Source organism: Chrysemys picta, chromosome 10 (genome assembly GCF_011386835.1).
Source record: "Chrysemys picta bellii isolate R12L10 chromosome 10, ASM1138683v2, whole genome shotgun sequence".
In the NCBI taxonomy this organism is placed as follows: Eukaryota; Metazoa; Chordata; order Testudines; family Emydidae; genus Chrysemys; species Chrysemys picta.
This window is the reverse complement of record NC_088800.1, coordinates 22,774,662-22,840,371: the sequence shown is the minus strand read 5'-3', so window position 1 is coordinate 22,840,371 and position 65,710 is coordinate 22,774,662. Positions and strand designations below refer to the sequence as shown.

At 45.9% G+C, this 65,710-nt stretch overlaps 1 long non-coding RNA gene across 1 annotated transcript; it reads right to left on the bottom strand.

The window, feature by feature from the left end:
* Positions 1-30,935: 30,935 nt before the first annotated feature.
* Positions 30,936-56,486, bottom strand: LOC103306379 (uncharacterized). The gene is made up of 3 exons (XR_509296.3): positions 55,968-56,486; positions 31,803-31,888; positions 30,936-31,290 (listed from the first exon to the last, which is right to left on the bottom strand). It is a non-coding gene; the product is annotated as an uncharacterized LOC103306379 (long non-coding RNA).
* Positions 56,487-65,710: the final 9,224 nt, after the last annotated feature.

Sequence of the window (65,710 nt, the reverse complement as noted above, 5' to 3'; positions counted from 1 at the left end):
ACAGGAAAGGCCAGATTTTGGGAACTCCCAAATGGTTCTTTACCATAATGAGGACCCAAGCATTCAATCTATTTGTGCTTAGTATTTCTCAGGATTCATTCCATGACAACATAGGGCCAGAGCCTTCTCTGCTTGATTTCAGTGGCAGGCTTCAATTGACTTTTAAGCAGTTGGTCCTGCCCCCAGTTTTTTTGGGCAGGATTCTCCCTCTCTCTCACACTCCTCTTCCCCCCACCAGTTATAAAAATTCTGTGCTTTGAAGAGCCTGTAATATTGTTCTTAGTTTAAAGCGCACTCTTGTCCTCTTTATTCAGACAAAAATCCCACTGGCTTCCAAGAATTTTCCCGGAGCAAGGATTTCAAGATTATCCCCTTAAATTAGTGAATCGTTTGTATTAAATACAATATCAACAGCATGTGCAAGACAGAGTGCCCTATGGCAGTTAATTATCTGCTGAAACATTAGCCTTTTTGTCCATATTTTGTCCAGATTCCATATTTTGCTGCTTGTGATCCATGAGTGACCTTTTTATGGACTTGTTCATTTTCATTGCACACTCTTGAAGTTTGGTATTAAGTTACTGTGACAGAGAGACCCTTTGGCAAAGGGTCCCCTGTTCCTTGCAAACAACTTGTCTCAGATTTGACAAACTCGCTACACCAAACACATATCTTGCAGGGTATTTATCCATAAGAGGTAACATGGGAGGTATCTTCACAGCTCATAACTTATCAAGACTCATAACCATTACAAAATGTATGCATGGGTAATATTTAAGGAATAATGTAACTATATTTAAAGTCTGTTTTATGGTCTTAGAGTAAAAGTTAATCACCAAGGCCCATTCAAGCAGGAGGGAATTGTCCCCGCCCCGGTTAGCATAGCCTGAGGTTCAATTGTCTAGCTTTGCTCTATCAATGAAAGATCATCAGACTACTTCAAACAATCAAACCTACTTGGAGGTAAAACAAGGAGCATAACAACAGATAGGGGATTGCCCTGGCGATGAATAAAGACAAAAGACTGTTTCAGTACTACAGAGGAGGGGAGAAGCCATCTTGGGGAGCAGAGATGTTCTCATGAAAAAAAAAAATTGGCTTCTGGTTCCTGTGAAGCCAGCCAGCTCTGCAACAGACTGAACTTTGGGGGGAAAGCTTATTTCATTCGATAGGAAAGGTAACATTAGTAAATACACCTCTACCCTGATATAACGCGACCCGATATAACATGAATTTGGATATACCGCGGTAAAGCAGTGCTCCGGGGGGGGGCGGGGCTGCGCACTCTGGCGGATCAAAGCAAGTTCGATATAACGCGGTTTCACTTATAACGCAGTACGATTTTTTGGCTCCCGAGGATCGTGTTATATCAGGGTAGAGGTGTATATGCCCTAATTCACATTCCATGATTTTGTTTTGCATTGTAACCATTTGTTTCCATCACGCTGTTTCTAGTTGAATCGCTGTTCTTTCCTAAATAACCCTTCTCTTGTTTTATTACCATTGCTGTGTGTTATACAGGAGCAGGAGTGTAGGGTAAAATTAGTAAACTGGGGCACACTGCTCCTTTGGGGGCAGAGGATCTGGGATTTCTGTGAGTAGCCAGTGTCAGGGGAAGGTTCTCACAGGAGAACAGTTCAAGGGGACTCTTGTTTACCTGCAAGGCAAAGACAGGCTGGCATAGCCCAGAGAAGAGTTCTTGAATGGCTGACAAGCCGGTGGTGTTACAGAGCCAGCACCTAGCCACCATGGGCAAAGCTACCGCTCGCTAGAGGCAGGGGGTTACAAGTGAATAACAGCCCTACCCCAAGAACCATCAGTCATATAGCAGCTCTGTATAATGGAGCAGATGGGAATGTGACCTTTCTCTTCCATGTGAGTGCAGTAAGAGAAAAGGGGGGCCAAGAGAAATGGGGCACTACTGGTACCATCTCTCCTTCCTTCCAGGATGCTTTCGTCCCCTCTCCCCACCTCATTATCTCAATTTTGGCCATGTTAGTCATTTAAACTCATTTCATGTCCTGTGACAGGCTCAGCAAGAGGAGGAGGAGAAACTGGGGAGTGAGATGCCCCCTGCAGTAGGTACACAGGGTTTTTTTTGTTACTAACAGAACAATACAATTGTGGAGGTAACACAACATTTGCCACCATCACATTATTCACTCTGCTTATGTGTTCAAATCTCCCCCCCCGCCCCTCCCAAAAACCTGTCTGATCTATTTAGACTGTAAGCCAAATACGGTCCTTCAGATGTTTTAATCTGGCCTCAAGCTCTCTTGAGCTCTCGCCAGGGAGTGGGATCCGGGGCTTGCTCCGCTCTGCGCATGCAGTGGCTCCGTGCGTCTCCTGGAAGCAGCGGCATGTCGCCCCCTCCGGCTCCTATGCAGAGGCGCAGCCAGGGGGCTCTGCACGCTGTCCCCGCCCCAAGCGCCCCCGTGCAGCTCCCATTGGCCAATGGGAGCTGCAGGGGTGGCACCTGCGGACAGGGCAGTGTGCGGAGCTGCCTGGCCGTGCCTCTGTGTAGGAGCGAGAGGGGGGACATGCCGCTGCTTCCAGGAGCTGCTTGAGGTAAGTACCGCCCCGAGCCTGCACCTCTGACCCCCTCCTGTAGCCCAACCCCTGATCCCCCTTCTGCCCTCTGAGCCTCTTGATCCCAACCCAGAGCACCCTCCTGCACCCCCAATCCCTCATCCCCAGCCCCACCCCAGAGCCTGCACCCCCAGCCAGAGCCCTCACTCCCCCTACATCCCAATCCCCTGCCTCAGTCCAGAGCCCTCACCCCCTCCCACACCCCAACCCCCAATTTTGTGAGCATTCATGGCCCACCATACAATTTCCATACTCAGATTCGGTCCTCGGGCCAAAAAGTTTGCCCACCGCTGCCTTAGACGCTACCCTAATAAATATGATTAATACCAAAACTGTATCAATGGGGGTTTGGTTTGCAGGGTCAGGGACTAGAGACTTCAGCTTCACCACAATGGACTTCTCAATCCCAAACCTCTGTTGGACTGGCGTGTAACAAGCCAGGGTAGCTTCCACTGTGACTGGAGCTCTCATCCTGCCTGTGCAGTTGTGGTTAAAGGGTGAACTACACTCTTAGACCCCTTTTAATCCCTCTCAAGTGCACCAGGTCTGGGGTGCCAGGCCTGGCTTCCTGACCCTCACTCTGGGCATGATATGGGGAAGATCACTAAATATTAAACTCACCTGCAGTATAGCTGATACAATGCACAGCAGATAAGGTAGCAAACAACACACATACTGAATAGACAGGCATTTCCTTTTCTCTAATTTTTAATGTTTCCTTTAATGTAAAGTCTCCTGCTTTTCTTGTAATAAGGAAGAATGTAATTAGGAGGTCTCTTGTTGGCCTTCTTGGCACAAGATCATTCATCATTTTGAATGCTTTTATTTAACTTCCTTGTAAATCAAGTCATCTCATCTGTAGCAGTTCACTGTCTCTCGTCATTTTTGCTCTCTTTCTTTTCTAAAGTCTTTAAAAACAAAATAAATGTGGAGTGTTTAATATGGAATGCAACATTGGAGGCAAAGAAACACTAGAGAGGTGTCTGGGCTACAGAGTTCTGTTCTGGATCACAAACGCTCCAGCATTTGGACTTATGTTAGAGGTTTTGATTTAGTCCTATGTCCAAGACATGTTCTAAAAATGGATATGGTAATATTGCCTGCATATGTTCTTCATTCTCTTTTTAATACATCCTAACATTTCCTTTTGACTTGTTACTTTGCATTGAGATTTCGTCTTAATGGACTGTCCACAGTGATCCTTATAACTTCTCCCTTCCCTAACCTTAAGATTTTACAGCCAGTTCAGAACTCATCATTGTGCAGAAGTAGTTTATATTCTGCTTTCCAGTGTTCATTACAGTATCTTCAATTTTTCTACAATGAACATGGTCTACCATTCTGTTACCCAGTTACCTAACTTTGTTGGGTCCTTCTGGAGTGCCTCACAAGCATAACCAATGAACACAAAGGGAAAAAAACAAAACCACACAAATCTCTACATAGACTGCATTGTATTCCAGAATCAGGCAGCTTAAAATGCCATAAGATGCTTTATAGAAAATAAACGGGAAGCCAGTTTTTGTAGAAGTAGATTAAAATAGCTGGCAGCTTTTGAAGACATTATGTCTTACTGTTTCCAGTGACTAGCTGAATATAATTACAAAGCGCTGTAATGATCAGTTTTTCATACTGTGTCTGCTGAGGTGACATTGGTGTGGATGTATGGGTCCAGTACACTACACTCCTTAGATCATCTTGTCAAGTTCAAATGGAAGCTGTCTAAAGTCTATTCACACATCAAAGCTTTATAGGATGTTAGTCAATAGATACTAAGTTGTCATGCTGAGATAGGGAAGGGAATTTAATAAAGCCATTGGTTGTGAATCAAAACAAGTGTGTTTTATTCACTATCTTCCTTCTATATGGAAAATAGAGTTTAGTTATCCCTCTGCCAAGTCTTCCCCAGATTATCCAGTTAGTTAGTTATGGCCTTGCTCTCTTGATGCTGAGTAGAATACTGCATGCTCCCCATCAGTTTATATTGTCTCCCTTCCCCATTCATTCAATTTTATGTTTGCTACAAGCCGTTCTATTTGGCACCGCATTTCCTGTTTTATTATCCTTGCTTCTGCCACAAATAGTGGCCATTATGGGCCTGAAGTCCTGCCTTGCTGATGCAGGACAAACTCCCATTGACTGCAAAGATGAATGGGGCTTGTCTCCTGGTTACTTCGCTTAGGACAAAGGCATACTTAATAAAGCCACAAGTTACATATAGACCAGATACTCTCCCAGAGCCTTACAGGTCTACCTGTTCTGAGATGATTCCTGACATCTGGGTGAGTTCCACAGAGTGCCTGTTTAAAAAACCTAACCTCTAAACATTCTGTTCTTGCAGGACAGGTGCAATAGCAAGTAATCAGAACCACACCTTATTGGGCCCCTACTTGCTAAGTGGGTCTCCGGGGCATATTGGGAATGTAGAGCTAGTGCTTCAAGCCCCAGATGGTGATGCTCACCTGGCTGGTCATTACTAGTCAAGTGTCAGCAGTGTTTGCAACTATATGGTAGAAGACTAGGTCCCTGCACCCATGAACTTAAAAACAGAGTCTAATCTAGACATTTCAGCTAAGACATCAGCAAGTCTTGGCTCCTGCACACAGCCAAAGTATATTGGGGTAGGATACACCACATCACATGTATGGAGCTCTTGCCTTCCAGACCCTGCATTCATGTACCTGAGGTGGGTATGTTAAGAAGGAAGGAAGGGAAAGAACCCACCTGCAGTATCACACATTTGGATTTTAATATAGATGTCCCCAAGTTCAGGGGTGTTAAGATTCAGTGTTTGTTTCAGCCTCTTATAAATACAGGGACCAAGAGGAAACAAAAATTTAGACCCAGATCCGGCTCCTGAAGCCACCTTTGCCCCTGACCCAAAGAGGAAGAGAAAAGTTCTGCAGTTTTTGTTTAACTTAGTTTTTCTTTATTTACAGAGTTCAGCCTAGACATTCCAAAGAGCCCAGGAGTGGTTGCCTGAGGGTAAAGGCGGGTTACACTAGCTTTAGGCCCAGAATTTGACAGTGGTGCAACATTTGACAGTGGGCCTGTACATTCAGCATACATTACCATGAAGGACTAAAATGTTTATACATTAAGAACAGACAAGCCTCCAGCATCAAGCCTGCATTATGCCCCATATTGCCCTTTCTACATACGCCTCACAGAGACAAGCCCAAAGACACAGATGAGAATTCAAACACCTCCAAAGTTAAGGTGTATTTAGATCCAGGTTTTGTTCTAACATATTGGAGATGGCGCTCAAGTGCAAAGTTCAGGTCATGACTCCTCAAAGGTCAGGGGATGTTTTGATCTAGGGTTTCAGCTTGGGGGGGGGATAGCTCAGTGGTTTGAGCATTGGCCTGCTAAACCCAGCGTTGTGAGTTCAATCCTTGAGGGGGCCGCTTAGGGATCTGGGGCAAAATCTGTACTTGGTCCTGCTAGTGAAGGCAGGGGCTGGACTCAATGACCTTTCAAGGTCCCTTCCAGTTCTAGGAGATAGGATATCTCCATTTTTTTTTCATTCCCCATTTTTAAGATAGGAGATAGTTTTCATAGTGGGGCCACTTCCTCTTCATCAACCACCAACCCCAATCCTCATCCCCAGATAGCCTCCCCTTCACAATTACCGATAGACTCCCAGAGCTCTCCTTCCTTTGCCCCTAAAATCCCTTCCTCCCTTTCCATGACTTCCCACCAACCTGCTCTCCTGGCCTCCAACAGGTGATCCACATCCCATCGCCTTTGAGCAGCCCTGCAAGGCAAGCATTAGTACCCTGGCTTTTCCAGTTACTCCTCCCTGCCCACATCCCCTCTACCTTTGCTGATCTTTGCAGGGCCCAATAGGTCAGGCAGAATATTTCTTAGCCTCCTAAACCAGCATCACACTGGTGCCCTCTGAAGCTTTTCCAGTCAGCCACACCCCACCCTGCACTGCACGTTTTCACTTTCACACCAGTTAGGTTAACTGAGAGCAAGCATCCTACATTCCTTTATTGTGAGTGCACAACCTTTGGTAAAACAAACCAACTCACATTTCTAATAGAAACCCTGCCCAGCTAAAATAGCCTTGTTGAAGGAAAACTTTAAAGAGGAAACTATATGGAGAGCAGGGAAATTTGCTGCCTAAAAAGCAGCCCACTCACACTTCTATTAATACTGTTGTCAAAATCCTGGATATCAAAAGGCAAATGTGCTAAAGCTGAATGAAATTGCAGTTTCAGCTTCCAGGGGCTTGTGTGAACTTTTCTCGCTGTTTTGTTTCTCATGGTTTGTGCCCTTTGAGGTATGTTTTTAATTCAAATTAACGCCAAAGCTCGAAGCAAACCTCTGCTGAACCACTTGAGTTTTGTGTGGTCTCCAGCCAAAACAAATGTGTCAATACAGGTTTGCAGAGGTGGCACAAATTTTGGCCTGGTCAAGGAACCAGGAAGGAACTGGTTACAAAAATAGCTTCTCCCAGTTCTAGAATTCACCAGGTTGCGATGCTCCGGGAATGGCGGATGAATGGAAGTGCAGGCAAACTGGGCACAGTCAGACACCTTGGGCCTGGTTTTCAGGGGAGCTGCACACCCACAGCACTTATTGATATTGGTGTGACTGTGATGCTCGACATCAGCCCCTAAGGGTTCAGTTCTGTTCTCAGCTGAGAAAGAGCCTGCTGCATTAATGGGAGTTAGCTGAATAAATCCTTGTACATCAAGATGAGACTATGCGTCATAATGACTGCATCTAAAGGTCATGAGAGGGAGTGTTTCTATGCTTACCACACAACAGGAACGGGGCGGGGGGGGCTTGTATCCTTTCTGAGTGCCTGCATCTTGTTTTTGTTTGTTTTTTGCAGTGCTTGCTTGGTGCTCTGTGCCTTCCCTAGCCGTGACTCTCTGTGCTAAATTGCCACATCGTTGCCTTTTCCCAGCACTGTAGTCTAGTTTTTCCCTTCCAGAAAGGTTGTAATCTGAGTGAGGAATCTATTTCACTGATTCTCTTTAGCAGCCTGTCCTCCTTCTCTGTTACAAGGTATAGTGATGTTAGAAATCTAGGACACAAAAGCAATTTGTTTCTCTGTGTTACGACTTTTGAGCTTTCCTCAATAGCTCCCCTAAATCATAAATTGCTACTTTGGATCGCTTCACTTTCAAAAGTGAGCTCGCTCGTGCTTCCATTCTGGCACTGACACTCCTGCTATTTCTCTGTCCCTCTGCCAATCTTATCAGTTATTGTGAAAATGTACAAAACTTGACATGGCCAACAAGAAGTTCATGCCAAAGCTTTATCCAGGCTCCAGTGATGTCATATCAATCCAAATCTAGAGAGTGTTTTCCCCTCCATTTTGGATCCCACTGCTTTTCACCTGAGTGAGAGACCTTTTGGCACCTCTGTTTCTTTCAACCACTTCGGTGGCATCATTACATTTTGATGCTGCTTCTTTCTTCTACAAACTTTCCCACTGATTTAAAAAAGAATCCAGCTGGTCCAGAACACGGCAGCCCCACCTCTTTAGGGACACCTGTCACCCCAGTGCTAGGATACAGCCACTACACTTGACTCATTTCCACTATTGTGCTGCTGTTCTCCTAATGCTGTCACTGATGTCAGAGCTATAGCAAAATTAAGCATGTGCTTAAGTACTTTGCTGAATACGAATGGGATTACTCATAAGCTTAAAGTTAGGCATGTGCTTAAGCACTTTGCTGAATCAGGACCAAAATGAAAAGTACCTAGAATCTCCTTTGAATCAGTTGATTTTCCATTTCAGCTATGATATTCCCTTAACTTGCATGGTTGGGAGGACTGATTCTCTGTGTTCACTCTTCTGATACCAGTATTTCTATAAGAAAGAATGAATATATTAACTTCTCCTGGTCAAAAAATATATTACATTTTTCAGGACATATACATTTTTTGTTTCCAGCTCCCATTATCTCTCTGCTTCAATTGCTTTCCAGGCAAAAAGCAAAAACTGCACTGGGCTCCCAAACAATCAAACCAGTGGAGTAAAATGTTCAAAATCACCCAAGTGACTTAGGAGCCTAAATTCTGTTTTCAAAAGTGACACTGAAAGTCAATGGGACTTAGTTTCCTAAGTGCGTAAGGCCTAGTCTACACTGGAATACTTCTGCCAGGATTGCTGTATATATACAGTTGTACTGGCAAACCCTCCTAGTGGAGACTCAGCTTATCCCAGCAAAAGAGGGCTTTTCTTGGTATAGCTACAACTTTGGCAAGTGAAATAAGCTACACCCACACAAGCACTTTTATGCCAGTATAAAAGACTAGGGCTTTTACTGGTATACAAATATCATTAAAAAAATTATCCCCCAACCAAATTGCTATACTGGCAAATGTTTCTAGAGAAGACCCTGCCACATGTTAAATCTACACTTTGAGCTAGCGGTAGGATTCCCCCGCTCCTGTCCACATGCTTGCGCTAGCTATAAATAGCAGCATAGCTATGGTAGAGCAGGCAGTGGAGGCACAGCTGAACCATGCCGAATAAATACCCACCGGTTTCAGGCAGGGTTGTGCTTGGCCTGGCTCAGCCATGCCTCTGCTACTGCTACCAGCACTACTGCAGCTACACTGTTATTTATACTTGCACTAGCTCGATGAGAAAGAGCACGACTGTGGGTGCATAAGCACAGGAATCACACCCTTAGCTCATCTTATAGACATAGCCAAAGTCACTTCTGAAAATGGGACGTAGGCTTCTTAGGGCTTGTCTATACTTACGCGCTGGTTCGGCGGCAGGCAATCGAACTTCTGGGTTCGATTTATCGCGTCTTGTCTGGATGCGATAAATCGAACCCAGAAGTGCTCCCCGTCGACGCCGGTAATCCTGCTCGGCGCGAGGAGTACGCAGAGTCGACGGGGGAGCCTGCCTGCCGCGTCTGGACCGCGGTAAGTTCAAACTAAGGTACGTCGACTTCAGCTATGTTATTCACGTAGCTGAAGTTGCGTACCTTAGTTCGAATTGGGGGGTTAGCGTAGACCAGGCCTTAGTCACTTAAGCTTTTGAAAGTTCTACCCAATATCCTTTTCAGATCTAGGAGCAAGAGCCAGCTGCTGCAGGGAAGTCAGCAAACAAAACAGGTTTTTTTCTTTAACAATATGGAAAAACAATAAAGATTTGCAGACAGCTTTTCAAAATAAACACATGGGGTCACACTCAGCTGGAAAGGGTAGGAACAAGCACTGATTCACATAGCCAGGAAGTTACTGCTGATGGGGAGCAGGAAGTACCAATAATGAGAATTGCAATTCCCATGGAGCTCACAAGTTTAGGCGATTGACGGTTCAAAGCCCAGATCTGAATGGAACATCTTACATCCCCATTGTTAAAATGTCTTTCATTGCATTCCCTACATTAGGATAGATAAGCAGAGCACTAAATTCTTGTAATAGAGGCTATCAGCAAAATATATGATGCCTCCAAAATAAAACCACGCAGGAAAAAGCATTCCCAGTGGGCTGGATTCCTCCCTCTTCCCCAGGAAGTGATCTTTAAATGTATCAGATGCTCTAGGAGGAGTCAATGTAGTGGCAGTAGCACAGCACTGGGGTGACAGGTGTCCCTAAAGAGGTGGGACTGCCGTGTTCTGGATCTTTTTTTAAGTCAGTCTGTTCATTCCCAACTATAGGAAGTTGCAGCAATCCCGCCTGAAGGCCATGAAGTTGACTGCAAATCTTTTTTGGCCAAGATATTGTCTTGGCAGGGGTGCAGCCTCATGGCCAGCTGAAAGTGAAAGGTTTGGTGGGTTGTTTTTTTTTTTGTTTTTTTTTTTTTTGGCAGCTATCACTATTTGACTGGTTGGAAGCAGTGAAGAATCCAGAACTCCAAGGTTACAGACATGACCATGTGAGGGTAGACTCACTGTGTAGTGGGAAATACAGGGGCAGATTCTCAGCTGGTCTATGTTGTCATAGATGTATTGAAACCAATGAAGCTCTGACATTTTACACCAGGTGAGGATGTGCCACCAGACTGTCAAAATGTTGCCCTCTTCCCACCAGCTTCATCTCTGCCAGACAGCTACCTTTCTTCCTTTCTGACCTTGACCTGGCAATGAGCTAGTAGCCCCATCCAGACACAGATATTAGACTCAACTTCATGCTAGTGGTACCACAAAAAAGAATTAGCTGTAGTGGGGAGGGGAGAGCGAACCCAGGAACAAAGGAAGGGTCAGCACTTGTGTCAGAAATAGTGGAAACATTTTTTCCTGCCTGATCTCAAATGATACAGAATCCTACAATGACATTTTCATTTTCAAGACAGCAAATGACAGAAGGGCCAGAAATAAACAGAAAGGGTGAAATCCTGGCCCCATTGAGGGCAATGGGAGTTTTGCCATTGATTTCAGTGGAGTCAGGATTTCACCCCCAAAACTGTATTACAAACTGTATTACTGAGACTCCGTGGCTCTGTCCATATTTCTATTGGTATATTTGTTAGGCCAGGTCTACACTAAAAAGTTAGGGTGACCCAGCTATGTCGCTCTGGGTGTGAAAAATCCACCCCCCTGAGTCACATAGTTAAATTGTTAGACAGCAGTAGGATGATGGAAGAATTCTTCCATTGACTTCGCACTGGGTGCAGGGAGCAAGGTGGGGGAACCTGCAAAGCCATTTTGACTTGAGCTAGAAAACCAGAAGTGCCATGGAGAGGAGGAGCTGGCAGTGCAGGCCTGGGATGGGAGTGGGCACCAAGTCTCACAGCCCGTGGTCCAAGAGGCTTTATGTGCCTTGCCCCACAAAGCTTTGTGGTGCCTGTCTGGAGCACACAGCTGCCTGCACTGATTGTTGCATAAATCCTCTGTTGCAGGGCTGGTGAGACTCTGTCTGCAGATGAGGGAGCCCACAGGTATCTGCCGGTTTCCCCAGGCGCCTGGGTGTCTCAAACAGTGACTCCAGCTAACATGATTGCCCATCCCCCCTAAATTGGGATCCACCCACATTTCTACTTCTAGCTATGTCTCTGGTTCTGATCACGTTAGCAATTAACCCAGAGACTGCAGTTTGTCATCCAAACCCCCATCCAAACCTCCAACACAAAAACAACAACAATGTAGTTCTGCACTGTAACCAACATCAATCTGGATTCTGTATTTAGATGTAGAAAGGGGGGGAAAGCCATTTCCCTTATCAATTCATCCACAGAAACTCACCACAGTATGACAAATAATTCAGCTATGTAGACGCTATTAATAAGCTCAATTATCTGATTTTTGCAGTGCCTGACTTTTGGATGATGCCTATTTAAGGGAAAAAAGCCATAAATGTGTAGGCACTCTCCTCCTTCCTCAGCTGTCACATGGCAAAGAGCCCCCTTTCCTAGACAGAAGGCTAGAAAGGTGCTCTTCAGAGCCAGGTCCAGTTTCTGGCTCATTCCCACAGCAGTAGAAGTGCCATTTGCAAGGCCAACTGGTAAATGGTTCAAGGCGCCGAGTACTTTGTGAAGTGCTGAACTTCCACTGACTCCAATGGTAGTTGAATGCACTCAGGCCCTGGCAGAAATACTTAAGCACTCTGCAGGATCAAGTCATTAGTACTGAATTCTACTCCATTGCAATCTGGCAGGGAACAACCGTGTCAAAGTGGAAAAATCCCAGAAAGTTATTGAAATAGTCTTACTATTAAAGATCTAGTGTTTCCACTGCAAATGGGAACAACTCCAAATGAGATTTCTGAGCTAGTGTCTCTTAAAGTCACTTGCTTTGGCTTTGCAAAATACAAGCCCTTCTGCTCTGCTATAATTAAAGTTTTTGGGGACATGTCTGAAACAACAAGAGAGGGGAAGTTAGGAATGTGTATGTTATAATTTACACCTTCATCCGGCCCCTAAACCTGTAAATTACACCAACTTAGTCTCCTACCATCAGCCCACTACTGTCATGTAACTTGCACTCTCCTGTCATTACTTCTGAATTTGATCCATTGTGGTCTAGTGGAAAGGGAATAATTTCAGAGCCTTTCTGTGTCTCAGCTTAACCATCCATTAAATGGATACATCTAGCAGGAACATCAAAGGGTTTGTATGCATTTCTTTAATGTTTATAAGGCACTTTAAAATCTTTGGCTAGGCGTGCAAAGTATTACTATTGTTATGAGCTGGGCAGAAGCTTGTTATGGGTGAGTTAAAACCCCACCTAAGACAAAAGGAGCATGTGACCCTGCCCAGGAGTTTTGGCTGAGTATTGTAAAAACTGGGAAAGATGGACCGAAGAACCTAAAGGAGCAGCTGAAAGCACAGTGACTGATCCTGGAAGAAACTTGAGGAAAGGTTTGGGGAGCAGGCTGAAAAGGGTGCTCTTTGTGCTATGAGCAGTAGACACTGTTTCCTGCTATTTGATTCCTTCTGCGTTCAGAGATGCAGGACTTTGTACAGTCTGTGTAAATAAACAAAACTGCATCAAAGAAAATACCAGACTCCATCAATCTCTGCATCCAACTGGAACATCCCCAGGGCCCTGAAACTTTGATTAGCTGCTCAGGTCAAAAGGGGCAACACTATTATTCAAACCGTGGACTTGGAGATGAAGGGCTGCCACATATGACTAATTATCAGGACTGTAAGCTATTCAGTACCCATCATCAGCCTGCCACAAGATCACAGATGATCTTATAAAAAAAAGAGATTCCGGACGGTAGAATTAATACTGTAGTATTTCTCCTTTTGAATAAAAATAACTTAATTTCCTCCACAAATAGAATGCATAACAGGAAATATTTATTTTCAAAAGTATAACTCAATGCTGGTTTCATTACTTTAATTGGAATGGAAGGTTTCCTGAAATGCATTTTATACTAACAGATTCTCCTCCTGTCTCCCACCGGCGAATAGATACCACACATTAAATGGCATTCCATGCAAGTTAGTGAGGGCTCATTAGTGGGAAATTGTTGCTTGCTTCTTGCCCCACCAGTTCATTGGAGATTATGCACCTTTCATTGTTTGAACTTGAATCGTTTACAGGGCTATGCATGGACAAGGCAGATGCTCAACCCCCATCGACTGGATCAGACACATAAGAAGGAAAAGTAAAATAATATACTGTACATTATAGAGCATCTTCTATCCAAGGATTTCCAACCTGGGTAATAAGCCCAGAAGCACTGAGAAGTGAAGTTACTTGCCCATCTTGATGCAATAAGTCATTTGCAGGGTTGGGAATAAAATAGAAGTATCTGAACACCCAATGCCCTGCTATAGCCACCAGATGATGTTGCTTCTAAATGCTACTTCAAGAGCTGTTGCTGCACAAAGAAGGGTCCTGGTTTCTCTTGTATTGGGAAGGAAACAAAAGGGGTTTGTTTTCTAAATCTTCCCCAATTTTTAAATTTTATTTTCACTTCTGTGCAGTTCCTGTCCCCCTCAGTTTCTGTGGCTCCTGTCCCTTCACTTCTCTGAAGAGTCTTGAAGTGAGGTTTTTACTCACGAAAGCTTATGCCCAAATAAATCTGTTAGTCTTTAAGGTGCCACCAGACTCCTTGTTGGTTTTGTAGATACAGACTAACACGACTACCCCCTGATTCTTTTCACTCTGCCACTCACTGTCACTTTTGTTGCTGATCTTCACCGAGGAAAACAGAGTTGAGCAGCTCGTGTCATAACTATAAAGGGAAGGGTAACTGCCCTCCTGTGTACAATACTATAAAATCCCTCCTGGCCAGAGACTCCAAAATCCTTTTACCTGTAAAGGGTTAAGAAGCTCAGGTAACCTGGCTGACACCTGACCCAAAGGACCAATAAGGGGACAAGATATTTTCAAATCTTGGTGGGGGGAGAAGGCTTTTGTTTGTGCTCTTTGTTTTGGTGGTTGTTCGCTCTTGGGACTAAGAGGGACCAGACATCAATCCAGGCTCTCCAAATCTTTCTAAACAAGTCTCTCATATTTCAAACTTGTAAGTAAATAGCCAGGCAAGGCGTGTTAGTCTTATCTTTGTTTTCTCAACTTGTAAATGTACCTTTTACTAGGGTGTTTACCTCTGTTTGCTGTAACTTTGAACCTAAGGCTAGAGGGGGGGTCCTCTGGGCTCTTTAAGTTTGATTACCCTGTAAAGTTATTTTCCATCCTGATTTTACAGAGATGACTTTTACCTTTTTCTTTAATTAAAAGCCTTCTTTTTAAGAACCTGATTGATTTTCCTTGTTTTTAGATCCAAGGGGGTTGGATCTTGATCCACGAGGAGTTGGTGGGAGAAAGGAGCGGGGATGGTTAATTTCTCCTTGTTTTAAGATCCAAGGGGTTTGGATCTGTATTCACCAGGGAATTGGTGAAGAGTCTCTCAAGGCTACCCAGGGAAGGGAATTAGCTTTGGGAATGGTGGCAGCGGACCAGATCTAAGCTGGTAGTTAAGCTTAGAAGTTTTCATGCAGGCCCCCACATCTATACCCTAAAGTTCAGAGTGGGGAAGCAGCCTTGACAGCTCGTAACCAGGATTTTCACTGATCCTGCCATTCCTACGTTAATGGAGCTATACAAAGATACATGTTAACTCTGGGATTTTCTATTTATCTCAGGCTATGTTAGTGGCAGAAATCCTGTATTGTGTCATTAAAATAAAATCAATACAACTAATTAGTGGGGGAAAACATAATGACAATTTCAGAGGGACAATGGAGGAGTCTGATGTGTTGTAATTACACATTAATTAACCTAGCTGGCAATGCTTAAATATCTGGAAATAGAACCTATGGGCCTTCTTGGCAATCCCAGTATAAATTAATTAATTTTAAAATCTTGTACGTGCAAACACATGCACACACACGTCCTCACTGAAAAAGAGTTCCAGCTCAACAAAATCAAACTGAAACTATCCCTAAGGCTGTTCTAAGAACTACATGGCAAATGAGACGACTCAGGAGTTAAAAGTTCTTGATCACTGATACCATTTTGTTTTGGTTGGGTCTGACAATCAGCACATCTCTGCAGCATTGGTAGATGTTAAATATCTATGCTCTTGAGTTGTTCTGCTGGCAGGGCTGCAATGCAAGAGACGGGCTTCTCCAGTGGATGGCAGGGACTCACAGGGCTAGAGAGGCAGCACGTGCAGAAGCAGCACGTTCAGTGTCTGGGTAGGAAGTAGTGCCTCATATTTCTCAACAGCAATGCCTCTGGCTGAATAAGGAGCAGCAGGAACTAACTCCCAGAAGAGTCCCATCCAGTCCTTCTCCTTCAGAAAGATAATGGGCGGAACACAGGTCACAGAGTATGAGGGGAGAAGAAATGATAAAGGGCTATTCTTCAGGTTTCTCACAAAAATATGGAAGACTGACGAAAAATATCCTCCTATGCTTCATGATTTTATGACGTAGACTTCTGCCCTGGCAGGCACAGTCACAATTCCACTCGTGCACCAATGATTTGTAATCATAGCTAGGAACTGAGGAAGCTTCATCCCCAGTGCAAGACTCAACCTGCAAGTGTGAACCATGCTGCAACTGAATCAAAGTTAACATGTGCAATAGCTTCCCCGGATGAAAAATCTGGGTTTCACTTGGCAAAATGTATTGCAAGAAAATGGAACCATGTTAACAAAGCCCATTTTCAGGGCTTTGCTTCCCCCACTTTCCTGGAACTTTGTGAATCCTCAGTTTGCAAATGTCACATCCTTATTTTATCTTTATGTCACCACAGTTCTGCCATGGCAACTGGTTTTTGGGATGGGCCCAAATCAAACCACTGCCAGTGCCAGATCCAAAGACTCCTGAACTTTAGGGAAGTATGGGTCTAGATCAGAACTTTGTGGGTTGGGTCCCTTCTCCGATTAGTTGGCCAAAGCCAAAGGAATCTCATCCTTCATATCTGTATTTGTCACTGTCACAGAAATGGGTGGACCTGGTTCTGGGTCTTCACTGTACAGCAAAGCATGGAAGAGGAAAGTAAAGAGCTGGGACTCCAAAAGCAGAGGTGGCTTTTAGGAGGGCAACGCCTGCAGAATCCAAGGAGGAAACTAAGCATCTGCTAAATTTCTTTAAGCTCAAACATTTTTAAAGCACAGAAATGACTTAGTGAAAGACAGATGATAGGCCAGGAGACCAGTGACACAATGTTAAGCAGGACTAACATGCCAACGAGCAATACAACTGTGTGAGACACAAACTGAAAGGTACAGACCCTGACCCTCCCTTCAGCCTCTTTGTACTGTTCTAGTGGCACAAATGGGCCATAACGCTTGCTTCACCAACCGGCTGAGGACTCTACCATGCCAGTTAAACCAGCTCTAGGAGACCAGAGATGAGGAGCTTGCCCAATAGTTGAGGTTCTCCTCCGTGCAGTTGTGCTGCAGTGACACACTCTGCTCTCAACATTAAGCAAACAGTGCGATATCCACTTACCACAGGTACATCTGCTTATCCCATCTTCACGCGGTCATCCCTTCTCAATTCAGCTACCCGCTGTGTTTATCTGTGCATCTGCATTTAGAAAGATCAAAGACACAGCAATGCTGCTCTGCCTTTCAGGGAGCATTAAAGTACAACAGTAATCTAAACACAGAATGTTTAAGATGACTGAAACAATATACCCATTTTGAATTTGTATCCCCATGGCAATCATGATGTATCTGCTAAACAGCCCATCACACAATCCTCCCCATTGCCTTAAAACCCTCCCACTCCCAGATGGAAGAGCAGACCCACTCTATTAGCCAATAAGGGGAGGAGGGCAGAAACTCTGAAAAGGTCTGGACCCAGAAACACTCTCTCTCAGAAGGTAGCAGCCAGCAACCAGGAAGGTTGTGTGGCGCCACATGACAAGCAAAAAGTGGAGCAGGAGCTGGAGAAGCTGCTGCATGGGGAATTGGGAGCAAAGCAAGGAAGCAGGCTGCAGGGAGGCTGAGGAATCATATGCAGAGCAGGCTCTGCGTGGCAGAGACTGCAGCAAGATCCGCAGCTCTGTGCAGGCTTTGGGGGAAGCCGCAGCACCTCGGTGTAGTAAGTGAAGGCCCTAATGAAGGCCCAGTATGAGGCCTGAGGCCTGAACCAAACTAGAGTAATGGTTAAGACTTAGCTAACATAAAGCAAAGCTAAGCTGTGAGCCAGAGGCAGGCCCTGCTCACAGAAGCTGGCAAGGAAAGGGCTGATGCTGCAAAAAGAGACATACCTAAAAGGTACTGGACACCAGATATCAGAACATACACTATACAGGAACATTCCACAGATAACATGGAACAGGCCGACCCATCCCAATGACGGGGGCAAAAGGGTAAAATGATGAATAGAGTTGTTTTGATCAAACCAACATGTACAAGGTGAGAGGCGGCACCTTACTACGTAGAGGGGTTGTATTGCTACGTAGAGGGGTTGCACCTCAATACGTCAGGAGTGATGTGTAACTTGTTTGTACCTGTGTATAAGAATGTATCCCCTGGGATGGTGTCTTTGTCCGGCCACGGGGGCAGTGGAAAGTCCCGCCACTGAGCCGGGTCCTTGCCAAGAGGCACTTTCTCGTAGTATGCCCTGAGTTAGGCTCAGAAACCTACAGGGAACTGCAATTGTGTCCGAGGTCGCCATAAACCTACTCGACGTGATTTTGCATCTTACTAGACTCTGTGGTTATTGGGGGTTCTCTTCGGGTCTGCTGGGTCAGCTGTCTGCGCAGAGCTGGGGCAGCACACAGAGGGATCATACGCACGCAGCCGAGTGATATCAACATAGGAGAAAGCAGAGCACCACACCGGTAGCATCTCACAACACTTGGAAGGGGCCCTGCAGCCAGAGGGCTGACTACAGAGGGACCAGCATCCAACCCTTGGTCTTAAAGGGATGGGAATCTGAAGAAGAAGACTATTGCAGCAAAGTACCCTCAACACTGGGGATTAGTCTGGGGAGTGGACGATGTGCTCACTAGGTGTGAGACCTAAGAGAAGGCGTTGCTATGGTTACAAAGGGGCTTATATACAACCAGGGGCTGTGGTCTGTAACCTAACTGCCAGTGCAGCTGGGACAAGAGCTGTGCAGAAAGTGCTGCCACAACAGCAGGACAATGCAGAGAAGCCCCCAAGGAGAGACAGCGGCCAGGAAACCTGTGAGTCCCCTAATTCCCTCTAATGGAGGAATGGCCTAGAAATGGCATCCCAGATACCAGGTCTGAGGAGCTCTAACCCTCTATTTGTTGCCCACAGGGGCCAAGCTAGGAATTGCAATGTGTTACCTTGAAATGTAACTGTTTAAGACACTATACCTAGAGTATTTGGAACCTTCCCCTTTTCTGCCAGCCCTAAGAAAATCCCCCTTCACTTTAGCCATGTGTCTAAGTGCTTCCTGGGATCCACCAGGGCTAGCGCCTATAGTGCCTACCAGCAGCTGCAATGCCTTCAGTGCTGGCCTCTGAGTCGCAGTACACCTGGTGCTACTGAGTACCTTCAGGGGTTTGCCCTACCACAGCACCGAGCTGTAGGGTTGTCAACTTTCTAATCCCTGAAAACCAAACACTCTGCCCCACCTCTTCCCCCAACCCCGCCTCTTCCTCCGAGTCCCTGCCCTCTGCCCCACCTGTCCCCCTCTCCATCCCCGCCCCCCTTGCTTGCCCCCCCAGGACTCACCTATCACCTGCAGAGCCGGGCTGGGAGGAGCTGATGCAGAGCCTGCCCAAGCGGGGCACGGCAGAGGTCAGTCCCTGAAGCGAGGGGCGGGGTCGAGAAATCGGAGCACAGTGGGGCGGAGGGGAGCAGACAGGTTAAGCCCACCACCACCACCAGATGGTGCTGGTACCTACTTTGGAGCCCAGTCTGGGAGCCAGCCAGTTTTCTCCATCATGCTGAGGGGTGGAAGAGCAGCAGCTGCTAAGCAGAGCCACTCCTCCAGGCTCCAGCAGCAGCTGCTGCTGCTCTTCCCATCCCCCGATGGCAGAGGCCAGTTACTGCAGGTAACCAGACTTTTAGCATCCAATCAGCTGTGCTGACCGAACGTTGTCAGTTTCCCTTTTCGATCGAAAACCGGACACCTGGCAACCTACTGAGCAGCCTTGCGACACAATTAGGAACAACCAGCGACACAATTAGGAATCCTGGGAAGTCCCCAACATTACAATAGAAAGACGGTATCCAAGCTTGATCTTGAGCACAAGCAAGACAGGCAACAGCTCGGAGGCCTCTCTCTGGACAGGGCCCCCCCACAGAACCTCAGAAACATAGCCCAACCCCCCTCTATTGAAGGCCTGATTTCCTTGGAGAGCCAGAGTGGGAGGCAAATTCAGAGCGAGGCCAGTTTGGGGGTCAGATTATTCCATATCAGACTACTGCAGGGTTCTTACACCTTCCTCGGATGTATCTGGTGCTGGCCACTGTCAGAGACAGGATACGGACTAGACAGTCCCTGGGTCTGAGCCAATCTGGCAAGTCCTATATTCAGGACCAATCACCCTTGTGGCCGCTTGGGCCCAGACTGATCCTGATAGGAACCTGATGTTTCCCTGCCATTAGCAGATTATTCTACCAATTGATGGGAAAACTTCAAACAGATTCTGGATGGCACCGAAGCGTTGATTTGACAATCTCTATTCTGTGCTTTAAGCAATGCATAATGGGAGCAGTATATGAAAAATACTGAGCTCCAGTACTTCCAGGCAGGAGCTGAGCCCCACTGCTTCTCCCAAGGGTTCAGTGAGAACATATTTCTTTCTATAGTGTTACTAGATAACAGGAAAATCATGCAAAGAGTGCAATAGCAGGTATGGGGAAAGAGAAAATGTAAGGAAGAGGTAACTAGTTGGAGAGTCTGATTGCTCTGCTGCCAGCATCACATGAGTGCCCTCACACGCCCTTATCAGTCTCTCTCATTCAACTACTACACACAGTCAAACCCTAGAGGTATTGAAACACTGGGTTTAACCACCCTCTGTGTCAGGATGGGAGCTAGGCTGGGTGGATTTGGGGCATGGCATGCATGGAAGAAGGGAGTGCCAGCTCTGGAGTATAGCCCTGCTTCTGCCATCCTTTGGAAGCCCCTTTGGTGTACAATGGAGGGGTGGGCTCTGCTGGTCAGGTGGGGGCAGGTCAAGGGAGGAGGCTGGCTCTGGAGAGCTGCTCTGCAAGGCATTGTCCCACCCTTCAGCTCCATGGAGTTTGTTCATTGTTATAGAAAATGGTGACCTGATCAACCATCTTGAGGGACTCTCCATCACTGGGGATTTTTAAATTAAGATTTTTACAAGATCTGCTCTAGGAATTATGCTGGGGGGAGTTGCCTGGCCTGTGTGTTGTACAGGAGATCAGACTAGATGATCACAATGGCCCTGGAATCTATGAGTCTGTTCTCAAAAACATGCCTCTCCCTCCTCCTGAGATGAATTCCAGTCCTATCACAAAGGGATGGACACAAACAGAGAGCTTGCATTCCAAACTGAGCTGAAAGTGTTTGGAGATAAAATGGAAAAGGCCCTGGATCAGCTCTTGCTGTTCCAGTTGTTGGATGAGTTGTATTACGAAAAACTTGACAACCACTAGGCGACTGGTGTGCTGAGATCGCTGCCCATTGTGCTGACCAGCATTGTCTTGTAATTGCCTTGTACTCCCCGGTCGGTCTCTCTGTATCCATTTGTTGTCTCTTGATTTATACTTGGCTTGTAAACTCTTTAGGGCAGAGGCTGTCTTTTTGTCCTATGTTTGATCAGTACCTAGCACAATGGGGTCCTGGTCCATGACTAGGCCTCCCACATGCTATAGTAATACAAATAATCATTAACATTTGTTAAGCAGCTTGTTTAGAATTCACTCTTTATTGTATTTCGATTCATAGCCAAAGACACAAGTGGCCTTGTCTGTACTGGGAATCTGCCATCAGTGGATATGGTTGCTACACCTGTGCAAACTCCTGTGTGTAGACAGAGAAAGCCATGATTTGCATCGGTTGAGCTTACTTGGATTTTGATCAGTGCAACATCAATTTCTGACCAAGAACGTCAGACTCGGGGTTAATTCCAAGTACAGACAAGGCCATGTAACATGAAATAGGAATCTGGGAACTGAGAAGATTTGGCTGGGTAGGAGTCACTCTGTAACCTTCGTCAAGTCACTCACCATTGCCACACTTTGAACGTGGCAGATCTGTGTTTTCTAGCCTTTAAAGAAAACAAAAAGCCTAGCATTGCCATGCTACCTAGCCGAGCAGCTCTGATAAGCCATTACTTACATGGGGAAGGGTTGCACTTCACCCACTTCTCTCTTTTTTATTTTTTTGCCATGCTTGTTCTTGCTTCTCTTGAGTAAGTGCTCTCACTAGTTCTCAGGGTAAGCCAGGGAGGGATTTTTGTACGTATTACCTCACTTCCATCCGCCTAGAGGACACCCAATTTGTCTGGCACAAGCTACACGCCTAAAGTGAGTCAATCTGAGTTCCTGCTCCCCTCCTCAGGGACAGTTTCTGTAACTGCCCCAGTTTGCTATTTGAAATCATTTCCTTCTTCCTGCTTATGACTGTTCCCTTTGAAGCCAGCTGGCCCAGAGATTCAATTCCCTCCGTGTGGCAATAGTGAATGGGCTTGCAAGGCAGTGATGAGTAAGTGAGGTTTAAATTTTAAGCCAGCCACAATGAGCGCAGGCTGTCTTGTGTCACAGTAGCCCCGGTATGTGGAAAGGCTGGTGCAGAGACCACAGCAGTACATGTGATGCAAGAGGAGAAAAGGCGGGCACGGCTGTTTCTTCACACTGAACAGTTGTTTAAACAATAACATTTCCTGAGGGTTCCCTCCATTAATGATTGTGCAGTGAGTTCCAGTGCTGTGGGCATTCTGTTTCTTTGCATGGTATTGCAGGGTCTGGGGAGGAAGGAAGTGGGCTGTGGGGAGTGGGAGGAAAGAGAGAGCGCCATGGAAACTCCCAGACCCTGATTAGCTCACGGAGTGCAAACGAGCAGGCATAAAAACCCACAGCCTACTGTCCCCAGATGCATAGACACCATAGTGATCAATGCCTTAGAAACACTGTGTGATAACCGAGAGAGAGAGAGATCTGGACAAACAGGCCAGCCTATGAGAAGGAAGTGGAGGAGTCAATCTCTGCCCAATTTGCCCATCTAAGGAAGTGTCCAGCAATAAAAGATCCTGCAGATTCAGCTCAACCTAGACACCTATGCTGGATAACTAAGGGGAAGCAGTTACCAAGGCACAGAAGTGAATACATCACGGCACCACTGGTGAACAGCAGAGGAAATAGGAGAAGGAAACAAGGCTCTGAGTCGCCTCCCACTTACAGGGGTATAAATCAGGAAGTCCATGGAGTCACAGCACTGTAAAAAGCACAAGTAAGCAGAGAACCAGTCCCAAAGGTCTGGCTCAGAAGTGATCCAGCAGCACAACGCAGCAGAACAAACAGCAACCCCCAGGCAGCAGCGAGTCCCGTCCTTCCCACATGTCCCACCATAGCACATGCCACCGGGAGCAGCCGAGCCCAACAGATGAGTCCTTCTCTCACGTCAATAAGTTACGGTGGTTTGGGGGAACCTGATGGTCTTCTAGCTCATTTATGTAATGTACTTTTTGTGGAGGATGGGGGCAGAAAGTAACGTATTGCAGGCACTCAGGTACTACGGTGATGGGGCCATATAAAGGACCTAGAAAGGTAAACAATATAGGTCGCTTTACCTGTGGTCATGTCTATCTTCTTGCAAGCCCCAACCCCCTTCTTTGTCCTTTACACTGTGCACTGCCTATGTAACGCCGACAGACCCCGGTCATTGGTGGGCAGGATCGAACTGGGGACCTCTGGAGCTTAGTGCATGAGCCTCTACTGCAGAGGTGGGCAAACTATGGCCTGCGGGCCACATCTGCCCTGTGGGACTGTCCTGACTGGCCCTTGAGGTCCCGGTCAGGGAGGCTAGCCCCCAGCCCCTCCCCCACTGTCCTCCTTCCCCCGCAGCCTCAGCTCGCCGTGCCATCAGTGCTGTGGGTGGCGGGGCTGCGAGCTCCTGCCGGGCAGCGTGGTGGCACGGCTGGCTCCAGCTGGGCTGCGCGGCTGCCAGTCCTGCTGCTCTGAGTGGCATGGTAAGGGGGCGGGAAGCGGGGCTGTTAGATAAGGGGCAGGAGGTCCCGGGGGGCAGTCAGGGGCAGGGCCAGCTCTGGCTTTTTTGCCGCCCCAAGCAAAAAAAAATCAAAACCTGCAGCGTGGCTGGAGCCAGGGTGCAGGGGGACTCCCTGCGCTGCAGACATGCCCCGGCTAGCGGGGGGGGGAGGGGGTGGGAGCAGGGGAGGGAGAGAGAGAAGGGGGGCGGCCAGGGCTTCAGCGGGGCACTCGCCAAGCGGCCCCGACCGCTGCGCCGCCTGCCGGGAGGGCTCCACGCCACTCTGGTTGGTGGGGAGGGAAGGACGCGGGCTGCCCTGCTGGGCTTGCTACAGACCTGGTACCGGCTGGGGCAGACGGAGCATGCAGCCCGCTCCCAGAAGGGCGTTCCCCTCCTCCGCGCCACTGCCCCCTACAGGGTGGCTGGATCGGCGAACAAAAATGCCACCCCATAGAATCTGCCGCCCCAAGCACGAGCTTGCTCAGCTGGTGCCTGGAGCCGGCCCTGGTCAGGGGACAGGGGGCGGTTGGATGGGGAGGAGGTTCTGGGGGGGGTGGCCAGGGGACGGGGAACAGGGGGGTTGGATAGGCATGAGAGTCCCAGTGGGGCTGTCAGGGGGCGGGAGTGTGGATAGGGGTCGGGGCAGTCAGGGAGCAGGGGGGGTTGGATAGGGGGTGGGGTCCTAGGGGGGTGGTTAGGGGCAGGAGGTCCCGGGAGGGGGCGGTCAGGGGACAAGGAGTAGCCGGGGGTTGGATGGGTCAGAGGTTCTGAGGGGGGCAGTCAGGGAGCGGGAAGTGGGAGGGGGCGGATAGGGGGCAGGGGCCAGACTGTTTGAGGAGGCACAGCCTTCCCTACCTGGCCCTCCATACAATTTCAGAACCCCGATGTGGCCCTCAGGCCAAAAAGTTTGCCCACTCCTGCTCTACTGCATGAGCTAAAAGCCAACTGGTTGTTAGCTAACGCTGTAGAGCAGACTCATTTTATCTCTCTCCCTCTAAGTGGTCTTGGTGCCACTAGATGGGACAAAACATCACACCCAGACAGTGTGTGGGTTACACCAAGGCCCACTACTATCCTCAGTGTGCCGTACACTGCAGCCTTGTTTGTGTGGAACTTGCCCACTTTTCCTGACTACAGTGTGCAAGTTGCACTCTCTGCCACTTCTGCAGCAAATCAAGGCACTTACAAAAGTACAAATCAAGGTGCATATCAAGGCACTTACAAAAGCAGATGCCACATTCAGTCCCTCTAGAATGCTGTAATTCTGGGCACTTTGTACAGCCTGAAGACAGGTAGTATCTTGACTGCAGAGGAACCAGCCCATTGTCTCTCACTTCTTAACTAAAAAGAGGTTTATATTTATGCCAGATATGGATTTTAATTGACTCAGAATAATGTCAGCCTCATGGAGGTGTGATCCTGTCATGAAGACAGTGAAATGGCATTCAGGCAAATGTGAGCAAACCCCACATCAGTATATGCAGTTACTCGCATTCGATTTATTTTACCTGTCTTGTTTATTAAGATTTATGGTGTGTCTTGGCATCCAACAACTTCTAGGGCATAAAAGAAAACATTTTATAAGAATTTCTCCCAAAGCAAGAACAATTGTTACTCCAGATCTTCAGCTGGTGACTTTAATGGAGCTACCTTGGTTTACACCAGATGAGAAATTGACGATGTGAACAGAGCTATAAAAACTAAAGGAAATGAATAACCTGAAATGATTCCTTTACTCTGTAATCTGTCTATCTGTGAAGACGTTCTGTACCACCATAAGGAACAAGAGGTCGATGGAACACAGACACCAAAGTCTTAGAGATAGTGCAAGTACAGTAATTTATTGATAAAGGAAATCTGAAGAGTGAAAGACAATCTAAGTCCAGTTGAGATCCATGCCAGAAACACCAGATGAGATAAGGGATCGCTTAACAGCTCTTTAAATATTCAAAGCAAATCAGGGAAAGTGTGCATGGACCAAAGAAAGAAAAGCAATTCTGTTCCTGAAAGTTAGAAAAAGGTCACCTTGACTTCCTGAGTGGGAAAATTCTGGGCATGCTAATTGGTACATGATGGAGAAACACCAACAAAAGAGTGCTGGTGAAGGGGCAGGGTCTTTCTCCTTCCATCCAGCTGCTCAGTACCTTGTTGTATTTATAGAGCCTGAGGCCAGGAGAAAGGCACCAAATTTCCTGGGAAGGAGAAAATACAGTTATTTTTATTATTTGCAATTTAAATGCCCTCTTGCATCATTATTAGCAATAAAGATCTTAAAGCTAAATATTTTTTATTCCCAATTAGAGCAAAAAAGCAAATTATTCACCTTTGAACTTAGCCCTTTTTCCTGTTGCAAATCATCTTTGAAAAGAGTGCAAATTTTCCAAATTTGTTCACTATTCAAAACTGATCAATGAAAGTTTTACACAAACAAATTTCAACCTATGGATTGCTCAGAAACTTGATTATGAGTATTTGAGCTGTTTGACTGGTAACTTATGGCATGAGCACTCTTGGCATTAAAATATATGCACAAGGCTAGCTTTCCGTGTGCGTTCTTGCAAAGAAAAAGAAGCTGCATGAGAGAATGATCATGGAAGACAGAAGTGTTGTGAATGCCAGCGAAGCAATATCCACCCAGTTACAAGCCCAGTGAGCTGTAATTCCAGACAGCCATTTTAAAAGAAGCTGTTCTCATTCCCACTAACAGGAGTTTTGTCATTGACTTCAATGGGACCAGGATTTCACCCTGAGACAGGGGCGGCTCTATGTATTTTGCTGCCCCAAGCATGGCAGTCAGGCGGCTTTCGGCAGCACGCCTGTGGGAGGTCCGCTGGTAACGCGGATTCGGCGTACCCGCCACCGAATTGCCGCCGAAACTGCGGGACCGACGGACCTCCCACAGGCATGCCACCGAAGGCAGCCTAACTGCTGCCCTCACAGCGACTGGCAGGCCGCCCCCCACGGCTTGCCACCCCAGGCACGCGCTTGGTGCGCTGGTGCCTGGAGCCGCCCCTGCCCTGAGAGTACAGGTGGGCAGAGAGAGAAACTATCTGCAGCAGCCCACTGGGCTAGGAAATCTAGAGGATTGTTGGCTGAGTCCAGGAGAAGTCTAATAAAGTGCAGCTCACTCCTAATGCAGAGGTACTGTTCTCTTGGTTATAACGTTCATGCACCCTGCTTATTGCAGAACAGAAGGTTCTCTTTTGTTTATTGTGCAGTATATAATCCTGCCTGGCTCTGGTTTAAGAAAGGAGGTATGATCTGCCATTATCATGGATTATCAGGTTGTCTCCAGAGCAGGTAGCAGACAGGAGTGCTACTATGATGTGTTTTGCATTTCAATGAGCAGTCTGCACAGAGAGCTTTAAACTCAACTGTTTATCAGATCTGGGCAGAAGCAGCTCTTTGCTGAAGCATCCTTCCAAGATGCCCTGCGGCATTAAGTGAAGAAAAGTCTGCTCCAGCCACAACAAGGTCAGGGCAGTCAAGCACAGAAATTCCAGAGGGCCTTAACTGTAAGCGACATGGCACCACTGGGAGAGTGATTAGAGATGGAGGGTTTTAGAAAAACTTGCTTAAAAATACTGTTTCTTGATAGTTATATAGGTTTACAACTGTATAAAGTGGAAGGGTTGGATTAGTGCTTTAAACATCAAAACTGAAATACACACATGCCCTCAGAGCTCAGACACCAGATATCATCCTAAGAACCCAGTCCAACTCCCTCGGAAAAATTCCCAGAGACTTCACTGGGAGTGGGACCCAACCCTACATGCCTAAATAAAGACAAAGAGAGAGATTAAATGCACAGCGAGAATAACATTGCCTCTCACGGGAAATGAATTGAGTTCCATGCAGGATGCAGTAGTGAAGTCATTAAATGGGCTTCTGTCCTGAAAGGAACACAGTGAGAGATCCCCTTCTCTCAGAAAGTGTTTCAATTTATTCTTGCTTTGAGTAGTCCCAGAGATGACTCTCAATGAAAGACTTGAGGGAAATATTTTCCAGCTTGTTTACTTCATGAGTTTGGCAGTGCTTTGTGTAGAAACAGTTTCACTCTTTCCTCTGGATAGTCAGCAAGGCCTTGTAATGGGGTCTACAAACTCCATACTAAGCAGAGGTGGGGGAGGGGAGCCTTTCCTGCCTACCAGCAAGCAGCTTACCCACACCCCCACACAGCTGCCAGTCATGGAGGCAGACACCATAGCAGCAACCAATAGGGTAAACGAGGCCTGCTATAAAAAGAGAGAGCTAAGTGAAGATGAGGGAGGTAGAAAGGCCTGGGACAATGAAGGGGCGACACCCCTGCATGAGGCTGCCTCCAGAAACACAGCCAAAGAGACTGAAGGAGATGGCTAGGCCTAACTAGAGGCCAGGGACCAAGAACTGTCCCGACCCAGGCATAGGCGCTGACTTCTGGCGCCGGTGGGTGCTCGACCTCCCTCAGCTCCTGCCCTCTTCTGCCCCCATTCCAACCCCTTCCCCAAAGTCCATGCCCCAACTCCACCCCCTCCCGGCCCCTATTCGATTCCTTCCCCAAATCCCGGCCCCGTCTATTGCCTGCCTCCTCCCCTGAGCATGCCACGCTCTCGTTCCTCCCCACTCCTTCCCAGAACATGCTACAGCTGTTTGGCGGCGGCAAGCGCTGGGAGGGAGAGAGGGAGGAAGGAAGGAACAGAGACGCGGCATGCTCAGGGGAGGAGGTGGAGGTGAGGCAGGAGGGACGGGGCAGGGAGCTTGGCTGCCGATGGGTGCAGAGCACCCACTAATTTTTCCTTGTGGGTGCTCCAGCCAAGGATCGGAGACAGTTGATTTCAAGGGGACAGTTAATTTCTTAGGCTTCTAAATACCTTTGGATCTAGGCCTAAGGCCCTGATCCTGGATTAAGATCCACTGATGGGACACCTGCAGTTGTGCAGAGTACCCCGGCATTTGATGGGTGCAGGCATCATATCCCAGTGCACAAGAGAGGCCTTACTCAGATTACTTGATCTTTCACACAGCAGCGGACGAGAGACAAAAATTTGCAAAATAGGGAAACTTGATTGTAAAATGGCCAAAACTGACACTGGGATAAGAGTGGGCATGGTGCCTGAAACTACTTTAAAATCATTTTGGGGATTGTCTAGATTTCTAGTTGACACTGCCCCATCATCTTATTGGTTTGATTTCATGCAGCACTTCAGAATGCAGCTCCCCTCCTCCCAATCAATTTCATGCTCAGTGTCAGAATGAGCAGGTGAGCAGCAGAGAGTTACTTATAGCAGGAGGCTTTGATCCTTTTGCAAGGGAGATACAACAGAATGTGTTAGAGTACATCTACAGTAGAAATGCTACAGTTGTACAGGTTCTTCCATTGCTGTAGTAAATCCACCTCTCTGAGAGGCAGCAGCTAGGTTGACAGAAGAATTCTTCTATCAACCTAGCACTGTCTACACTGGGGGCTGAAGTTGGCTTAACTACATCTCTCAGGAGTATGAATTTTTCACACCTCTGAGTGACATAGCTAGGTCAATCTAAGTTTTAGGTGTAGACCGGCCCTAACTCTCATTTCCCTCAATCTCATCAGTTTATTTACAGCCAGGGCTGGTGCAACCACTAGGCGAACTAGGCGGTCGCCTACGGCGCCAAGTGATTGGGGGCGTGCAAGATTTTTCCTCCCTCCCGTCCCTTCCCCCACACAGAGTGCGGTGTGATGGATTGGGCGCCTGGCCTGATTTAGCCGCTCCCATAGGTCTCCAGCAGGCAGAGTCCCTCCCCTACTCCCCCCCTCCCCTTGCCTCAGTGTCGCGTCGCCAGCACGCTGCGGGGGAGGGGCTGTGTGCTCCGCAGCCTGTTTGTTTTGGCTCCACGTGGAGCCAGTGGCTGGAGCGGCATGGTGGTAAGGGGAGTCCCAGGGGGACTGTCAGGGGGCGGGGGGAGGGTTGGATGGGTCGGGAATTCAGGGGGAGTCTCTCAGGGGGCGGGGAGTGGTTGGATGGGGCGTGCGAGTTCCGGGGGTCTGTCTGGGGCCGGAGGTGTAGATAAGGGTTGGGGCAGCTAGGGGACAGGTAGGGGGTAGGGTCCTATGGGGGAACATAGGGTGGGGCGGTCTCAGGAGGGGGCAGTCAGGGGACAAGGAGCAGGGAGGCTTAGGTAGGGGGTCCAGTCCTGGGGGGCAGGGGTCCCAGGAGGGGGCAGCCAGGGGACAAGGAGCGGGGGGGGGGTTAGGTATTCTGAGCGGGGCGGGAAGTGGGAGGGAGTGGATGTGGGTGGGGCTCTCCCCCCCCCATCCTCTTTTTTTATTGTTGAAATATGATAACCCTAAAAAAGCGGTGCCCTGGCTTGGCAGGGAGGAGCTGCCTTCCGGAGGCACCGGAGAGCCAGAGAGTTGGCTTGTGGGGGTGGCGAGCCCCAGCCATGGAGGAACCGGTGAGGCACAGGGGGGGCAGCAGCCCTGTAAAAGCAGCGGCACTGCTAGCGGGGAGCAGCTGCGCCCTCTGCCCCTCCTGCCCAGGCTGCAGCCCGGCGCGCCCCCCCCCCCCCCGCCCCACCAGGGGCTCCTGCAGGGTGCAGCAGTTGCATGTGGTCGGTGGCCCCCGTGCGTCCCCTGGCTTCCCCCTCGCCGTGCTCGGGCTCTGCAGCTCCAGGCATGTGAGCTACCGGGGCGCAGGGCCCTGAGCCTACTCTGGGAGGGGCAGCGGCAGCGGCAGCTCACACTCCCGGGAGCCGCAGAGCCCAAGCGTGGCAGGGGGGAACCGGGAGGCGCATGGGGGCTGCCACCCACATGCATCCACTGCAGGAACCCCGCGGGGGGGGGGGGGGGGGCGCCAAGTTGGTTGCAGCACGGAGCAGGCTCAGAGCCCTGAGCCCCGGCGATGGCTCACATGCCTGGGAGCCGCAGAGCCCGAGCACGGTGAGGGGACAGCTGGGGGGCGCATGGGGAGCCTGCATCTGCTGCAGCCTGTAGGAGCCCCCGGGGGGGGGGGCCGGCTGCAGCCTGGGCAGGAGGGGTGGGGGGCGCGGCTGCTCCCCGCTAGCCGCGCCACCGCTTTTGCAAGGCTGCTGCCCTTCTGCGCCACGCCGGCTCCTCCATGGCTGGGGCTTGCCGCCCCTGCAAGCCGATGCTCTGGCTTCCCTGCTGAACTGCTGCAGTGGCCCAAGCCCGGCAAAGCCAGTGAGTGGACTTGGGGCGGGGACCACCGGGGTGGGGTGGGCTCGTGGGGGAGCTGTGCACCTTCCAGGGGAGTTCAGGGGGTGGGGAGGGGGGAACCTGGTCTGGGGAGCAGCCCCTGGGCAGGCTGGCCCCTGGGGTCTATAAAGGCTCATTGGGATTTGCCTCTCAATGAACCGAGGTGCGGGGGGTGGGGGGGGAGGGGCGCCAAGGTGGAAGTTTCGCCTAGGGCGCAAAATATCCTTGCACTGGCCCTGTTTACACCAAGCCCACCTGAGCCCTCCCTTGCTAGAGACAGCGACTGCCTTGCTGTCAGTAACTTGTACTACATAGAGGTGATCAGACCGAGCAATTGGAAATAAAGGTACACTCCTCACAAATGGGGGGTTTCTAGTGTGGTACTGCCAACCGCAAACATGCAAAAATCAAGAGTCTGACACTCAAAATCATGAGATTTAAAAAAGAAAATAATAATGTCAGGATCTTTATTTGCCTTCTGGTTTGTGGGCCTTCAGGCTGGACATGCTTCACATCTTCAAGCTTTTCTCTGAAAGCACAAGGGTTAAAAATTTTCATTAAAAAAATAGTAACCTGAGATTCTTATGCAGTATCATGATTCCAGTAGAAAAGCCCTACAAATCATGAGAGTTGTCTGCAGTTTGTAAGGCTTTTCGTGATGAGTGCCGCTACCATTTGTGTGACCTGGGTAAATCATTCTCTGGACTTCAGTGTCCCCATCTGTGAAAATAATAAAACGGGACAGCGCCAACTGTGCAAATCCTTATTTTCCATGTAACTCATGGCAGGGGCAAGATGACAGCAGCATTGATTTCTGCTTGTTTAGAAAGTGGATTATCTGACTTCCTTTAAAATATTCAAGGAAAACCAATACCAGCCCCCGTATTGACCTAGGCGCGTGGTGAAACAACGGCTGTTGTTTATCATTCACTTTTCCAGATTTGGTCGCCAGGCTTGCGTGGATGAACATGCATGGAGAAGCTGCTCTGCGTGCAGTGAACAGAATCCGTGCACATGCTATCTCGTCACATGCTCACCCACCTGGTGTCCATGGTCTCAAGCAGAGTGAAGATGTAAACACAAGCTGCTGTTGAAGTGGTTGGCTGGGCTTTTCTCATCCCCCCACTCTGCAATCAAGTATTTAAGAAAGAGACAGATTGTTGTGATCAAAACAGGCAGAAATCAGTTCTTCTCCAGAGCATCTCCTGCAGTTCTAGCACTTGGCTTTTGCAAAGTCTTCCACTAACAGATCTCAAAGCATTGTACAGTCATTCATAATTAAGCCTCACACAACACTCCTGGGAGTCATGTATCATTATCCCCATTTCACAGGTAAGGAAAACATAACCATTAATAATACTTTGAGGTAAAGAGGGTGAAGTGACTTGTCCGAGGTCACAGCAGAAGCTAATGGCAGAGTCAGGAATCCTGATTCTCAGTCTTCTGCTCTAACCACTCAACAGGACTTATTCCATGGTAAGCAGGTAATTTTAAAATAGACACAATTAGCCTAGTGGCTCTGTGGAGAAGTGGATTCATGGCTTCTGAGCTCCCTCAAGCTAAGTATGGCGTAGCAGCTCTTTCCTGGTTTAGCACTCCCTGCCAACATCTGCTCCAGCTCTGCAGTGCTCTCTTTTCTCGCAAGTGGGCCCTCCAGCCAGGTCACTTTAATGTCTCTTCCCTTCTGGGAAATCAACATCCCACATGGAAAATGTCCCTCTTGACCCTGGTCATTGCTAGGATGTCTTCCACCTCCCCAGAGCTCCTCTTCCATTCACTCCTGTCAGAATGTCTTCCACCTCCCCAAAGCTCCTCCCTGGAGTCTTTCAACCAAACTCAAAAGCAAAACAACACACACCAAAAGGAACTTTTGTCCCTTTTGCTGCCTTAAAGTTTTAATCCATCCAGGGGCCTCCCCAGCTCTCTGTTCTGCCACAGAACACTGCCTTACAAGCATTACCTTCCTGGAGTCTTGCTAGTCTGGATCCTATACTCCTGCCTACCCCAAGGCCATCTGCCAGTCAGTTGGCCTTCGCTCAGGTCCATTCCAGGAGTCTGCTTCACCCTTGCAGCACTCTCCTATGAGGGCCTGTCCCAGGGTGTATGCACCCTCCAGAACCTCCTCCTCAGGTGAATGTCTTCCTGGGTTTCTTCCCTGGAGGTCCAGCTCCTACCCTTTCATCAGGCCTCACTGCAGGAGTGTGCTCCACCCTAGTGAGTGCTCTGTATCTCAGGTTCCACACTGTGCTACTGACTGCAGGGCTCCTTTCTTCTCTCCCTGCAACCCACTTCTACTCTGGGCTCTTTCTCTTTATAGAAACCACACAACTCCTCCACAGCCAGGCTCCATCTTTACTTAGGCCTCGCCACCCTCTCCAGGTGCAGCCAGGTAGCTTGCCAGCTCCAATTTACCATTTTATCACCTGTCGGGGGTTACACATCTCATCATAGGCTCCCAAACTATTTTGCTGGAGCTTCATTGCAATGGATTAGCAGATGAGCCTGGCCATCTTATATCCCACCCTGTGTCACCTTGCACTATGGGCAGACACATGGTTGCCACCATCTCTTCATTTTCTCTCTCTCTCTCTCTCTGTCTTTGTACTTTCCCGAATCTGCCCTCTCTTTCCTTCTCATCTTCAGATTTTTCTTTGTCTCTCCAGAAGCCAGCATGCAGTTTGGAGGTTGCCGGGAGGTGGAAGGAGCTGTCCTGTGTAGCTCAGAAGGACTGGTCTGCATATGCTCTCCTGGCTCATTTGAGTACCATGGGAAAAAAGTCTAGAAGCCTGAGCTGGCAGACTACAAGTAAGGCCTACAGACCTGTACTTGGCTATCACATGATCAGGGGCCTGCTTTCACGTATCACTGAATTTTATTAACAGCTATTAAATGTCATTTTTATGGAGCGGGCATTCACAGGTGCCTGCGTAGCTGATTCTTTTGAACGAAAAACATTGTTTAGGAGACAAATGCTGTTAGGTGGATTCAGCTTGTGAGCCTGGATCCTATTAGCAAGGTCATTTTTTCCAGTTTTTTGGCATGTGAACTATGTGGCAAATGGCAACGTCATGCCAGCCATGTTTGAATTCCCTCATTATCAGATGGGAGTAAACAAGGTTAGACCAGAGAGCCCTGAAGTGCTTTCATTGGTGGTTACAGGAAGAAATACCTCCATTCACAGACTGCTGCAGCGTAGCTGAGGAAGGGAAGTCTGATGGAGCGGAAACATCTGTGAACGGCTGGAAATAAGCATCTGGGCAAGTATGTTTACGACTCCTCACTTGATGAAGCAACCAAGTATTAACAGGAAAACTGGTAAAGGAGAAAGCGGAAGCGCTTATTCAAATGCCCAACTATGGGTCCAGTGTGTTACTGTCAAACACAGTATTGGGAGCACCTGTGTGTGACTTTTCCTGGCCCATGCAGAAGCCTAAGAAGATCCAATGTCATAGTGGAGAGGACTGAGTAAAATCTGAACTGATACAATGCCGGTTCCTCCATGTGGAGTTCCAGGAGGTCATCCTGCATTCAGGCTCACAGCACCAAATCCTGCTCCCGCTGACGTCAATGGGTGTCCTGCCATCGACATCAGTAACTCAGGATGTGCCCCTCAAAGCAGAGAGCCATTCCTTCTCTACTGAAAGGTCTCTTGTTATCTGACCTCTGAGGTTCTTTTGCTGCTTGGTCCAAACTTTCACAGAGATCCCTCTCTGTACACCTGAAACAAGACAAGGTCCTTGTAGCTGTTTCTGCACTGAAACTGCAGCAGCAATTCAAGCTTTAACATGCACCAACAGAATTGACTCAAGATGCTACTGTCACATTTTTAGCGACAATGGGACTGATCCGGGCCCCTGTGCATTGGACTGGCAGTGTTTGGGAGGCACAGGGTATGGCTACAGTGCAAAAAACTACCCATGGCAGCGAGTCTCAGAGTCCAGGTCTAAAGACTCAGGCTCACTGCGCTACAGTGCTAAAAATAGCCATGGGTTTCAGAGCCTGAACTACAGCCCGAGTGGGGAATATTGACATGACTGTTTATAGTGCTGTAGGATGAACCCCAGGAGTCTGCAAACTCAGAACCCAGGAGTCTCTCTCTCCCCACCCACCTCTCCAAAACCCCCAGGATAGGGGATGTGCCGAGGCTGGAAGACGATGGTTTGGGGATGGAAGGGGTGTGCCCTTAGCATTCAGCTCTGTGGTAATTAGGGGCTGCAGCATGGCCCATACCCAGCTGTGACTAGGCTATCATAACCCTTGGGGTTGCTCTAACTTATGTCCAGGCCATTTTGGCCCCAGTCACATCAGCCTAGAAATCAGGCAATGCAAAGATAACTTAAAGCCACTTTTGCCTCCTCCTCCTGCTGGGTTGCATCCCAGCAGGTGTGGCACAGAATCTGGATCAATTAGTCATTTTAGCTTAAGATACTAGAGGATACTCAAACCATTGAAAAATCAGCTATTGCTGTCCATTATGCTCTTCCAAGGATAAGCGTTGTAGAGTGGTGCAACCTATAGTGGTATGTGTTTTGTGTCCCCCTCTGTACTCCACCCACAGAAGATATCAGTCTGCTGAAGGTGCCAGCTAATGGACTTAGGCACCAAAATACCTTTGAGGATCTGGGCCCAAAGATGCAGATAGGTGTCAAGTGGGATTTTCAAAAATGCCTAAGCAGGTTAGGTGCCTAACCCCATTGGAATCAATAGGACTTAGGCCCCTAACCTCTCTGCATCTTTAGGGACCTAAATACCTCTGAAAATCTGACCCTTAGTCCTTTAGCTCAAGCTGTAACTGCTCTTACTTTAGCTGTGGTGATCCCATGTTCTGTTTCTGGTGACAACCAAGCTATTATTATAGGGATGAGCCTACAATTCTCCAGCACAAGCTACAGTAAATTGCTATTTTCAACTGAAAGAACATCAAAATGAATTGGTAGTCATTCCGTGATTGTGACGAAGCAAGGGGTTTTCTTGTTGTTTTCAAAGTTTTGCATGCAGAGGGGCTAGGACTCAGTTTCCCTGTGGTGTTACTGGTTTAGCTAGGTGATGGGAGAGGGAGTTTGTAGTTACAGAGGACCAGCGAATGGCTAAGGATACCCCAGCGACTGGTGACCGGGAGGCCCAGCTCGGGAGAGTCATCCAGTTCTGGCCAGTGGGAGGACAATGGACTGCGGCGGGAGGACCCCAGTGACCTAACCAGCCGGTTCCAGCCAGAGGGGAAACAAAGGATGGATGAGAGGAGAGGAGGCCCAGGCGGCCTGTTTACCTGGGACAGAAGACAAAGGACAAAGGCGGGACTTAGGAGAGGGTGATATCAGATGCCCAGCTGGAAGGAGGGGGTTTCTGGGCTGGGGCAGAGAGCAGCCAGAGCCCACCTGGAGGCTGGAGAGACCTAGATATACTGTGCTTAGGGATGCTAGGCCTGAGGCCCTGAGAGTTTCCTATGCTGTGTTCAGATGCTCAATAAACCCTCCTGTTTTACGCTGGCTGAGATCTCCAGTCTAGAGATCGGGGTTGCATTATTCCCTCTGGGTGTGGAGGCCCCGGGGATCCAGAGCAAGTGGACTCCTGGAGGGGGCCCATGGTGAGAGACAGGCATGCTGAAGGCTCAGAGAGGTGCGGTTCCAGGAGGCAGAGGAGCCTATGGCTTAACCCCGAGAGAGAGTGGACCCCGAAAAGGGCTGTCGCATTGAAGGTGGTTCCTCCCAGGGACCGTACAGAGCCGAGAGAGAGCACGAGTCCTGTGAGTCCATGACAGTGATTACACCAGACATGACCTAGAAACATGGAAGTTTGAAACATGGTACAATCCTCAGAGATATTTAGGAATCTAGCTCCCATTTGATCCATCTAAGGATCTGGGGATTTTAGGCACCTTTGAGGGTCTGATCTTAGTTTCCTGGCCAGGGGTGGTACTTTCCAAGAAAGTAGCACAGAACCTGAAACAGCTAATCAAATTGCAGGAGAAATGAGATGCTACAAATAAAAAAGAACTGTTTAAAGGTCTGCCCTGTGTTGTGATTAATATGGCAGACTGATGAATGGATTTGGTTTGTTGGTGAAGTCTCTTTTCCAGTGTGTGAGTAGCTAGTTTCTGGCAATGTTATGAACTGCATCATTCATCAAACCAAATCTGACATGGGTTACAGAACTGGTACAGAGACTGAGCCAGAGATGCCTTGCGTATGTCCAGATGAGGTAGCAAAGGTGTTCTGTTCTGGTAGGAAATGCAGACCAGAAAACCTCTAAGACACGTTTAAAATATGTTGGGCTTCCTCACCCAGGAATAACACAGAAATCACTATGGTGAGGGGATGAAAGGAATCAAGCAGACTGGCCAGCTGGTAAACATTGTACAATCACAAGTAAATGAATCTTACTCACAAGAATGTGAATGGAAGTACAGTATCTCTCTATTGTGAAAACAACAATTATACACAGTTATCAGGTTATGGCACTGTAAATATCTGAGCATTATCAGGGACTCTCATGCGCCTAGAAAAAAATATTTCCTAACTTCCATTGGAACATGCAGCTTTCTTGTCAAAAGACTGGGACTAGAGACTGTAAACCAGACTCTCTTCATTGTTCTGTCCCCTCTGTACCAATCCAGTTACGCAAAGGGGCTCTCTGCAGATGACTATTGTCCCAGTGCAACACAGAGCTAGTTTAGATAATTCCTATGCCATCCCAGTTAGCTCATGGCAAAAAGGAGCATAGAGGGAAAATGGGGCCTGGCCAGAGCCCTGTTGAGCTCCAGCAATGTCTGGCTGACAAACCGACCTCCCTAGGGCCATAACCAGCTGCTGTACTTCAGAGCAGCCCCTAAACACTCCTATTAACCAGGGCCGGCTCTAGGCACCAGCAAAACAAGCTGATGCTTGGGGCAGCACGGCCGGCGCCAGAATGCCGCCCCTGCTGCCCCTAAAAATGTGCCCCGGCCGCCCTAGCTCACCTCCGCTGCTGCTGCCGCTCCCACACCACGGCCCACAAAACAGCTGATTCGCGCACTGAAGAGCCTGGGGGGGAGGAGGCAGGGCTGGGGATTTGGGGAAGGGACGGAGTTGAGGCGGGGCCGGGGGGTGAGGTAAGAAAAAAACCGGGGGCGGGGGGGCAGCCAAAATTGATTTTGCTTGGGGCGGCAAAAATCCTAGAGCCAGCCCTGCTATTAACTTCAGTGGGCTTTGGATAAGATCCTCAATTCAGAGGTCTCTTCTTTTTGCATGTAGGATTTTATCAAAAGAAAAATATTTGCATTAGGCCACCAAGAAGCAAATGTAAAATTGAACTCTCATACGTGATGCACGGCAAGCATTTTTGCATTGTTTATAGCCATACAACAGTTAATAACTAAAGGCCAAATTCTGCTCTTAGTTACACATGATCGTTTCTCATTGCCTTCAGTGGAAGTCATGCATGTACATGTGCCTGAGCAAAAACTGGCCTTAGATCGTTATTAAAATCCTGTGTGACTGTACATTGTTTTTGCCAAATTATAGTGTTTTAAATTTAACTGAATGAGTATCATGTTTCAGGATATTGTCTGAACTAGATAAACTGAAGCCAAGCCAGACCTGAACTCATTGACTCTGAGACCATGTAAACAGTCTTAGTCATGTCTCTTGGGTTAGGGAATGTGGAATTATCTCACTTCAGTCGGTGTCTGAGGTTTGCATAGAAAAGACAGACATACCAAAGAGACACCATCAGACATCATATGTTCACATGAGCACACCATGAAACCAAACCTGCACAAAAAGTAACAAGATGTTCCATTCCCTGAAGTGGGTGTTGTGTTGCAATTTAGTAAATACAATATTTATATATTCAGTACCTCCCTTTGCTGTTAAATTTGTGCGAGCACTTCCATCATAAACTGGTATTTTTAGGAGGTTATAGTTTGACTGTAAAAAGTTACAGTGGAATAAAACTTGGCAAACAGTATTTAACTCAAAGAATTTTAACTACTGTAAAAGTTAGTTTGATCAATGTCATGATATGGGATAGGACATTTAAACTTGTGCTACTTGAAAACTCAGTTAAATTTAGAAACTGATGCAGAGATCTAATCACTTTGGTATTTATATCTTTAAGGCTAGTTATATATTTTGGAGGTATTTTTTTCCTTGTCTAGTAAATAGCACACTTGACAAAATGACCTGTTTCCTCCCCAGGAGGCCAGAACAGTTAAAGGCCATGGTCTGGTGCTTCCTGGAACTAATGCACATGGAATAATTTTCCACTGCGACACAGATCAGCAGCAAACTAATGGATTTGCTAAAGTTCTGGCCAGGAATAAAACTGGGGAACTAGAGTCCAACTCTGAGACCCAAAGACATGGGGCTGGGGAAGTAGGATAAAGTTGCAGCTCAAGTCAGATGCATTCTGCCTGCAGAGCAGAGGTAGAGCTGTACGAACAATGGATTTTTCAGTTCATTGGCAATTCTGGAAAATCAAAACAAATTCATTTCAGGTCAAAAACAATTTGTTCAACCGCAAACGAAATGTTTTGTTTCAATTTTGAGCATTTTAAAACGTTAAAAACATTTTAAAAATAAAATTAAAGCAAATTTCTAAACGAAAAATCATTTTGAATTGAAAATCAAAACATTGTTTTCTAAAATGCGTCAACAAAATGTTTCATTTTTTTCAGGATTTTTTTTTAGTCCATCCCCTCCCCATGACCAGTTCAGTGAAATCAACACAAATTCACAAACTGTTGGTCACTGTACCTGCTTTTCTCCCCCCAGAAAATATCTGATTGAAAATTTTTTGCCAAGCTCTAAGCGGAGACAGGAAGAATGTCTCTAGGGGACATTGAAGGAAGCACATGTGTGCTACATCTTAAGGCCCAATCTTGCAAAGACCAATCCATGTGCTTATCTTTAAGAATGTGATTGGTTCTGCTGAAATCAGTGGGACTACTCATGTGCTTAAAACTAACCATGTGCATAAATCTTTGCAGGATAGGGGCTAAAAGGGCAACATGCCTCTTGCAATGATGGCCTCTAAGAGCCAAGCACCCAATCCCACCTCTTTAAGGGGCTGAGTGCCACTAGTCCCACTCCCTCTTGCTCTCAAGAATCAAAAGTAGAACCCCCACTCCTGCACGGGGGGATGGAGGAGGGTAGGGAGAGAAGGAGTATGTAAACAAACACCGGAGAATATTTATAAATGTTCAGCTTTAACAGTCTTTGGTGCTAATATGTAGGCCTAGAAACTACAAACCCTTGCTTATACTCTCATTCACAGAAGTTCCCATTCTCACAAGTTAGCCTTTGAAGGATTGGGCTTTTCATTAAGAAAGAACCCAATCCTGCAGCCCTTATTCATTTAAGTCATTCTTTTTACATGACTACAGGCTACTAGTGTGAGTGAGGATTTCCAGGATAGGGCCTATGGCCATTAACCTGACAGCATCCCTGAGAAACCTGGGCTGCAGATTTCCTAGTTCCCACAGTGAGTGACAGACACAAGCAAAACTGTCCCACAAACAAAAGTACCATATGAAAAGCTACCAGAGAATCTGTTCTAAGCCGCTGCTTTCATCCCCTTTGTGTCTGAGACTGGGGAGGATACCCATTTTGGCAGAGAAAGCAGGGAGTCTGCAGCTCAGTTTTTTGGCTCTGGGGGGTATAACTGGGTTAAAATGCAGTAGCTAGCTATTCTTTTTTAAATTACAGCCCTATTCTACTGGCTTCTTTGGGAATATTCACAAATAGGTTTCTAACTTGTAGCAAAAAGGGGGGGGGGGAAACAGCCATTGCAGTTCCCTTTGAGGAAACAGGGCCAGGTCCTCAGCCAAACTAAGGTCACTTTGAGCCTCTTGAGCAGATCCCTCCGACATGGAGAACCTGGTGTAAAGCAAGGGGTGTGTCAGAGCGGACAGCAGAATGGGGTGGGACCAGACGCATGACATGCTCAGTTGAACCCTCAGTGGCAGAATTGTACCTAGGGGACCAGCTGGGCACTGGTTTGTCCTCTGCCAGCCAAGGGAAGTGTAAAGATGGGTTAGAGCCCCCTTTGCCTTCTCTCCCCAGCTGCCTTGAACATAAACTCAGTAGGACTGTATCCAGAGTATCTGCCATCTAAATATCTGAGCAGCAGAGACTAGCTACTCCACAGAGAGCACCCAAGGAGAATTTCCATCCTGAAGATGAAAAACGTGAAGATTATTCCAGTCATTATAAGATTCAAGGTTGCCAATTCAGATGCTCCCCTTAGCAATGTGATGCCTTCAGCGACCTACAGTGATTGGCGAAAAGCTGCCTTAGAACTAAAAGGCAAATTCTGGAGTCTTTAGTCCTTAATTCAGGCAGAACTCCTATTTCTTCCAATGGGAATTTTGCTGAAATATAGCTTAAGTTAGGATCCCAGGACCATGATATAGAAGAGCACATTTCATTCCCTGCTAATCTATACTTCTGTCCTCTGTTTAATCCAAATAGCTGTATAGAAGAGTGATGCAGACAGCTTGTATCTGGAGGTAGTAGAGAATCGATTGCAATGCAGGGCCTGTTTTAAGTAAAGTATAGAAACATTAGGGAATGAACTGTGCTCTCAGAGTCCCTGAGCAGTTCTTTACTTTGTGTAATTAGAAACACTGTTGGTCGTTGGAGTGTTTAGAACATCAACTGTTTATTTTACAGTTGAGTCAGTTATACAGCCAAAACTGAAATAAATTATGTCACATACCAATTGTACCTGCCCATTTAATCTGCAAGGTTCCTGGAGGGGAAGGAATTTTCATAGTACTATATAGCACATAAGAAGGCAGCAGGGTGGTCTAGTGTTTAGATCACGAAACTGGGAGTTAGGAGATCTCAGTTCTAGTCCTGGATCTGCTATAGACTTACTAAGTATCACTGGTTCGCCACTTGTGAAGTAACTCCCTGCTCTCCATGTGTCTGTATATAATGCCTGCATCTGTAGCTTTCACTCTATGCATCCGAAGAAGTGAGGTTTTTACTCACGAAAGCTTATGCCCAAATAAATCTGTTAGTCTTTAAGGTGCCACCAGACTCTTTGTTGTTTTTATAGACTTACTGTGGGCCTTTGTGTATATCATGTCAATGCTCTGTACCTCAGTTTCCCCATCTGTAAAATGGGGAAATAACAGGAGCATGCTTGGAAAGCATTTTCAGACAAAATGCAATATATATATTTTAGATCTGTTTTACTTTGTCAAAGCAACATGGGCCAGAATTCAATTCAGAGAGAAAATGCAGATGTTAAGTTTACCTTCACCTACCAGAACCTGGTTGCGAGTTAACAATCCCTGAATAGTAGTTGCGGTCACTCCGTGAGTCATGATGATGCAAGGATAAGCCTGGTGCTGCCACTTAAAGTACCTATATCAGTACCTTGGGCTAGGATAAGGGCAAAATAAATTTAAACCAAACTGAGACCCTGCTGGCAGCCACTCTTAGAAAATGTAGCTCTCAAACTGTCCTCATGTGCTGCAATCAGCAGAGAGAAGAATATACATTGATAACATTGGAATATACATTACTTAATCCACATCTGAAAGGCAGGACTTACCTCAGTTACTGAAAGGATGTTCTCATAAGAAAGTGCTAGAGGAACATATAATTTCCTCCTCATTCCTGGCTTCCAGGCCAAACACATGTCATAAACTCATAATGCTTCTGGAAATGTGGAATGATGGACAGGGCCAGACTGGTGGACTGGTGTGTTAGAGGTCAACAAGAACCAAATAGATTAATAAACCTCTGTTATTTCTGAGAGTTATAAAGCATACAGATAGCACTTGCCCTTCCCCATCCTAACATGCAAACTACAGTAAACCTGCTTCTATATCATTTATATTTCCACGGCCAATGCTTCCTTGCTTTGGAACTGCTCAGTTCTTTTGGTCCAGTGGAAACAATGTTTCACTGTTTGGGAAGAGCTGCTGACTCTGGCTGTTCCTGTCCTTGGCTGAGTCGCATTTGGTATACGTTCACTCAGAGCAAATGTGGTTTTGCACGGTGGGTAGCATTGCTGCAGCATGCTTAGCAGAGTCAGCACCTCCATTTTATGCACCATCTGCTCCTTTACAATTTATACCTCAGAGAACGGAGTGGAGTCTCACTAGTAGAGATGTCAGAAAAAAGTTTGACCGAACAATTTTTTTGTCAAAATGCAGTTTCATTGATCAAAAGGTTTGGCAGGTAGTGTCGATTTTTGACCACGTGTTTGATGGGAAGAAGGCAAAAGAAATCTTTTTGACTTCCTTGTTTCAATAAGGTAAAATGTTTAGTTTTTACTATCTTTTTGATTCATTTCATTTTGACTTGTACAGCATAACACTAAAAATATTGTATAATATATATTATGCTGTTTTATATTACATTATAATGTTTCAGTCATTTCAAATCAACATTTTTCTCAGTTTTCGTTTTGGGGGGAAGTTGACATTTTGGCTTTTTATTCTGAACACATTTTGAAATACTGGAATTCCCCACAGAATGGAAATTCCAGTTTCCAAACAGCTCTACCCATTACATGAACTGCAGTTGCTGGTGTGAATGTAGTGATCTGACTAACCTGTGTCCATTTATAGAACTATCAGCTACATATAACCAGTACAGGCAGGTGTCAGGCCAACCAGATACTGGGGACAGCAAACTGCTTACAGTCTACAGCTCATTTCCTGAAGAAACAACAAAAGCTACCCACCATGCTAAACCACAGTGAAAACAACAACAAAAATAAAGCCACGCTTTCTGCAAAGTTGTCCTTTACCTTATTTTTATGGCTTTGAGCTCTGTTTATACAGAGGCAAGGATGCAGCTGAGCACAAAAACTGTCATTTTTAGTTGCTCTCTACCCAACAAGTTGTGAAAATATCAGTTTCCAAAACCAGCAACCTCTCATACCTCGAAGATGGAAAAATAATTAAACTGAAAAAATGTTTACTTTACTGTTGCTTCCCCCTTTTAATTATTTCTATGGGGACAAACTGGTTAATGAGGCCTACAGTTGACAGAAAAATGGAATTTTCATGCCATAGAACAATCTGATTGTTTTCAATGTTTGTTTTCAGCCTCGATTAGGATGAAAAGTAGTAAAAACAAAACAAAACCTAACCAAAACATTTCACAGAATATAAATGTTCTAAAAATCTTTGATTTGGAAATATCACAAAGTTTCATTTTGCATTGGGTCATCATTAATCTCTAAGCTGACGTAGTGCCTCAGTGGAGTTCTGAGTCCCTCATGGTCCCACACTTCTCTGTGGGCCCTGTTCCCAGGCCAGACTAATTCCCATGATGGTCTATCCCTGTGGTGGAGCTGCCGTAGTGCATAGGGATCAGGGCCCATAGTGGCTCCTATGTCATGCTCTTTCCCACCTCCCCAGCACAAAGGGCCATGTCTGAAGAAAAGGGGGCCTGACCACAGCATCCCTACTCCCTGGTAATCCCTTGACTGCTAAAAGGCTCTCCTGGGGCAGAAGAAGGGTGCTCTAATTTAGGCCAGGCATTGGCCCTGCAGCAGGATTCAGAAAGCATATGCCTCCCCATGTTCAGTTTTGCACTGAGACCAGTGGGTGTACAGCTAAAAATATCTTGCTTATGTTCAAAGACTATTGTAATAACTGTATAACAACAGAAAGATTGACACAGGTGGTCAGAGTAGGCCTGGAAAATTTCAATGCAAGATAGCAAAGGATCAAATAAGGCACAAAGCCTTAGGGCTTGTCTACACTGGCACTTTAAGCGCTGCAACTTTCTTGCTCAGGGGTGTGAAAAAACACCCCCCTGAGCACAGCAAGTTTCAGTGCTATAAAGTGGCAGTGTAGACAGTGCACTAGCACTGGTAGCTATGCCCCCCGTGGAGGTGGTATTTTTTAGAGCGTTGGGAGAGCTCTCTCCCAGCGCTCTACCATGACTACACAAGCCACGTTAAAGTGCTGCCGCGGCAGCGCTTTAGCATGGCTAGTGTAGACTAGCCCTAAGTGAGGAGGTTTTTACTCTGAAAGGGCCCCATTGAACCTATTTACAAAGGTTACATGTTCAAGGGTTTTCTCATTGATTTTAGGCAGTCGAAGCTTCTGTGGAGATCTTGCACATTACAACAACTTTCATTTAGTGGCTGTGAGAGTTAATTAATTAGTATTTCTACAGCACTTTGAAGAGGAGTGCTAAGTACTGTTAAAATCTGACTAAGTGGTACCTTATCCGTCCCTCTGAAGAGGAATGATATGAATAATTAAGATACAGAATCATATAATAAAACTAGTAGACAGCAATCTTTGGCTGAAGTTTAAGCATCAAAGGTCTTTTGCAACTTTGTTGTCTCATGTCTACACAGGTAAATCATAGTGTATGACTATGTATCTGTTTAGTCTTTCTGACTATTCCAGAATGCCAGAGGACACTGTATTTTTATTTAAAGTTATAGTCTTGAGTACTCATCAGACGTTATTTACTCATGGGTAGAAAAATTCACAGTGAGAGAAATCAGAAGCTAAAAATAATATGAGGAGTGTAAAACCAAAATGGTGGAAGGGAATCGCATTTCCACAGATTAGGAATTAATATGTTTTCTTGAAGTTATTTGCTGAGGACTCATAGGAAAATGCACATAGCCAAATGTATTTGATAATTCAGAAATCTGAATCTTATTCTTTGATCAATTCTAATAAAATTAATAATGGTTCCAAAGTAGCTTTCTGTTATAAATCCAGTCTTTTGCCACCTTTATTTGTTTTAACCTTTCTCAGATAAAATACTTTCTATATAAAATAGCAAGATGCCACACACAATCTAGGAGACCTTTTTAAAAAAATGAAATAGAAAGTAATCGGTTAAAGCTTTTGGAAGATATGGACTTTTGGAAGGAGTCTTCTAATTTTTTTGGAACATCTCTCAGGAGTTGCTTAGCTTATGGACTCCATATTTGTGTTATTTATCTGTCCTCTACGAGGAATAATGTCTTTGAATATTTTTAGGAAAGCTGATTAGCTAATTTTACAGTTTCTTGCTACAGACTTTTGAGCCTGTCAGACACCTGTGAGATCTCTGCAGAGTTTATAAAGTCTGCAATGCTTAGCTTGGAAGACTTTAGGATATCAACAAAAAAGTAGCCTGAGTCTTATTAATATTCAGAGCTGACCTGGCTGAATTGAAGGACATTATCTTTGCAGACATAGCTTTGAAGAAACTTTAATACAATTCTAGCACGAGGGAGACAAAAATAAATTAATTACCACAGCTTGTGTCTAAGGTGCAATCTGATGTACCATATATACTCGTTCATAAGCCGAATATTTTTGGTTAAAAAGTGACGCATCAAAGAGCAGAGGTCGGCTTATAAACGGGTCTACACCAAAATTTGATGATTTTAAACTCTGTGGAATCACTGAATTGAATATTTAATACATTGTCGTTTTGTTTACCTGAAGCGTCTGCAGGAATGGAGCCCCTCAGCTCCCTCTGGACGCAGTTCGCCGTTCCCAGCCAATGGGAGTTGCGGGAAGTGGCGCCACTTCCCACAGCTGCCATTGGCTGGTAACGGCAAACCACAGCCACTGGGAGCAGGGCTCCGTGCCTGTGAATGCTCCAGGTAAACAAAACGTCCAGGCCCTCTAGCGGCTTACCCTAATGGGCCAAAGTTTGCTAACCCCTGAAATATAGGGTAGGCTTATGAAAGCGTCATACAGTTTTTGCTATTTTTACCTATCCATTTTGGGGGGTCGGCTTATAAACGAATGGGCTAATGAACGAGTATATATGGGGTATATATTTGAGAGAAATAATAGTCTCATATATCAGGGTACTGGAAATTTGTCTTTGACAAATTTATAGAAATCTAAGAAAATTCCCAGACAAAAACATTGTGTTTTAAAGTTGTAAATGGATAAAAGTTGTAAATACATCCAGTCATTTAACAGTATATTATAGTTATAAAAAAGCCAGACATTTTAAAACTAAGAAATTCTAAGTTGAGTTAAAAAGCAAAAACAACAACAAAAATATGTGGAAGTATGAAAATTCATAATTAAGGTCCTAAAACCAACCGTAAATCTGCCCTCATATCCATGCCCACCCACCATTTACCTATCACCAATAGTCCTTTAACAATCAACAACCATGCTGCTATACCACAGTACCTTTACCTTGTTTCCAAGTTAGATCACAAATTCTCACCTACCATTTTAGAAATATAAATCTACAAATAGCCTCCTCTCTATCATATATGATCCATGGACCCAAACAAACCCTCGTCTTCAACTGTCTACAGCTCACCGCAGGAATCACTGCTATTTCCTCTTCTATCTTCCGCATGAATACAGAAACAGCCCTCAGAGATCCCAGTCTACCTCCTCCCCCCCCCCATATATAGTACACTATGGCTCTAATATCTCATTTCCCTCTTGATACGGAATCATAGAACCATAGGGTTAGAAGGGATTGCAAGGGTCATCTAGTCCAACCCCCTGCAGGATTTGTGTGTTTAAACCATCCAAGACTGGCTCACATACTACATTATAAGAGACCTGTGAACTCACATCCCCCAAACAAAAGAATTCTTTTTAATTAAACTGATCCCATATTTATGCTTTTCACTGAAAAAGTTCAGTTTACAAGCAGTTAACTTAGGACCTGTCTACACGAGCACTTACTTTGCGCAAGCTGGGGTGTAGAGCTACAGTGCTCCAGCTTGCTGACCACTAACTGTCCATGTGGATTTTGCTGATGTTCGCTTAAAAGTTCCCCAGCGCGCATTGATGGAATGCGGTTTGAATCAGTTGCCGACATGGCAATCAGTGGTGGCTCATATGGACATTTAGTGCACAGCATGCTGGAGGACTGTAGATTTATACCACAGCTTTCCATGCAGTAAGTGCTTTTAGTTAACTTTTTTCAAGCTGAACTTTTGATTTTGAGCTCCAGCTCTTTAGACTCACTCATATATTTACCACCAAATTGTGGGCCTCTGCCTGCACCCACTGAAGTCAGTGTCAGAAGTCCCCTGGCTTCATAGATTCAGAGGCTACAAGACCAGAAGGGACCGTTGTGATCCTCTAGCCCAAACTCCTGCATAACACAAGCCATGGAACTTCCCTGAATTAATTCTTCTTTGGCCTAGAGAAGTCTAGTGAGCTCACATGTGCTTAATCATCTATATACGCATCCCTAACAATACTGACATTTAAATAGTCATCAGGCTTCCGAGCCGGCAGCGCCACGGAGATGAGCGGGGGACGTTCAGCGGCATTGGTAAAGTCCGTCTGCACAATCCATCAGACAGCGTGTTTGGAAGATTTTCTCACAACCAGAAGAGTTAGAATTTTTTTAAAATTAATTAAAATTTAAATTCTGTGGAGAATGTTGGGGACACCAAGAACCTCTCCTGGGAGACCCTGGATCCATCAGCTGTGTGGAAGGTTTGCACATCCTGATCTCCAGAGACCCAGCAATGACATTGCTTATTTCAAAGGGACGACCAGTTAGGACTCCCAAAATTCCAGGGCCTTGCACCTTCCAAGGATGATGGGCTCTCTGTCTGTTATGGGTCATCTGTCTTCCTTGCCTTGCCCAGTTTCCCCTCCCCTTACACTTTAATTTTCTGACTCTGAAGAGGTGTGTGTCAGATCCTGGCAATCAGCCCACACAAGGCATGTGGCACACTTCACAGCTGCAAGCTGCTGATAAATATGTCACACAATCTGATTCTCAAGTATCTAACATAGAACAGTATAGTTGGGGGCATCCCAGTTAACAGGGTCCTAGATAGGGTCACAAGTCATCATGAGGGCAGGCAGGTTTTTTTCCCCATGTAGGAGACCACGTAGGAGACATTTGATGGGGCCAAGCTTCTTACATGCTATTTCCCAGTGAACAGGGAGAGCTGTACAGGCCACCTAGGGTCTGGCCTCTTACCCTACAACAGAAAATGCAGCAATGTGGAGGCACCACTCAAGTGCTTTCACCTCAGTGACTGTATTTTGCAAGGCACTGCTTCTTATTTAACACACACTCGGATAATAGATTCCACGTTCCCCTGTAGCAGCCTATGGCTGGGATTCTGGGCTACTTCTCCAGGAGACACAAGATGGAGAGGGAGAGTGGGGGATGATGGTGGCTTTAAGCCACGTATGCTCTCCCAACTTTGGGCTGTCTAGGGGCTGAAACAGCTCATGGCACAACTTTGACAGCCTAGGGGTGCAGTACAAACCAGAAGTGCCATAGCTGCATGTGCTATCGTTCCACCCTCTCCAGCCATCCTCACACAAGCCCTATGCCAGGGTTTCAGAGGAGCAAGGAAAGGCCACTTACAGCTGTCCAGAGCAGTGCTTGCCCCAAGGGAATTGTCCCCTTGATGGCTGTTTATGGCCCCTCTCTGCCAGCACAGCAGTGTATAGAAGCCAGGGTGAAGAGAGGACTGAGTCCCTCTGATTAAGTCTTGATTCAGCACTGACTAGCCACTATAAACATTCTGCAGTCAAAACTTAGGTGACAGTTTTGTTGATGATACAGCACATGGGAGAACTGAATACAGATTAGCTCTCTGCCCGGCTGTAAAAAACAACAACAAGCCTGTAGTGTAAAAAACAACAGGCCTGATTTGACCCGCAAACTAATCAGATGGGATTTGGAGACTACACTATGGTACAGGTATCCGTCATAACAAAACGCCAGCTTTCCAATTGTCTGACCCAACATTGCTTTTGATTGAATGTCGAAAGTGGTGAAAAGATACCGGGTGTTTTCAAATATCAGGTGCATCCCTGTAAGAAACTTGTTACCACATGAGGCATCCTGCTTATATTCTATTTCCCTTGCTTTGTTTTCAGGTTGCACAAGTTATCATCATTGGTAGATTATTCCAGACACTGATTAATGATCATTATCGTAGTGCCATTGAGAAAAGGGCAAGTGTGTGCCTCCCTAGCTGTAAACAGCCATTACATAAACAAGCTATAATTATTAAAACTTTCATTACTAGCCATGCATGACAGGAATTCAATTCAGGGAGCTTGAGTTGTGTTGCAAAGCATCATACACTTGATTAATTATTTATTAATTTGCAGTACTATAGGCTAGAATCTGAGGATTCCACCATTTGCTGCCTGTTGTTGTAGAATATTCACTAATTGCTAGAAACTCTTTTGTGTTTGAGTTTTACCCAATTTTACCCAATTTGGCAGAACTTTGCTCTATTTCAGGGGTCGGCAACGTTCGGCACGGGGCTCGCCAGGGTAAGCACCCTGGCGGGCCGGGCCAGTTTTATTTACCTGCTGCCGCGGCAGGTTCGGGCCGATCGCGGCCCCCACTGACCACGGTTCGCCGTCTCAGGCCAATGGGGGTGGCAAGAAGCTGCAGCCAGCACATCGCTCGCCCGCGCCACTTCTTGCCACCCCCATTGGCCCGGGACAGCGAACCGTGGCCAGTGGGGGCCGCGATCGGCCCGAACCTGCCGTGTCAGCAGGTAAATAAAACTGGCCCGGCCCGCCAGGGTGCTTACCCTGGCAAGCCGCGTGTCGAACGTTGCCGACCCCTGCTCTATTTTATGGTTTTTATTTTTTATAAAAATACTTTGCAATAAAGCTTTAATGCATAGAAGCAAGATTTGCATTCCCAGTGTGATACATATGCTTGCTGCAAAGAGTAACTTGTGGAATTTAAAATAATAAGCAGTGGAGTGTGCTTCAGAGTTTTTGCATAGAACATCAATCTGGTCCACCAGCCATGAGCATGCGAGGAGGGAGAATGGTCCAGTTATGACAGGTCTGAGAATCAGGACTCCAGGATTCTCTTCCCAGGTCTGCTGCTAACTTGCTGTATAAATATTAGGCAAGTAATTTAACTTCTCTAGGCCTCAGTTTACCCACAAATAAAATGGGTATAAATGAAATACTCTTTTCAGCTGGATGAAATACACCTAAAAAGGGGGAGGGGGAGGGGGAACTGGTCAAAATTTACCTGTTTTGGTGTTTGCAAAATGTCCATGAAAGCAAAATAATTCTGATTACACGATAATGGGACTGGTTGAGGCACCCAAGTCATACAGCCTAGTGGATTAAGCACAGATCTAGGAGTGCAGAGATCCAAGGATTTATTCCCATCTCCAGAATTAAGTGGCCTTAAAACTTTGCATTTATTTAGCACTTAGCAGACTTTATTTAGTACAACAGTATCATCACCCCATTGTACAGAGTGGGGAAAGAGCAGCTCTAAAAAGGTAACTGATTCACTCAAAGTCATCCAGCAAATCAGTGTCAAAACCAGGATTAAACCCCGTATCTCTTGGCTATCGATTAGCCATTCACCTGGGAGCCAAGTCACTTGCCTTGATTCCTACTTCTCTTGGCATTTAATTTCATCTTACTTTTTGCACCAGTAAAATGGGATTTCCAAAGTGAATGAAGGTAAACTGAATTAAGGTCACTTTGATTCTGAATAAAAATGTCCCACTCATGGATTTAATACAGTTTAACTAATCCATTTTAAAAGTTAATTTGGATTAATTTTCCCGAGTGTCCCTATGTAGGCAATCCCTTAATTAAATGTTAAACCTCCTGGCATGAAATGCATTATTTACATAATCAATTGCCCAACAGGGCTAAAATTTTCAAAGATGCCTAAGTAACTTGAACACCCAATTCCCATTCACTTTAGTGGGAAAGTCATCTTTAAATCTCTTACGTAGCTTTGAAAATCTCAGCCTGGAGAAACGAAATTTCAGCCTCTGCACCACTAATGGTGCCATAAACGGTAAACCCAGTTCAACTGGCCTGCTGAGTATTCCTCCTGCATCAAGTCTACACTAGGAGCACCTTACTGGAATAGGAATAGTGGTATACCATACTGGACACAGCTGTTTTTACAGGAATAGCTATCCCACCACCGTGCGAATGAAACAAGCTATACCAACCGGCAAAAGTGCAGCATTCCCAGTATGGCTGGGTCTACATTACGGGCTTCTGCTGGCACTGCTGAGTCAGTCGAAAGTCACACATCTTCATAGCTCTGACCAACACAGGAATAGCGGCAGATGTGTGTAGTGTAGACCTGGCCTATATTCAGTGCGAGCAGGTGGGCACTCATCCCCGTTCCATGCCAATTTATTCAGGTGTCTAAATATGGAGTGAGAAGCCTAATTTAGTCTCCGTTTTTTGAAAAGCCCAAGATATTTCGAGTGACACATGTCCATTGGCTGGAAAGGGTGTGCGTGAGAGACTGAAAGCCCCAAGACAAGCAGTGTAATGGAGGGTTAAGACATGGAGTAAAGTGTTCTCATCGCTTGGAGAGGAACACTGCTGCCCTGATCTCGCAGAGCTGTGTGGGTGGAGTTTGCGAAGTGGTGCTACACCTGAGTTATAAGCATGCAGATGGCCTTAGCTCCCTTCCATCCCCATTCAAGAGTACATACAGGCTTGCACATCCCTAGCTTAGCTGTGCAATAGCCCCCCGTCCTTTGTCCACACATTTCTCTCCCAATGAGGAAAGAACCCCCTCCAGAAAGCTCGATTGTTCTTGAGTGCTCAGAAGCCAGGACAAGATTCTTAAATGTGGATTTGTGGAATTTTTATATGGCCACTGGGCACAAGGCCCATCCCTCATGCACTGAACACAAGTCCATTTGACCGCAGCATCGTCATTTTTATTTCTGCTCCTAAAAACAAACAAATGAATAATAACAAAATGTTGCTGATATGACAACATGAGTCAGCTCTCGGGCCTGCCCAAAATCCCTTTGTGTTCAATGAATCATGACTACAGCAGAGTGTAATCGTGGATTTAAACACAAAAAGCAAGCCAGGCAGGAGAGAAACACTCCTTTTTTTTTGTTTGAAAGAGCACTAATTAATCCAACCCTCGATGTACTGATAGAATAGTAGATGGGAGCTACACGGAAACAATGAGTCTCAAAAGACTCAGGGCCTATCTGCACAACAACATTTACCATGGCAGGAGACGGAGATAGAACATTCTTTGGTCTTGCCTGTGTGTGAACAAGAACAAATCACATTATAGCCATGTTACAATACTGAGTGACATTTCTCCCAGATGAGGAAACAAACACAGGACGTAGATTTAAAACACTTTGGCCCTGTCCCCTACACAGCAAGGTGAGACTAACGCAGGGGTCGGCAACGTTCGGCACGCGGCTCGCCAGGGTGAGCACCCTGGCGGTCCGGGCCGGTTTTATTTACCTGCTGACGCGGCAGGTTCGGCCGATCGTGGCCCCCACTGGCCGCGGTTCACCATCCCGGGCCAATGGGGGCGGCAAGAAGCGGCGCAGGCGAGCCATGTGCTGGCCGCGGCTTCTCGCTGCCCCCATTGGCCCGGGACAGCGAACCGCGGCCAGTGGGGGCCGCGATCGGCCGAACCTGCCGCGTCAGCGGGTAAATAAAACTGGCCCGGCCCGCCAGGGTGCTTACCCTGGCGAGCCGCGTGCCAAACGTTGCCGACCCCCGGACTAACGTGTGTTTTAATACAGCCCAGGCACTAGCAGGTTACAACATAGTGCTCTGTTGTGGTAAATGGACCCTCTAAATACTCAGAGCAGACTCCTGTTGCATACATGTCACAGAAGGCTAAGGGAGGAGCTGAGTCATGGGATAGGAGTTCAGATCCTGAGTCCTCCAGTCAGGCAGGAGAATGTGAGGGCAATGGAAGCAGCTAACAGGGAAAGTCACTCAAAGGTGACTTTGAGGCATTAAGACTTGACAGCCCAAAGGGAGCCTCATGCAAGGATAATTGCTGATGCAGGGCTGTTAGCATAGAGGAGGCATGTAAGAAACCAGGAGCCCCTAAAAAGAAAAGCCAGAAGAGGGGCAAGCTACAGGTGCACACGTAAACTCTGATAGTCAAACTCCATGACTATTATTTTGTGTGTGTGTATAACATGTTGCTCCTCCAATATTGTTGCTCTTATGCAGCCACTCCACTTGCTCCATTATCAGACACTATTGCTAGAAAAGCAATAACAAACAAAATCTGTCATAGGACTTTGTCAGCTCAAATCAAGCTTGTAAAGATTAAGAAAACTCTCTGAGAAAATAATTTCCATACTTTTGCTCCTGTGCATTTGGGTCTCTAGAAAGTACACCAGGTCACACTGTGTACATTTTGCAAAGAGATTAATAGTTTGGTCCAAAGGCAAGGAGAAGACAAAGATATAAGAGGCATGCCGAGCTCCAGCTACACTTAATTCAAACAGTGATGAAGGCTGGGTCAAGATCTATGCATAATCCTAATGGCTTTCTGCTCAAGGCTTGCATGTCCTCATGAAGCATAGGAAAGTCACGTTGCCTTAATAACCATGTGCACTATTTTGCTTCTAGTTATATCAGATTGCTACCTGTCACGTGAGCGTGAGGCAGAAGGCAACGTGCTGATTGGTGTCACATTGCGTTACAGTTCAAAGAAACGCAGCAATTACCTGGGAACAATGGGCATTTGCAGTAACTGCCGTCTATGGGTGGGAGCATTGGCATAGATTCTGCAATGGGTGTGAAGGCTGACTGGGTGAAATAATGCTCGGCTAGCTGGGACAAGAATAGTTCAAAGCCTTATTTGGTAGTCTCGTGTTTGGAAGTGTCAGAATAATGTGAGTTTTCTCATCTGAGTTACTTGGCTGCTTAAACCGACTGGAAGCAACAGGCTTGGGATTCATCCCTGATTAGAAAAACAGGAGACATGCAGTGATGAGAAATCAGGGACTGGAGATATTTTATTTTACCTGCCCTCAGTGGAATATCACAAGCACAGAGAAAACCAGGAGCTAGTGGAGCAAGTTTGACTGCCAGAGTTTAAATCTGCTGATTTACCAAAATATTAGCCCCTTCTCCCTCCCTTTGCTTGCTTTGACATATGCTATGAGTGACTCGCTGCACTACATAGAATTTCACTCAGTGGTATAAAAACAAGGCAGAAATCTTTACCAACATATGGGGCCAAATTCTTCTCTGTAACACAGGTGTAAATCTGCACTTATGTAGCACTTGTTAATTTCAAAGTGCTTTGCAATCAATAGACTTTAATCCCCAAACCCCACAGTAAGAAAGGCATCATTATTTCCATTTTACAGATGGAAAAACGGAAGCACAAAGAAATGAAGTGAAGTGTCTTGTCCAAGATCCCAACTGAAATTAGTGGCAGTACCATAGTGACTTGGGGAGAGTATGGAATTCTAATTCATACCATATTCCATGGAGCTTAATTAAAAACTCAATACAGCCCCCAACACAGAATGAGCTTCACATCCCTGAGCTAAATCCTTGGAAAAAATGGGTTAGGATAATCATGGAAGTGATAACACACTGTAAATGCTATTTGCAGCAAGCAGGAAAATAACTATTATTTCAATTTAGGTCAATACTTGTATTTCTCTCTGTTGGGTGAATGGAACCTTATTGCATAAACAGGATTTACATCACAATGCCCTGCTTTGAAGCACCGATCAAAGAAAAGGTGATTATTTCTAATGCACTAAGCTGGAAACTTCACTCACAATCACGGGAAACAAGAAATTAAAGCACCAATTTCAAAAAGTGCTGCCTGTGAACCTGACTCCAAGTTGCTGCCCATCCAGCAGTGATAATATTAAGGGACTGTCAAAGAATTCATACAAAGGAGAGCTAATCTTTGTGAGTCAACCCCACAATAGTAATAGGAGATCACATTATTACAGATGCTTTAACCTTTAAGGCCTTACCTACACACAGGAGTTGCATTGGTTTAACTGAAACTGGTTTTAAAACAGATTAATAGTTTGGTTAAACTGGTACAAACCACTGTGTGGACACACTTATACTAACTTAAAACTGGTTATATTGGTAAAGCTTTTGCCTGTAAATTTAGGCCCAGTCTACATACAAAGGGGATTTAAAACTGTTTAACAAGCAGCTTGCTGGGGGAATCCTTGGCTGGCATAAAGCCAGCACAGCCAGATGTACATCACCCGCTCCCCCCTCAGCATAGGCATTGTGTCAGGGGTGGGAGAAGGCTTCAATAGAACTCTACCAGATTACACTGGCTAAGGATCTGGCCCTGAATACAGAAGGAGCACAACCCTCAAATTTAGCTAGCTAATCTGAAACATGGAATGTGTCAAAGCACAAGGACAATGGAGTAACAAAGTTTTTGTCCAGCTCTTTGGTAGTGGCTGACATCCAATTAATAAACCAGGTGAAGAGTATCAGTGTGGGTGAAGGAAAGAATTCCTAAGACAATAGGAGCTACGTACCTGCACTTTTTACAGCTACAGTTCATGAAAATGAAGCTGGGGAATTGATTCTAATGGGGACAGTTCAAGTAGTTGGGGTTCTCACATGGGAAATCCTTTAGGAATTAATGCTAATTATAGATTTGGAATGCCTGGTTTCAGGCAAGGTTTATCTCTGAGTAGATTAACTGTGGAAAGTCCATAGCTCTGATGCAGTTCTCCAAAAGACAGGGGAGCTGGTGGTTGATTAACTGCATCTGTCTGAATTATAACAGCAAAGCAGCCAGGCTGGGAGTGGCTGCTCTGAAATCAGAGTCACAGTCCATGCAGGCACGCTCTGGCACACAGCTTGCTTTGTAAGCCTTTTGGCTCTTCCTGCAGCAATTGCTTGGACAGAAATGAATTCATTTGAACCGCATTTGTGAATGTTCCCCTCCCTTCTCAGGCTCTCTCTCTCTTTAATCTCATACCTCTCTGAGTTGCTTACAGTCCACAACTCCTGCATGCAAGACAGCCAGTAGCACAAAACTTTCCTCCCATTTCAAGGTCCTTCAGGGCCACACCAATTCAATTAATTATCATAGAAATAAATATCCACAGCAGCCGGAGTAAAGCTCTACAGCAATGTTGAAAGAGGGATTTAGGATTATTCCACAGGGGATTTGTGAATTGGCAGAGGAAGAGGCACAACTTCTGGGTAAAAGTAATGACAACAGAGCACTGAGTGGATTCGTGTATAACCTAGAACCGTTTCCATTTCCACCCTCGTGGCCCGATTTTCAAGCATGCTCAGCTCCCATTTAGGCATCAAAGTGGCCAGACTTTCAGAGGGACACAACATCTTGGGTACTGAGCTCTTTGGAAAATCTGACCACAAGTGTCACAATAGGAGGCAACTGGGTACTGAGAGCTTGAAAATCTGGCTCTTCTGACCATCTGGAAGAAGGTGCAGAAGTCAAGTGCAGCCCAGGTTGGCAGTGATTTATTACTGTTACCATCAGAGAGCTGTTCAGTGCACTCAGTCCAGACCCCAGTGTCTATGTCTCAACTAGCCCTCTTGTTGGTAGGTTCAGCGGAGAGGCTATGGCTCAGATAGGCCTTGAAGATTACATTACTAGATTACACCTTGGGAGGGGGTCCCTTTAAAGGGGTTTCTTTAAACACAGGGTCATTTGCAGAAGTGGCTGCTCCCACTCTAAACCTGCTCTGTGGATAGAGAGATAAGCACAGCCTCCATCAGGAGAAAGGTTGATGGAAGAGGGTTGCTGAGGGAGTTCTTTGTGACTGTGGGTCTTTTTCCGATCCCTTGTCCATGCATCCATCTGGGCTGAGTTTCTCTGGGTCACATTCACTGACTCGCTGGACTCCTTCTGAGAACAGTGGCTACTGACTAGCGTTCTCAACAAGCAAAACTGTCATGTGACAATTTAATTATGCAAAACAAAGTCTCCTTAACAAGCAACTTATGGTCAGCTTTTGATTCTAATTACTTTTCTAAATTCAGCAATAAAAATCTCTTTTTCTGCAGCTCCACCAACCACACACCTTAAACCCATTCTAAGATTTCTATACAGCAAAGCAGGAATTGCTCCAGTTGTCATCATACCAGTTTTGCAAAGGGTACAGCACAGGGACTGCCGGGTTTCACAAAATATCTGTAGTGCCAAGGTGCGAACAGTGGTTTGGCTGTCAGTAACGTACATGGCTAGGTATCATTTCGCTTTGATGCTTGCTGCAACACATCCAGATATCCATTATGTTGTTCCAGGAGCATGAGACATGTACACTACTGCACATATATATGGCTTTAAAGGAAGCACATTATTTCAGATATTCAGTCTTTACATGGCCCTTGAGAGCAGCAGTTTAGTGGGTGATTGAAATATAGCTGGTCAGAAAATTCCACTGAAAACAAAATGTTAGTAGAAAACAGAAATAAAATATTCACTAAATCTCCCTCCCCCTTCATTTTTCAGACAGCTGTAGGTTGAATACCCTTTCCTTTTAATCTCTCTAATGGGCATGTGTATGGCATCTAATGTACATATTCCAGGTTTCTGAGACTGACGAATACTCCACATTTCTCAGGAGAAAGCAGTTTACCTGTCCATTGGTCAATGCGCACAGGAATAGATGTGGGTTCTACTCTAGACGCTGGTACAGACTTGCTCTGTGACCATGGTCAAGTCATAACTTCTCTTTGCCTTAGTTTGCCCATTCGAAAAATCAATATAATGATATTACTTACCTACCTCACGCAAAGTTGCTGTGAGAGTTAGGGTTTATCTACACAGGGACATCCAGGAAAATTAATCCAAATTAACTAAAGGTGTGAATTTGAAGTGGATTAGTTAAAATGCACTAAACTGCTTTGTGACCACCCTCATTTCGAATTAAAGCGGCCTTAATTTGTTCTAGTTTAATTCATTTCCAAAGTGAATAAACTAAACTGAATTAAGGCCATTTAAATTCTGAATGAGGGTGTTCATGTAGCAGCTTAACTAATCCACTTCAAATTCACACGTTTCGTTAATTCAGATTAACTTTCCTGCATGTCACTGCGTAGATAAGCCCTTCTTCATTTATGCAGTTTGAGAGTCTCAGATGGAAGGATCCATTGCAATGTCAAGTATTAACATTACACTGAGCCATTGCTGCAGCAATAACTGTTAGCAGAGAGCAGGATCAACTCCACAGCTATTTCGGCATATGTCTCTACTGCAATCACAAGATATAAATGCAACTTGCTTGGACATACCCGAGCTAGCTTTAATCTAACAAGCAGTAAAGCGGTAGCAGCATGTGCTTCAGCACAGACTGTACAAGCCTGCCAAAATCCCTGGGGAATTATTTGCAGGGCTACTCCATGCTGAAGTGCAAGCTCCTGAGGCTTCACTGCTCCAGTACCCAAGCTAGCTAGATTAAACCTAGCGCAGGTGTCTACTCAACAGGGCCGGCTCCAGGCACCAGCTTACCAAGCAGGTGCTTGGGGCGGCCACTCCAGAGAGGGGCAGCAGGTCCAGCTGTTCGGCGGCAATTCGGCGGACGGTCCCTCACTCCTGCTCGGAGCGAAGGACCTCCCGCCGAATTGCCGCCACAGATCGCGATTGCGATCGCGGCTTTTTGTTTGTTTGTTTGTTTGTTTGTTTGGCTGCTTGGGGCACCCAAAACCCTGGAGCCGGCCCTGCTACTCAAATTGCATTTCCATCCTGCGGCTGCAGTACAGACATTCCCAAAACACAATGTATCATGTTTGCCCTAATAATGACGGATCTGCATTGGACAAAATGACCAAAGCCTGAGTTTATCACACCTAAGATTCTAGATCAGTTGAATCACATGTGGCAGTTTGGGTGACTTGAACACTTGCAGTGTGTTGCTCAGCAGCACACAGGGTTAAGCCTTCTGCCCTCTGAAAGAAAACTGGATTCAAAATGTATTTGTTTAAACAAGTTAACTGAAATGTCAGAGGCTACTTCGCCTCCTGCATATGAGGACATACTTTCCCCTCCTCTATCAGCAGGCTGCTGCAAACAATCAGAAGACAGAGTTTACCAATGCTGAGTCACAATGGGAATATTTGTACAGCAAAACACATGACTGAAGAGAGAAGACTGACGTCCATATTTTCCCCCCTCTCCTCCCACCCCATCTCTCCCCCAATAGTAAGAGGTAAAGTAGAATAAGCCTTGCACAATTCTGGCTTGAAAAGCATTCAGGAAGGTATGCAGACATCCCTACGTACAGTCTGAACCCTTCTGTTTGTTCCAAGAACTCAAACATGACTACTGATAGGAAATCAGATGTCTGGATAAATCCTACTCTAGTTCAATGGCTTCTTGTTATGTCAGTGCCAGATATGAGTGTGACGTTGCACTCCATACGTTTTATGGAAATATGCTTATGAGCGTAAATATGATGTAACTGGAATATGCTTTATGCAAAAGGTCTCTTGTAAGGTATCATTACAAAGCTTATAACCATAGAATCATAGAATATCAGGGTTGGAAGGGACCGCAGCAGGTCATCTAGACCAACCCCGTGCTCAAATCAGGACCAATCCCCATTCTAAATCATCCCAGCCAGGGCTTTGTCAAGCCTGACATTAAAAACCTCTAAGGAAGGAAATTCCACCACCACCTCCCTTAGTAACCCATTCCAGTGCGTCACCACCCTCCTAGTGAAAAAGTTTTTCCTAATATACAACCTGTGACAAAGTGGGAATGTTCTTGATATGTTATTTGAATGCTGAGTGGGGAGTATTAACCTGGGAAGGTTGCAGGGGAGTTTTGCTGGGACTGCCTGCATTGGGGAAGGGAGGATACCTGAGCATGTAACATGAGAACCCAGGAGGGGGGTTGGAGGCCAGGTAACACCTCTGCCCAGGAAACTGGACAAAGGACACAAAGGCTGGGGAAGGAGCCAGGAAAAGGCCAGAAAGGAGGGGGCTGAAGGGAGTTTCAGTTTGGAGCTGGCTGGGAAATAAAGAGGGGCACCCCAACCAACAGGGCTGTGGTCTCCCTGGGGCTCCCAGATGGACCTAACTAAAGGGGGTCCTGTTGTCTGTATTGGCAAGACCTGTTTTGGACTGTGTTCCTATCATCTAAAGAAACCTTCTGTTTTACTGGCTGGCTGAGAGTCATGGTGAATCACAGGAAGCCGGGGGTGCAGAGCCTTGTCTTCCCCACACTCCGTGACACAACCTCCACCACTGCAACTTGAGACCATTACTCCTTGTTCTGTCATCTGGTAACACTGAGAACAGTCTAGATCCATCCTCTTTGGAACCCCCTTTCAGGTAGTTGAAAGCAGCTATCAAATCCCACCTCATTCTTCTCTTCCGTAGACTAGATAATCCCAGTTTCCTCAGCCTCTCCTCATATGTCATGTGCTGCAGCCCCCTAATCATTTTTGTTGCCCTCCGCTGGACTCTTTCCAATTTTTCAACATCCTTCTTGTAGCGTGGGGCCCAAAACTGGACACAGTACTCCAGATGAGACCTCACCAATGCTGAATAGAGGGGTATGATCACATCCCTCGATCTGCTGGCAACTTATACAGCCCAAAATGCCATTAGCCTTCTTGGCAACAAGGACACACTGTTGACTTATATCCAGCTTCTCGTCCACTGTAACCCCTAGGTCCTTTTCTGCAGAACTGCTGCCTAGCCACTCGGTCCCTAGACTGTAGCAGTGCATGGGATTCTTTTATCCTAAGTGCAGGACTCTGCACTTGTCCTTGTTGAACCTCATCAGATTTCTTTTGGCCCAATCCTCTAATTAATCTACTGAGATTATGTATGTGTATCCTATTTGTATGTGTGTATCATTCTTGTATCTGAAGCTAGAAATATGAAGTATACCTCTGAAGTCCTATTGTAATTATGCAAAGTGTGGGCCATTAATGATGGTTTGGAAGCTTGATGGCTCCCATTGACTAGGACAATTGGTTGTAAATGGCTCTGTTTACTTGCAAGCCACCCTGGGTAGTGTGGATCAGCCCTGGAAGAATGAAAAATGAGGTTTCACGGGACATGTGACCATGTCACATGATGCTGAAATCCATCTTAAATCTGTTACTTTTTCATTTAGAAGGAGGGGAAGGGGAGAGACAAAAGATTCCCGCCTTGGGCCAGAGCTATAAAAGGAGGTGGAACAGAACAAAGGGGGCTGCCAATCATGATAAATCCCCTAGTTACCACCTGAGCTGGAGCTAACAAGGACTGTACCCGGGGAAAGGATTGGGCCCAGACTAGGAAGGAGTCTAGTCTGTGAAAAAAGCGTATTGGAACATCTCTGAGGGTGAGATTTACCTGTAAACAGTTTCTTAATGTATTAGGCTTAGACGTGCATGTTTTGTTTTATTTTGCTTGGTAACTTACTTTGTTCTGTCTGTTATTACTTGAAACCACTTAAATCCTACTTTTTATACTTAATAAAATCACTTTTGTTTATTATTGAACCCAGAGAAAGTGATTCATACCTAGGGGAGCAAACAGCTGTGCATATCTCTCTATCAGTATTATAGAGGGCAGACAGACAATTTATGCATTTACCTTGTATAAGAGTTGCCTAAACTGGTGTGTTCCCTTTCCTGTCGGGACCAAATTCTGTAAAATGCCTATTGAAGCCAATGGGAATTTTGCCCAATTAAAGATTGCAGCTTTTACCCAAAGTCCTTAGCATATTGCACAAGTGGAACGGTCAGTGCACACACTGCATGTATAGGCTGCCAATATTGTTGGAGTCCATTAGGAAAGAAAAATATATGCAAGGCCAGTATGCTGCTCTGATATGGCTTCAAAGGCATTATGGAAACAGCTGTAGAGCTATGGAAACAGCCTATGTACTTCAGCACACATTTGTTCTCAATGTACATGGAAATGGGTCCTCTGGAAAAGTAGTTTGGTCAAAAAATGCCTCTCTCCCCACCCCACTAACCATTTACTTTGTATTGTGATCGCCTTGTCCTATCTCACACACACATACACTGAGGACTTCCTCACAGGAAATGCTTCTCTCTGCACAAGCAACTGCAGAAATGTGGCATGTGAAATGTAGAAACTATTTCACTCTTCTAACCAGAATATGACCATGAGTATGTCCAAGGATTGAGGCCTCTGCCATGTCCATTTCTCCCACCTGTCCACCCACGCTCTCTCTGTCCCTCTCCGGGCTTTAAACTGTGCTAGAACTGGGGTTTTAGGGCTGGATCTAAATCCTGTGGACATCAACAGGCTTTGAGTCGTACTCCCATACGGAGGCCTCTGAACCAGTTTACTTTTCACTTCTTGTTTTCTCCATTCCTTTTATCTCATCTACTAAAATACAAGCTGTACAGCTTTCTTCAGACCTCAGTAATTTTCAGGTCATCTTTATATGCCTGGCAAAATCAACCACCCCTTCAAGCCTTTTGTGCTAAAATTTGCACCATTTGACAAGTGGTGAAACGCTTTCTGGGAACTGTTTTGCTTTGATTTGGGGTGCATTTGTATATGTAGATAATATTGTATTAAAACTTACATATGAGTTTCCCGCTCCCCTACCCTCTCCCACACAGGAACAGCAATCTGCTCCAAATGTATCAAGTTACCGGCCAGATCCTCAGATGGTGTAAATCATCATAACTCCACGGACATCTGGGATGAGTGACCCTGTTAGAAAACAAAATTAATCCTCCCAACCTTCCTCTACTTTTAGAGCAAAACTTTATTTTTTAATGGCTCGAAACATTTGAAGAAATGTTTCGTTTTTCGTTTTCAAGGGGACACGCAGATGTGTCAAGATATCAAGTGAAAGGCTTTCCCCAGCGTATCTGTACAAGGGGACTGATCAAAGCAGGATGCCTGATGTAGAGGGAGGCTGAGATTGCCCCCAAATGTCTGGATAAGAATCTGACATTTTGGATGCTTATGCACACCCAACACTAGATACTGGGAGGTTTGGCAACACAAATTTATCTCTGGCAGTAATAATGGATATCATGGCAGGTGATCCAATAAAACTTGCAGTGAGCTTGTGCCTACGCTTCAAAAGTCATTTAACGCATAATGATCTTTCAATGTGACTGGAAGGAGTTTGGAAATAATTGATTCAGGTGTACAGAACCAACAGGAAATGATTTCGCTTTGTAATTGATACTTGGTGTCAAAATTAATTAAGCATAAATTATACAACTGAAGATGCACTTTTGTTTTCTATTAGTTTGACAAATGGGTTTCCTCCTACTGCTACTGAAAAAAAAACATGCTGTATTTCAGCATTCATTTGTTCTATAGAAAGAAGTAAATTAAATCAACATAATTCCATGTAAAACCAAACCTAGGCTTAAGCAGAAGATAATTTTAAACAGTTGGATAGATTTTAACCATCAATATGTTTTGGCAGAGTTTCAGCAGGAAAACAGGAGTAAGCTGCCCTTTAAAGAAAGCTCATTTTGCAGGGGGGAAAAAGGCTAATTTATTTCTAATTAACAGAGGAAACTGGACAGTCAATGTGCCTCAGATACTGGATCTGGGCTGAGTACGGACTCTTTGCTGAGCAAATACCGTGTAGTGTCCAAACAGGAGAAAGAGAACTATTTTGGACCAGTACAAAGCTGTCATACCCAGGGTTTTATGCTGGGGCATCTCCCATGCACGGGTCTGAATCCTGACTCTCCTTGATGCTCAAAAGGAACTGTAACATGGAGTTTGAACAAGTACAAGCATCCCTGTAATAACAGGGTGTGTAAGTCATGTTACAGGAGAATGTGTCTGTATTATGAAATGGTTTAAAATTCAGGATGCAGTTGGAACTTACTGACTGTCATGGGTCATGTCATATCAGTCCAGAATGTTCATTAAATGCATACAAAATTCTATTTCAGATTCTAAAAGTGATGATATGCCAGTCTAATAAAGATATTGCCTACCCTTAGCTCCAGTTCCTAAACTTCCCTGTCTAATCTCACCTCCTTTACAAGAGAGTTGTGCAGATTAATTAGTTAACGTTTGTAAGGTGCTTTGAAGATGAAAAGCACTAAGTGCCCAACATTAAGTATTGTTATAAATAAAATACCATAGGCTGTAGCAACACACTTCAGGGTGAGTGATTATTATGGTTAAAGTCACTTTATCTTTGTGCCTTAGAACTACCCCTGCCATAGGCATATTCTAGTTATCTAGAAACACAGAACCTGTCTTCTCTTGTGGCTTAATTATAAAATAACTTCTAGTCAATGTCACACTGCGAAGTGGGGCAGTAAACTAGTGACATGATAGACTGGATATGCTATTTGGTCTAAGGTCAAAGTGGACCTCTAAATGCACTGATTCTTTAAGTGGTGAGCACCACAACTGGCCAAAATCAGGAAAGAGTCGAAATAGAATTGTGGCAGGGCCCTACAAGAAAGTGAAAGGGGAAAAAAACCAGACAAAGAAAGAGGCAGCAGCAGCAGATGTGCAGCAGCAGCTAGAGGTGAGGTGTGAGGGATCACAAAACATGGCTAAACAAGGTTTATAAAGGTGGTGGAGAGCTTTGGGAAAGTGTTAGAAGGTCAGAACTGAAGTCTAGAATCTGATTCAGCAGGAAGCCAGCATGGAAGTACAGCACCAGGCTGATGATCGCTCAGAGGCCTGGACCTCTAAGCAGGTGGGATGCTGCATTTGGAATTGGTTGGAGTCTTTTCAAGGTTGGTAGTTTCCTGCACATTTGAGGATCTGAGGTAGCCACTCCTGGATAGAGGCAGCAAGTTCTCCAGAGTGCTTCTCCAACCCCACCACAGAACTTCCCTCTTAGGCCAATTTAGTCTCAGCCAGTTGCTCTTCATCCAGGTGTTGATGCCTGCCAACATTTGGTTAGCTGGCAGACAGCACTGTTGACCCTTGACAGAAAGGACATACAGAGCTGGATGAAGTCTATATACTATTGGCAACAGCAACCCGGTCATCTTAAAATTTGATATTGGAAGAAAAGCCAATGAAAATCTGTTTTGCTGCATGAAGTCAGATAAATGCAGCCTTCAGACACTGAAAGTTTACATACCTTGGTTTACTAGAGGATCCCATTATTTATTTTTTCCAAATACTTTTATTAACTAGAAGCCAAGTCACAAAGTCCTTATACAATCTCTGTTCTCTGGCAAAGTCACATGGACTTCGGTTGGAGTTTTGCTTGAGTAAGGACTACGGGATTTGTTTTGGGAGCTTCTTTCCCATACAGAGATTTTACTATCCACCTGGCAAAGACCAAAAAAAAAGGGGAGGGGGGGTTTGTTTCTGCACA